This window comes from Miscanthus floridulus, chromosome 2, assembly GCF_019320115.1.
Source record: "Miscanthus floridulus cultivar M001 chromosome 2, ASM1932011v1, whole genome shotgun sequence".
In the NCBI taxonomy this organism is placed as follows: Eukaryota; Viridiplantae; Streptophyta; class Magnoliopsida; order Poales; family Poaceae; genus Miscanthus; species Miscanthus floridulus.
In genome coordinates, this window is record NC_089581.1 from 153,300,183 (window position 1) to 153,369,636 (window position 69,454).

At 45.6% G+C, this 69,454-nt stretch overlaps 5 protein-coding genes, 1 long non-coding RNA gene and 2 pseudogenes across 10 annotated transcripts in view; 2 read left to right on the plus strand and 6 right to left on the minus strand.

The window, feature by feature from the left end:
• Positions 1-10,470, plus strand: part of LOC136533458 (ABC transporter B family member 20-like) — an 11,498-nt gene extending 1,028 nt beyond the window's left edge. Inside the window, exons 2-11 of the mRNA XM_066526007.1 lie at positions 1,239-1,293; positions 1,370-1,545; positions 1,648-1,848; positions 2,083-2,342; positions 2,432-2,742; positions 2,820-3,040; positions 3,116-3,456; positions 3,953-4,746; positions 4,851-5,092; positions 8,860-10,470. Of these exons, the coding sequence (XP_066382104.1) occupies positions 1,239-1,293; positions 1,370-1,545; positions 1,648-1,848; positions 2,083-2,342; positions 2,432-2,742; positions 2,820-3,040; positions 3,116-3,456; positions 3,953-4,746; positions 4,851-5,092; positions 8,860-10,089 (3,831 nt within the window). The 3' untranslated portion in view covers positions 10,090-10,470. The remainder of the gene's footprint in view (positions 1-1,238; positions 1,294-1,369; positions 1,546-1,647; positions 1,849-2,082; positions 2,343-2,431; positions 2,743-2,819; positions 3,041-3,115; positions 3,457-3,952; positions 4,747-4,850; positions 5,093-8,859) is intronic.
• Positions 10,471-18,870: 8,400 nt separating this feature from the next.
• LOC136540166 (photosynthetic NDH subunit of lumenal location 1, chloroplastic-like) lies at positions 18,871-21,258 on the minus strand. Of its 2 annotated transcripts, none has more exons than XM_066532169.1 (8): positions 21,077-21,258; positions 20,886-20,979; positions 20,721-20,804; positions 20,129-20,202; positions 19,906-20,028; positions 19,717-19,788; positions 19,397-19,493; positions 18,871-19,302 (listed from the first exon to the last, which is right to left on the minus strand). In XM_066532169.1, exons 1-8 carry the CDS (start codon positions 21,116-21,118, stop codon positions 19,193-19,195), a joined length of 696 nt encoding a protein of 231 aa, XP_066388266.1. In that variant the 5' UTR covers positions 21,119-21,258; the 3' UTR covers positions 18,871-19,192. The 2 variants fall into 2 exon arrangements, with proteins under 2 accessions (XP_066388266.1, XP_066388265.1); XM_066532168.1 differs by having other exon boundaries at positions 20,883-20,979.
• A 112-nt stretch (positions 21,259-21,370) lies between these two features.
• On the minus strand, positions 21,371-23,346 carry LOC136540165 (E3 ubiquitin-protein ligase CSU1-like). The gene is made up of 2 exons (XM_066532167.1): positions 22,928-23,346; positions 21,371-22,323 (listed from the first exon to the last, which is right to left on the minus strand). Exons 1-2 carry the CDS (start codon positions 23,164-23,166, stop codon positions 21,645-21,647), a joined length of 918 nt encoding a protein of 305 aa, XP_066388264.1. The 5' UTR covers positions 23,167-23,346; the 3' UTR covers positions 21,371-21,644.
• A 16,987-nt stretch (positions 23,347-40,333) lies between these two features.
• On the plus strand, positions 40,334-41,828 carry LOC136540167 (uncharacterized). Of its 3 annotated transcripts, none has more exons than XR_010779887.1 (3): positions 40,334-41,035; positions 41,114-41,320; positions 41,428-41,828. It is a non-coding gene; the product is annotated as an uncharacterized lncRNA (long non-coding RNA). The 3 variants fall into 3 exon arrangements; XR_010779888.1 differs by having other exon boundaries at positions 40,345-41,035; positions 41,145-41,320; XR_010779886.1 differs by lacking the exon at positions 40,334-41,035 and having other exon boundaries at positions 41,046-41,320.
• Positions 41,829-43,314: 1,486 nt separating this feature from the next.
• LOC136537285 (cryptochrome-1-like) lies at positions 43,315-44,213 on the minus strand (annotated as a pseudogene).
• A 303-nt stretch (positions 44,214-44,516) lies between these two features.
• Positions 44,517-45,905, minus strand: LOC136540168 (uncharacterized). Its single transcript, XM_066532170.1, has 2 exons — positions 45,666-45,905; positions 44,517-45,168 (listed from the first exon to the last, which is right to left on the minus strand). Exons 1-2 carry the CDS (start codon positions 45,732-45,734, stop codon positions 44,581-44,583), a joined length of 657 nt encoding a protein of 218 aa, XP_066388267.1. The 5' UTR covers positions 45,735-45,905; the 3' UTR covers positions 44,517-44,580.
• Positions 45,906-45,926: 21 nt separating this feature from the next.
• LOC136540169 (kinesin-like protein KIN-5B) lies at positions 45,927-56,306 on the minus strand. Of its 2 annotated transcripts, none has more exons than XM_066532173.1 (23): positions 55,935-56,306; positions 55,346-55,472; positions 55,035-55,082; positions 54,611-54,948; positions 54,386-54,524; positions 50,275-50,372; positions 50,028-50,184; positions 49,879-49,948; positions 49,725-49,801; positions 49,539-49,592; positions 49,195-49,275; positions 48,971-49,082; positions 48,772-48,858; positions 48,514-48,689; positions 48,261-48,422; positions 48,056-48,163; positions 47,808-47,966; positions 47,649-47,732; positions 47,367-47,572; positions 47,154-47,255; positions 46,954-47,063; positions 46,726-46,877; positions 45,927-46,461 (listed from the first exon to the last, which is right to left on the minus strand). In XM_066532173.1, the coding sequence occupies exons 1-23, from the start codon at positions 56,159-56,161 to the stop codon at positions 46,255-46,257; spliced, it is 3,081 nt and encodes a 1,026-aa protein (XP_066388270.1). In that variant the 5' UTR covers positions 56,162-56,306; the 3' UTR covers positions 45,927-46,254. The 2 variants fall into 2 exon arrangements, with proteins under 2 accessions (XP_066388270.1, XP_066388268.1); XM_066532171.1 differs by having other exon boundaries at positions 55,035-55,190.
• Positions 56,307-60,131: 3,825 nt separating this feature from the next.
• On the minus strand, positions 60,132-61,366 carry LOC136540922 (uncharacterized; annotated as a pseudogene).
• Between the last annotated feature and the right edge of the window lie 8,088 nt (positions 61,367-69,454).

Here is a 69,454-nt window from a genome sequence, read left to right on the forward strand (position 1 = left end):
ACATGGCAATTCTAAAAAATTATAGGACGCTGGTTGCTTTGATTTCTTATTGAATAGGTGCTTTTAGGTTGCATTTCAAACATTAGGGCTAGGAAAGTTTCCAACTGCACGTGTTTGCTGCTTTGCATTTTTTTAGTGTAGTTATGTTTATAACTCAAGTTATCACTTCAAATCAGTCCATTTTGATTTCGTTTCTGATGCAAAGTTTCCAAAGTCATCATGCGTTATTAGGAATTGGAATTGGTGGGTTGGGGTGTGTTTGGTATCACCTTTGCTGAAAGTTTGGGCTGCTGCTTCTGTGGAGGCACCTTTTGAAATTGCGTATATGTTGAGATGGAGAATGTAAGAGTGAAGTAGCCATGGTTTAAATGTTAGTAGTGTTTTATGGAATTGTCCATTTAAAAAAATTATGTCAAGGTTGGTTGCAGGATGGTCTCCTTGATCTCAAGGATGCCAGAGTCTAAAGACGTTTATTGGTGTAATATGTGTTTCTTAGCTGTTAACACGTTAAGGAACGGTTGATACTTGTTGATGTCTTGTGGTTGGTCATTATTGCTGTATCCATGTGTGATGGGAATGTTTTGAAAAGAGTTTTGCATTCTGAACGTTGAGTTCTTTTGTACTCTATATTCATTTAGTTTATGAAAGTTTGCCTGGAATATCCTATAGCTGCCTTTGGTAGTTTAGTTATAACCATTTTAGATTTTTTCTTGCAAACAAGGTAATTGAGGCAGCCAAGTGAATGTTTCACTTGACACTCTCTTTTCATAGTTGGTGTACCCTGTAGGCGGAGATAAAATTATGGGGATATGGCAGCTTCATCTGTGACAAGAGGAATTGAAAAAAAAAAACTGGACTGATGGGACCATTTCCTCAGGGGGTAACCAAGTAATTTCTAAAATATTCTACATTAAACACTTAAGTTATCTCATAATGGCTGCTATCTGGAACGTTCCTAGGCTCCCCACATCTAGTTCATTAATTGATGTGCACTGTTATCGTTGTACTCGGCCTTGTCGTTTATGGCAATCCATTTATTTATTCAGTTGTTTGATTCTGCTTGTACCCAAATTTTGGACTTGTAAGAAACTATTATCGAAACTTCTCCAAACGGGTGCTACCTTGCATTTTGTGTGTGACCTTGCATGTTTCTTTTGTCCCTTAGGACCCTCCCACCCAGTTTTCCATATTCTGAAATTCATCTCTTGCCCTCTTACATTTTTTCATCAACGTTGCAGCATGCCTTGTATATTGTCTTTATAGCTGCTGGTGTTTTCGTCGCAGGATGGATAGGTAAGTAACTATTGTCATTTAAATTGCAGTTCTCACTCAGCACAAACACAAATTCCTGATTATTTCAGTTGTGCAGAGGTATCATGTTGGATTCTAACTGGGGAACGGCAGACTGCTGTCATCAGATCAAAATATGTTCAGGTTTTGCTAAATCAAGACATGAGTTTTTTTGATACATATGGTAACAACGGAGATATTGTTAGTCAAGTGCTCAGTGATGTATTGCTCATTCAGTCAGCTATAAGCGAGAAAGTAAGCCTAAACAGTCAAGTAACCATCTGTTCCTCTGGAATTATGATCTGCAGGGTGAACCTTGTCACTTTAGGGTCTTCTAACGACTGGGTTTCTTTGTAGGTTGGGAACTACATACATAATATGGCTACATTTGTTGGTGGTCTCATTGTTGGCCTTCTGAATTGTTGGCAAATAGCACTTCTAACTCTTGCCACTGGACCCTTGATTGTTGCAGCAGGAGGAATATCTAACATATTTCTTCATAGGCTGGCTGAAAACATTCAAGATGCATATGCTGAAGCGGCTAGCATTGCTGAACAGGTGCTACCTTTATTCATTGTGCCAATCTTTCTTTTGAACTTTTAAAGTATACACCAACCTAAGCCGCTGTCTGATACAGTGCTCATGGCTGCCATATCTTCGATGTCAAGAGTGCTGTATCAGAGGGCAGCTATTCTGCACTGTTGACTTTGTAGATTATACGATCATTCTGGTTTGATGTGCAATTAATTAGTTAAAATATGCCTGGTTCTAATGTGACTTGTGCATGTACAGGCCATCTCATACATCAGGACACTGTATGCTTTTACAAATGAAACTCTTGCAAAGTACTCCTATGCTACCTCACTTCAAGCCACACTTAGATATGGAATTTTGATTAGCCTTGTCCAAGGGATTGGTCTTGGATTTACATATGGACTTGCCATTTGCTCTTGTGCTTTGCAACTTTGGGTTGGAAGACATCTGATCCATCGCAGAAAAGCTGATGGCGGTGAAGTTGTGGTAGCTTTATTCTCTGTAATTCTGAGCGGCCTGTAAGCAACTTAATTTATGCAGAAGTTTTGCTTTATATAAATTATTCTGTCATGTATATCCTTATCTATGTTTCTTTTTGAATTTGTAGTGGTTTGAATCAAGCAGCTACAAACTTCTATTCATTTGAGCAAGGGCGCATTGCTGCTTATAGACTATATGAGATGATTAGTCGTTCAACTTCCAGCACCAATCAAGAAGGGACAACCTTACCCCAGGTGCAGGGGAATATTGAATTTCGAAATGTGTACTTTAGCTACCTGTCTCGTCCTGAAATCCCAATATTAAGTGGTTTCTTCCTCACTGTACCGGCGAGAAAAACTGTGGCACTTGTTGGTAGAAATGGCTCGGGGAAAAGCAGTATAATTCCTCTGATGGAGAGATTCTATGACCCAACATTAGGTAGTAGCACTGAGAAGCATCTTTTGTTTTCCACTTCTATTCCTCCATTTAAAAGGCTACTCGTATTTATGTTTCAGGTGAAGTTCTTTTGGATGGGGAAAACATAAAAAATTTGAAAGTAGAATGGTTAAGAAGCCAAATTGGTCTGGTGACACAAGAACCAGCCTTATTGAGTTTGAGCATTCGGGAAAATATTGCTTATGGAAGATCTGCTACCTTTGATCAGATAGAAGAGGCAGCAAAAACAGCCCATGCCCATGGGTTCATCAGTTCACTTGAAAAGGGGTATGAAACCCAGGTAAATCTTGTTGTCTATCAAGGCTAGACTGCTTAGGCATCGAGTCTCTGGTACTCACTTTTAGAAATTCTGTAGGTTGGTCGAGCTGGTATAGCACTCACTGATGAACAGAAGATCAAAATTTCTATTGCTCGTGCTGTGCTTTCGAATCCATCCATTCTGTTGCTTGATGAGGTCACGGGAGGACTTGATTTTGAAGCTGAAAAAGCTGTACAAGAAGCATTAGATGTTCTCATGTTGGGAAGGTCAACCATTATAATTGCTAGACGTCTTTGCCTCATTAAAAATGCTGATTATATAGCTGTAATGGAGGAGGGTCATCTTGTTGAAATGGGGACACATGATGAACTTCTAAACTTGGATGGCCTTTATGCTGAGCTTTTAAGGTGTGAGGAAGCAACAAAACTTCCCAAAAGGTAAAGCCTTTTTTCATAGGCATTACCCAACATGTGGCTAAGCATATCTAGTACCTGTGGATACTCCCTCTGTCAAAAAAGAATGCAATTCTAGGTGCATTCTCGGTTAAAGTGCCTAAAGTTTGACTAAATATATTATTTAAAACATTAATGTTTATGATGCCAAAAGAATATATTATGAAAATATGTTTCCTGACTAATCTAATGGTACCTATTTAGTACACTATATTATAAATTTGGCCAAACTTACATACTTTAACATAGCACTGTTCTAGGACGGAGGGAGTACTAATAACTAATTTTTAGATCCTAGAGCATTGATAACTATAGCATCATTTGAAATATGACCGGGCTGAAGAGATTTTGCTTAACCTTTTGTATTTATACTTTATGGATATTTGTTTGTTCTTGGTTTTTATTTCAATGTTTGTTCCGTCATATCTGCTGAAAAAAGTGTATGATTTGATTTGGACTCCCTTATCTTGTTTCATGACAGGATGCCTACCAAGAACAACAGGGAGCATAAGTCGCTCCAAATTGAGGACACATCAGTGAGCCAATATTTTCAAGAATCGTCCTCTCCTAAGATGGCAAAATCACCTTCACTACAAAGGACACATGGCATGCTTCAATTTTGGCGATCAGATACCAACAGAAACTCTCATGATTCACCAAAGGATCGAAGTCCACCTTCAGAACAAACTATGGACAATGGGTTACCTATGGTTGCAATTGAAACCGAAAGAACACCATCCATTAAGAGGCAGGATAGTTTTGAAATGAAATTACCTGATCTTCCTAAAGTTGATGTCCATCCTATACAGCGGCAGTCATCTAAGAATTCAGAACCTGACTCACCCATATCTCCTCTTTTGACTTCTGATCCTAAGAACGAGCGTTCACATTCACAAACTTTTAGCAGACCACAGAGTGAACGAGATGATACGAGTTCTGAACACAGTGAACTGGATGAGGTTCAGCACCAGAAACCTCCATCTTTTTGGCGTCTTGCAACACTTAGTATTGCTGAATGGCCTTATGCTCTTTTAGGTACAATTGGTGCTGCTATATTTGGCTCATTTAATCCACTGCTTGCTTACACAATAGCACTTATAGTGTCAGCATACTATCAAATAGAAACCCGTGATATGCGCCATGAAGTGAACAGATGGTGTTTATTCATAGTAGGCATGGGTGTTATTACAGTGCTGGTCAACTGGTTGCAACATTTCTATTTTGGAATAATGGGGGAGAAGATGACTGAGCGCATAAGAAGGATGATGTTCTCAGGTAATTGCAATCTGCATCTTTATATGCTGTTCTTGTATTCTGCTAATCATGTAGTTGGTTTTACCTTATTAGAGTTTAATTCTTATTTATGATTTCTTTGACAGCAATGCTACGCAATGAAGTTGGATGGTTTGACAAAGAGGAGAACAATGCTGATACACTGTCCATGCGCCTCGCAAATGATGCTACATTTGTCCGTGCTGCCTTCAGTAACCGGCTTTCCATATTTATACAAGACACTGCTGCAGTATCTGTGGCTCTCCTTATTGGAATGTTGTTGGAATGGCGGGTGGCACTTATTGCACTTGCAACTTTGCCAGTTCTTGTCATATCTGCTGTTGCACAGGTAATAAAGTTTTCTTTATTTGTCTGCTATCCCCTGAAAAGATTGTTATTTTAACAGAAATTTGATGCTTGTCCATGTAATTGTTGCACTGTGCACACTATTGTTTGGTTGAGGTTGGATTAGTAAAACACTCAGCCTATGCATCTAGATTAATCACTGGTTGAATCTTACTAAATTATGCTGAAAAATAGATGAACACCAGATTCTAGAGGTCAGAGGGCCACAATTAATCATGTTGTGTTTGACGAACCTTTACCATTTTGTAAATGGCATTCCAATTATCCAATATGCCAATATCCATGGTCAAAATATGCTTCTCGTAATCAAGACAGAGCTGAGCACTACAGCTGCTCCTTGGATTCTGTCATAAAAATATTAAGACCTCCACGCTGATCAGGATGATGATAATCCATTCTAGAGAATCAAGCTTCTTGTTCAAAATACATGCAGTAAAACATTCCTAACAGAAAATCATTCGACCATGGAATGTTCTACATCACAGTATTAGTGTTACCTCAACAAATTTCAACTTAAAATCAAGGTTTTCAGATCTTTGTGTTAGCCTGTATTCATCTCAAAGGTACTCCAAATTTGAGTGTAGCTTTATTTTTCCATGATATATCTAACCTGGAAATCACAAGGTTGTAGCAAAAAGAAATAACAAATACAAATTAGCAAGGTGGAAAATTAAAAATTCAAAAGACAGATTAGAAGATAATCTTTTTCTCTCATGATCTGTATATATCCTGTACTGCAAAACTGTGGATCAATTAAACCAATATTACCTTGTTTTGAGATATGTGATTAGAATCTATGGAATCCCAAGCTTGTCATAAAATTTGCCTGTACAAAGATGAGGAGGTACATATAATGATGTTAACTTTAAATCCTTCCAGAGTGACCATTAGGCTACTTTATTCTTACATCCAGAATACAACCATTAGGCAGATTAGATATCAACTTTAGGAAGGATATATTTACTTTTAAGAAATAAAGACATACTACAAATGCCAATTTAACGCCAGCCACGTTTGCCGCTGTCTATCTCAAGTTCCTTGAAATAGCAAACTGTTGACCTCATAATATCTTGGGCTATATTAAGTGTTGTAGAGATTGTATGAACTGGACCAAGGATTTGTTTCTTCTTGCTATAAGTAATCAATTAGTTTATTATTTGATAAGAGCTTTCTTGTTCTAACGACAATCCCTACAAGCTGATTCTCGGTGGTCTTAAATTTTGGCAATTTCGATTTATCTATAATGCTATATTTTATTTGCTTGATCAGAATGCTAACAGAATAAACCCTGCAATAGTGGCACACCCAGTTGTCTCTGCCTGATGCTCTCTTCCAAATCCTAGGAGAAATTCCCACAAGCATTCATGAATGACAATAAGATCAAATTAATTTCTGAACATACTAGGAGACAGATGCAATCTTAGGAGAAATGCAATTTTCTTCTTCCCTAATTCAATACAATGTAAGATGAATACTTGTGGGAATTTCTAGACAATACACATCAGGAGATATAAATGGATACATTATATGATTCTCTCACTGCGAATGGAATAGGCGTGAAGCAAAACCTCAATGTTAAAGACAGATCAGTTCAACGCAAATAAACGGCACCTAATGTTACATCTGAGATGAGGAAGGCTAACTACTACTTACTAGTGGTAGTGGTAGTGGTAGTCGTCGTCGTCGTCGTCTTGGTAAATCTTGACAAAATGTTCAAGCAACTATTTTCTGTCCTAATGGATCAGCGCTAAATTTCTACCACGTATCTTAATTGGTGTTATATCCAGAATATTTGAAGAGGTAAAACTAATTGTTTTTGTGTGTGTTCAACATCAGCTCCATGTGAATAAAATGAAATGTAAAACTTACATGTTTGAGACTATTCAGCCTGGTTCTATATTCATCAAATGGTTCTATTTCTGCAAACAATTGCTCAAGCTCCAAATCGAGGGTAATAAAACTGAGATGTCAAATATTACAGATTTGGGACTATTCTCAGCCTGGTTAGAATACTAAAGAAATGTGTCTTGGATCAACTTTAATATTATAGTGGTAGAACGGTACCTGTACATACTTAAATTGCAGTCATTCACTTTGTGATAGCTCCGTACAATCTGCAAAAACATTATTTAAGTTGTTATAAACACGTCAACCAAGATTGAAGGAAAACAGAAATACGATACGATGGATATAATGATGCAAACAAACCTTTTGAGATTTCAAACAAATGATGTGACCCAATAATCATATGGGCATCATCTCGTCATGGTCTACTGCATCTATTGTGGCTTGAACCGCTTGGAGCTCCAGGCTAAGCATCAGCTCCATGGCCGTGCTCCCGTGCCTGCTGCTAGACCGAGCCTTTTCACACTCTTCAACTATCTGGAGTTCTCATGGGCAATTCGTCGAGCACACGATGTGCAGACACTGCTCAGGACCAGGGAGTCCACTGCTTGTTCCCCTCCTCGGACCAATCCCCTAAAGACAGAGTGGAAGGGCCTGCCTGCTCGGGTGAGCATCGTGCAAGCGGGAGAACGCGGCTGCGTCGCCAGGCGAATTGAGTAGCGGATGTGGCAGTGGCCGCCCAGCAGAGATGGAGAACTCCCGTCACTATACTGCAGTAGCCCGTTGCTCATACTGCTGGGCCTGGCCAGGATCTGAGCACGCCATTGCCTAGACTTCTGCTTGTTCTTCGACGGCCATAGAGGCAGGCAGCAAAAGGAGAGGAGCAGGAAGGTGATGTGTCTACATTGGGGATATGGGAGAGAGCTATGAGGTGGAGCTCCACGGCAACGGTCGCTTCCGCCTGGCCTTCCGCCATTTTTCTGTGGCCTAGCTTCGTCTCGTCTCATGCTGCTGTACCAACCATGGCATCGAGGACTACGCCACGGATGAGGAGACGCCACGAGAGAAGCAGGCAAATAGGCGGAGTGTTGAGCGTTGTGTGATGAGGAGGCTGGCCCTGCAGCCCCTGGAGGTCGAGCTCGAGCTCGAGCGTGGAGCGGTAGGAGGTGGCACGCCGAGCAAGGAAAGGAGAGGGAGGAGGGAAGAGTGAACGACGGCTGGGAGCGCGGCCGACGCCGGTGGATCACCCCGTTCCATGGCAGGGACAACCCCAGGAAGATCAGGCGGCCGGCGGCGCGAGAGGTGGAGGCGTGGAGCCGCGAGAAAGTTCATGATTGTTCGGGTTCCGAAGAAGCGGGTGGAGAGTGGAGACCCGAACCAAACCGCGATCGGACGGACGACATCGCGAGTACGGCGGATCAGACGGTGAGAGGGATAGCGGACGATGTGGCGCTATCGGGTGCCCGAGCTTGGACTCTGGATTCGAAAGTTAGAGATTGGCAATGATGTGGTAACATGTTGTGAGAATGGAAATCTTTTCATAAATATTGTTTGATCAATCTGAGTCTCAGTTATACTTTGGATCACTTGGATCCTAGTGTATACAAGCTGATCATAATAAAGCCTTATGAGTCCTGGTGGCTTCCATTGCCTTGGCATTTACTTCCTTTGAAGCTTGCATGTGTAAGACCGAATATTCTGTCAAAGATTACTGAAGACTTCAAACTCTAAAATATTACTTTTCATGTTAGTAATGGGCTTTGTGACATATGGGTTACAGATGTTGAAATTTTTATATCATGCTACTTGCTCTTAGCAGCAGCGCTTCATATGTTCCATTTGTTATAACTGTAGCACATTAGTATACTGGCAAATCTCTAATGGGTCTAATAACTTGTGTTGCAGAAATTGTGGCTTGCTGGCTTCTCAAGAGGAATCCAGGAAATGCATAGAAAGGCTTCGTTGGTGCTTGAAGATGCAGTGCGGAACATATACACTGTAGTAGCATTCTGTGCTGGGGATAAGATAATGGAACTGTACAGACTACATCTTGGCAAGATACTAAAACAAAGTCTTGTGCAAGGACTGGCAATAGGCTTTGGCTTTGGTCTCTCCCAGTTCCTTCTTTTTGCCTGCAATGCCCTGCTTCTTTGGTACACTGCTATTTCAGTTGACCAACAACGTCTGACAATAGCCACAGGACTAAAAGAGTACATTCTGTTTTCATTTGCATCATTCGCATTGGTGGAGCCATTTGGACTTGCGCCTTACATTCTTAAAAGGAGGAAATCTCTTAGGTCAGTATTTGAAATTATTGACCGTGAGCCAAAGATTGATCCTGATGATACCACCGGCTTGAAACCACCCAATGTCTACGGAAGCATTGAATTCAAGAATGTTGATTTCTCTTATCCTGCTCGCCCAGACATTCTTGTGCTGAGTAATTTTAATCTTAAAGTGAGTGGTGGGCAGACAGTTGCAGTGGTTGGTGTTTCAGGATCAGGGAAAAGCACTGTTATTTCTTTGATCGAGAGATTCTATGACCCTGTTTCTGGCCAAGTTCTACTGGATGGTCGAGATCTGAAATCATTTAACCTTAGATGGTTGCGTAGCCACATGGGACTGATTCAGCAAGATCCAGTTATTTTCTCAACGACCATAAGAGAAAACATTATTTATGCAAGGCACAATGCAACAGAGGCTGAGATGAAGGAAGCTGCAAGGATAGCAAATGCTCATCATTTCATCAGCAGCTTGCCACATGGATATGACACTCATGTGGGAATGAGAGGGGTTGATCTAACACCTGGGCAAAAGCAACGGATTGCCATTGCTAGGGTGGTTTTGAAGAATGCACCTATATTGTTGTTGGATGAGGCAAGCTCTGCAATCGAGTCCGAATCAAGTAGAGTGGTACAAGAAGCTCTCGACACTCTGGTCATGGGTAACAAGACAACAATTCTCATTGCGCACAGGGCAGCAATGATGAAGCATGTGGATAACATTGTTGTCCTAAATGGTGGTAGGATAGTTGAGCAGGGCACACATGACTCTCTGATGGACCAGAACGGTCTATATGTTGGATTGATGCAACCCCATTTTGGCAAGGGCCTTCGCCAGCATCGGCTAATGTAATTATTGTTGGGCTTGTTAGGTGTAAATTATCCTAGGGCATGATCAGGTTTCCTTCTGCTCTTGGTGCAGCTATTCAGGCGCCCTTTTTGGCACATGAAAAATGCTGGAAGTTGCCGCCCTGCTGATGCTGTTCTGAGTAAGCGGAATGCTGGCCTGATCTTGACAACAAAAAAATAGCTTGGAGATTCAGGTAAGTAACTGTGTTGAAACTGTAGGGCACAACTCATTCTGGAAATAGTTAGCAAGTTTGGAGGGCATTGTAATTTTTGTAATATATGAGTTGAAACATTCTTTCAGAGGCTCGTGCTTGTGATGTCTCTCGCCTCTGTAATGCTAGTGTTTTGATCATTTAACTTGAGTATAAAGTTCGATTCTTGGTCAGTCCAAGTCTTGCAGCCGTGATGAAAAGCCTGTTACTGGGTAATTCTGGACGCGGCGTCATTTCCGGCAACGATACCGTTCAGATTAGGAGTTGCAGATGTTGAAAATTTGAACCAAATTCTTTTTTATTTGGAATTGATTATTTTATTGGGTCGATGGGCACGAGCGAAGCGTGTTTCATATTGACTGAGCCATGGCGAGCTTCCCGAATTTTTTATAATTTAGCCATTTTTTTAAAAGTTTCTCACAAATAGACCCCTAGCGGAAAGAATTCATAAAATAGATCCTTAGCTCGGCGCCATTGATGCTGGCGTCGAGCTCCTGGGCACGGCGGATGGCATGGCTGGCGCCGAGCTCGACGCCAACGTTAATGGCGCCGAACCTTTAATATCTACTGAGCTCACGCCTTTCCTCTCTTCTCCCTCTCTCGTCCTAGGATAGCCGGCCGCCCTCACTCGCGCCGTCGCCGCTCTCGCTCGCGCCGCGACTCCCCCCGCCGCGCCCCGAGGCTGCGCCGCGTCGTTGCTCGCGGTTGGCCGCCACGCCGCCCTCCACCGCCGGCCTCGCCCCGCGTTGTCGCCGTCCAGCGCCGACGTGCCTCCCACGTCGGTCTAGCCGAACTCGCCGCGCAGAGCCCCGGGCATCCCGTGCCCGCCGCGCGCCATCGCTGTCGTCGGCCGCGCCACCGCCGACCCCGCCACCTGCGCCATCGTTCAATTCACCTTCTATAAGCTTGTTGCTTGGTTCAACGATAGACACGCCCATGCATTGCAGTTGCGGAGTGATAGAGAGATATGGGCTCCGAAACCAAAGGCACACCTAGAGAAGGTAAGAGAAAGGGCTGGCACACATGAGGTTACATGCTTTGACCACGCCACAGGGACTTATCAGGTCGAGCATAGGGGCGGTACAACGTCCGACGGCAAGGTCCGAGAGTCGAGGATACATGTGGTTGTCCTCCAAGATTTTAAGTGCACTTATGGTAAACCAAGGCAGTACCACTTTCTATGTTCTCATTTGGTGGCAGCAGCTAGGCATTACAACTATAATATCGAGAGGATGATACCTCACGAGTTCAGTGTCGACACGCTTGTGCACACATGGAGCCCCCGCTTCGTGCCTTTCCGGGACCCTGGAGAGTGGCCTCCATATGATGGGCCGAAGTACATTGCGGATCCAGCTTACTGTTGGAACAAGCGTGGATCAAGGCAGAGGACGAGGCACATGATGGTTATGGATCAGATACTCGAAAGAACGAGGCGTGGGAGAGGAACTCCATTTGTTACTGACCCCGAGCAGTACGAGTGCGGCAAGTGCGGTAGACTTGGCCACAATTCACGAAGTTGCCATTGACAGATTAGTGAGGTGCGACTATTGGTTCATTTTATTATTTTATATTTGTCGTCTTCATTTAATTAATTATGCATGTCTCTTTTTGTGCTTGTATTGGTGTCAATTACTTATAGATTTGTAAGTTCATGTTTCATTGTATATTGAAATTCTAATTCATTCACTTTTTTTGTAGGATGGAGCAATTTCACCTGCTTGACCCGACGTACGAGGCGACCCACCGAGGACGTCTCATAGCGCTGGGGCAGGTAATAATCTATAAGTTTTGTTCAAAATTTGGTGAACGTACACGTGTTCGTGAAGTAACAGGAGACTGTTTTATTCGATGCAGGACCTTCCGCTCCTTCGTCCTAGAACCCACAGTGGGTTCTTGGACATGCGGTACGACGACAGGTACACTCCTTTCCTACAAAGAGTTAGCCTGGATGTCATCTCTTTTCAGGTTTGTCGTGGGTTGCCCAAGTTCAACTCAGCGGCCATAACTGTGCTGGTTGATAGGTATTAAATTGAATCATTGCCTCCATTCATGACCATTTGTTCATGTGATTGACTTTTTGACAATTAATATTGCTTTGTCTTAAATATAGGTGGCGGCCGGAGACTCACAGCTTCCACCTACCTTTCAGAGAGATGACAGTCACGCTCCAAGACTGTCAGAAGATGCTAGGCTTAAGGATTCACGGCAACCCAGTCACCGGGCAATGCAGGTCAGAGGGCTGGAGAGCACGAGTGGAGGCCTTCCTTGGGCGTGAGCTTGGCGAGCAGGTGGCTCGCACTTCTGGAGTTCCCATCTCCTGGCTACGGAAAGAGTTCGCACAGTGCCCCGAGGAGGCAGATGAGGAGACAGTTAGGTACTACTACAGGGCATGGATCCTACATATGTTTGCCTGCGTTCTCTTCCCTGACGCCATGGGTGACAGTGCGTCCTGAATGTGGATCCACTGCCTCGGTGACTGGAACCAGGTGGGTCATTATAGCTGGGGCTCTACAGTCTTGTGTTTTCTATACCAGCAGCTGTACGAGGGGTGTCGTCGGTCTTCGTCAAACTCGTCACTTGGTGGATGCGTATACCTGTTACAGCTGTGGATGTGGGCTTGTCTTCTAGTTGGCCGTCCTGATGTTCTGGATCGTCGTGAGTGGTTCCAAGGTCAGCCTCCAAGACGATAGCCGACGTGGACATACCTTTGGGACTAGGCCAGAGTTCCGTACGTGAGGTTAGACCGGGCGTACATTGAGTTCACCAATGAGCTAGACACGCTGACGGCATTTAGTGTAAGTAAATTTTATTTCCCATGCTAGTTTGAAAATGATTAGTATACCATATAACATCTTGTTTGGACATATTGTAGGTGGAGTGGGAGCCGTACGGTGGAGATGACGCACTTCCTTTTCAGCTGAGCAACGTTTGTGGGGCCGACGACGACTTCTATAGGATGAGGTGCCCTCTAATCTGCTTCTATGCTTTTGAGTACCATCTGCCAGATAGGGTTGCACGCCAATTTAGAGTGAGACAGCTTTGGCCTACGGCTCTGTTCTCGACTGGGGTTGACTTACACAAGTAAGTGTTTTGATATTTCAAATGTCTCATGATGATGGTCCATTTCTATTAATATGGTGACATGTACATGGATTCAAGTAACGATGATATACGTGCAGGTTGGATCGTCAGAGGAACAAGAAAATTTTTGACTAGGAGAGACACCACCAGTCCTTCATTGAGGAATGGGAGGAGATGCACGACAACGTGGACGACAACAACGAGCCGCACACGAACCATAAGTTCAGGCGGTACCAAGCTGAAATGACCTAGGATGCCGCCTAGAGGGGGGTGAATAGGCATTTCTGAAAATTAACACCTTTAAATGCGGAAACAATTAAATGAAAACTCCAAATAAGAGTAATACCACCCCTCATAAGTTAGCCACAGAGTATGTAAGGTATAAAGAATATATCTAGAAGCTACAACCCTGCAACACAAAGTTAGAACAGAGAATGAATATATTCAGCACAGACAGGAAATACTGGACGTGTCCGGTATGCACGTGTTCTTCAGAACAGCCTGGCACAGTGATCAATACCGGACGTGTCCGGTATGAATACCGGACGTATCCGGTATACACGATTTCTGCAGAACAGCCCCAAACTTGCTCCCTTCGATTTCTATCTTCAAACCAAACGACAGGTATCTACTAGAGATGATAATATACATAGACAACCTGCGCAAGAGCTAGAGCAATACAAATATCAAATGAAATACGAATTGAGACACGATATTTGTTTTACCGAAGTTCAGACTCGTTTGAGTCCTACTCTCTGTTGAGGGGGCTGCGGGCGACCCAGCAAAGGTCAGCCCTAGAGGATACCACGAAGGTGACTCTAGCCGGAGTCTTTTCCAACTCCTTTTCCTCCTTCCACTAGTTGATTCCAAGGCGGCAGAATCGACCGTTACAAACTTTCCGAGGCACACCACAATCTCTCGGGTGCTCTCCGGCGACGTCTAACCGTCTAGGACCAAAGAGTCCAAGAGTAACAAATGCGAATCACGAGATTGACAATATGCACAAGTGTTCAAGTGGTTGGATTGCTCTCTTTTTGAATTTCACTCAACCCACAATTTGATTTGGCAAATTTGATCAATCACTCACTAAGAGAGGGTTGGGAGAGTTGACAAGGCTAAAAAACGTGTGTGTGTATCAGCAGAATCAGCAGCCTCCAAAGGTGGAGGCTTGGAGGTATTTATAGCCCCCTTGGAAAAACTAGCCGTTTTATAGCCGTTGCCATACCGGACACGTCCGTATGACTTACACTGCCCCAACGGTAACTAAGTTACAGTGAAGTTGTGAGGCGTCGAAACTCTCGACTCACGTCGGAACTCCCGACTCTCAGGGCATTTGAAAACTAGCCGTTGGCTTCTGGCCATCCATACCGGACACATCCGGTATGAATACCGGACACTTCCGGTATGACCAGGACAGTGAACCCTCCAAGTCAGTTAAAGTGCGAGACGTCGGAACTCCCGACCCTTGCCGGGACTCCCGACCGTCGAAACTCCTGACTTACGTCGGAACTCCCAACGAACCAACCCGAGAACAACAATTTTACCACTGCTGGGTAAATACCGGACACGTCCGGTATCAATACCGGACACGTCCAGTATTGCCAGAACAGCAAAAATAAAGTTAGCTCTTTTGTCGCTTAAATACTCAAAACTCACATGGGTTGGCTTGAGCACTTATGAAATATTATCTATCAACATGATGCATCCCTCTTAATAGTACGACATACCTATTAAACTCAAGATAAAAGGAAAAATGAATTTATACCACTTGAGTTGATCTATTTTGAATTGATGCTGTCTCTTTCAATCTTCATCAAGTAAGGGTGCTAACATGTTGATATTGATCTTTTCATTTGAGCATAGCCATCTTGAGCATGTGACTTGATTTCATTCATCAAATTTGAATAATTCCAAATATATCAAGTCACTTCCATCAAACACTCCAATAGTGATTTGATCCTCCACATAAACATGAATATCATAGCTTGATTAGTACCTCAACTAAATGCAAGTACTTCATTCTTCACTCTAGCTAGGTTCTTCGGCCGCCAAGCCGTCGCTTGCCCTTCACCCTTGCTTAGTACCTCGAAATCTTTCCTTGCTATCTTCACCATCTCAAGCCATCAAGTCACATCTTGTGTTGAATCATCCATTCATGTATTGTTATCCTTTTTATTTTAATTTAGCAAGCTTCAAATATGAGACCATTCCATATGCAATCTCTTATGTCTCATTAATTAATTCTTACAAGCTTGCTTTCACATAGTACACGAAAATCCCACAATAACTAAGCCTTCGTATGAATTCCATTTGCATTGTTGTCTTGTGCTTGAACTAGATTGTTTATACAACAACACATCATTTTGACTTTCATTAAGTACCTGTGAGATAACCTATTGCCTGTCCACACTTAGCAAACGGGTTAGTCCTTTAATCACGTTGTCATTCAATCATCCAAAACCCACTAAAGGGCTAGATGCACTTTCACAAGCTTGGTACCAGCGTGCGACACGGTGCAGGCTGAGGCTACAGTGGACCGAAGCTGACTACGCCGACATCGAGTCCTCCGACGATGAAGACACGACGTACGACCAGTCAACTCGTGCAGGAAGGCAGGTGAAGGCAGGACCGATCTTGCATCTAACAAAACGGATGTAATTTAACAAACATAAATCAAAACATCATAAATAAATATCAATGAGAACCATAACTACAGTACAACCAATTTCGTTCTAAGAAACGAAAGCAGTTAGCATTAAACCCTAAACCTAGGATTTCCCATTTGATGCACAACAATGAACCCATAACATAACTATACGCGCCTAGGTTTGCTAGCTTTTTTTACGCTTTGGCATCATCCAACGATTGTATAATATATATATTGAGGGATACAATGAAACCCTAAGTGATGACGATTCTTAGGTTAAAAAATCCGACTAATATATACCGAATCGATGCAAAAAAAACTAGGAGGGGAGCAAGGATACCTTGCTCTCGAAGATCTACGGATCAAATCAAGGTTTTCAAGGTCCAATATGCAGATTCGTGAGGTAGGGTGAAGTGGGGAGAGAAAAAAACGTGAGAGGAAGAGGAAGAACGCTCAGACAGGAAGGTTGGGCCGAGGTTAAATGCTGGAAGCTCGGCGCCAGTCACTCTGGCGCCGAGCTCCCTACCATGCCATCCTCCGTGCCCAGGAGCTCGGCGCCAGAGACGCTGGCGTCGAGGTAGGCGCCAGCATCAATGGCGCCAGAGACGCTGGCGCCGAGGTAGGCGCCAGCATCAATGGCGCCGAGCTAAGGGTCTATTTTCTGAATTCTTTCTGCTAGGGGTCTATTTGTAAGAAACTTTAAAAAAAAGAGCTAAATTGTAAAAAAAATCAGGCGAGCTTCACCGTTTCTGGCTTCCTCGGCAGGCTACAACTTGCATGTTGTATGCTACGGCTAACAGCGGCATGATTTTTTTTTAATTTTTGCATTGGACATATTTGTTGAAGTAGATTAAGTGAAAATTAAACTAAGTTTTACTCGAGTCAACTCCAACACCTATAGATTAATGTGAATACATATGCATCTAAAGGGCCCACAGTGGATTAATGCCATCACGATTTTAAAGTCACGGACACACTTGGGAACCTCGACAAAAGACATGACTCTGGTTTACTCTAAGGCCAGTCTCAATGCACAATTTCACCTCACAGTTACCAAGATCATGAAACAAAGCATGAAACATGTCTCATTCTTAGTGCAGAGTTTCATCGCACAGTTTCATGTGTTATTTTAGCTTTTTGGGTCCCACCGGCTTCTCCCTCTACTCTGCCCACCAGGGTCGCGCGCTTGCGAACACGGAACGGACGACGACGGCGCGGACGCGAGCAGCAGCCACGGAAGACGACGGTGCGAACAGGAGATGCACGGGCTGCATAGCGGCGACCACGGAAGACGGCGGCGCGGACGCGAGCGCACGGCGTGCAGCGGAGCCCGCGGTCGGCTGCGCCCGCGCCCAAGACTGGAGGAGCCGCACGTGGCGGTGCTCGCGCCCGCGGCGGAGCTCACGCCCATGGCCGGCGGCGCCCGCGAAACCCGCAACGGCAGGAACCACGCTCGGCGGTGCTCGCGTCCGCCCTCGGCCGGCGGCGCTGCGCCCGGCGATGCCTGCGCCCACGGCCGGCGGAGCCGTGCCCGGTGATGGTGGTGTTCGAAGGAGGAAGAAGATCGCAGACGCGATGAAACGAATCGAGGCTCTCAGTGCGGGTTTCGTGCCCGTTTCACGGCGTTGGTAACGACGCCCAGGTCGTTTCGTGGGGATGAAACGAATCTTTTCTCTCTCCTACTAGTTTCATGCAAAAAGTTCAGATCTGCTGATGTGGCGTCCTATTAAATGTGCATGACACACCTCATGAAACTCCATTGAGAATGGCCTACCAAGTGCTATACGCGACAGTTCATACGCTGTTTTATTTTGCGTTCTTCCAACATTCCGAGCCACTAAACTCAGAGCTGCCGGCTATCACAGAGTGCATCGACGACGATGGGCGCCTGGCCACCAAAGATCTGCCCCTTCCAACTTGATTACCTGACCAATATTTGCTGTCTTTTTGTCTTGGCAAACAGCCCAGCTCAACTACACAGTTGACTTACGCAGAAAAGTCGGTTAATAAGATTTGCTAGAAAAGCCAATAACAAAAAATCAACCGAAGCTGAAAACTAAAAGTCAGAAAAGCAGTTTTTCAGCAAAAAAAAAAAAGAAGGAAAAAAACGAAAGAAAAAAAAAGGTTTGGGCCAAACAAAGCGCTTCTCCGGTCTCCACGGTCGACGACGCCACACGCCAGGGCGCCAGGCAGCCTGACCTTCCAAGCGCGGACACTTGTGCTTCCTCCGCATCCCGACTTGACAGTTGACACCCACCGCCGCGGCACCCGACTGACTGACCGTGGCCTTATTTAAACAGGATGTAAAGTTTTGTGAGTCACGTCGGCTATCATACGGAGGTGTTGCATAAGAATCCGGAAGTAATCTGCGAGATGAATTTATTAAACCTAATTAATTTGTCATTAGCATATGCGTTACTGTAGTACCATATTGTCAAATCATGGATTAATTAGGTTTAAAAGATTCTTTTCGCAAATTAGTCGCAAACTATATAATTAATTATTTTGTAGTCTATATTTAATACTTTATATAGTAAACTTTAGAAAGAGAAACTAAACAAAGCCTGAGCTACGAAGGCACCGTCAACATTAATTATGATGCCATCGCCCATCACATCACTCGTCAAACTTGTGCTTGAAACAATCTAGTGATAAATCCTTGTTTCTATTTTTCATTAACTTCATTTCGAAACTTTCTAGCCGCATGAGTGTTGTACCGACAGCTGGATGCTGCTCACGGAGCGTGTAATTTTGGGAGCCACGAAGAATGCAACCAGCACAAGGCATTTCATCTTTCGCTAACATGGTACGCACATCTGCATTAGTGACAATAGGCACGGGTATCACACCAGGGGTATATACATTTCTCTTCACCAAGCATACTGCATACATATACCATGGCTCATGAGGCAGTGCATTACATCACAGTTAAAGGCACCCTCAAGAATATAAACTAGTTACTAGCTCTAAGATAACTTTTTCCAATAATGCTAACTTTAGCACATTGCTCATGGCATGTGTATCCTCAAATAACACTCTCACGTAATCTTAGAATGTGTGTATGAGCTTAGCTCTTCATCAAAACTAGTTTTTATTAAAGTATGAAATAATATGCTTTGAGCTAGCTCATAAATCATCATTGGAGCTGCCCTAGTAGAAGCAAGCGATCACGCTGTCAGATCCGAGATCTTGAATGAGTCCGCGACGACTTTGAGCCTGTTCCGCAGTCTGCTCCACCGGCGTTCGTTCGCGGTCACGATCAGCGTGTAGTATCGACCTGGAGGAAAAAAAAAACAAAGTTTCATATCATTGTTTTCAACGGGAAACACATGAGCCGACCTAAGACGTTTTGCGGTTCATAGGCATCCTACCGTTACCAATGGCGACCGTTGCAAACGCAGAAACTCCGTAGCCCGGAGCCTCCAGATCGTACTCAAACGTCCAGTAGTTCTTGCCGTCAACAGTACGCTGCAAAAATAGTACGATCAGCCGCGTATTTAAGTAGCAATTTTTACTCGTAAACTGCATCTCAAACGAGCGCTGAGCTGCGTTGCAATAGAACAGTGAGTATAGCACATAAATTCGTTGGTTATAAGAGTTTCTGCTCAGGCAGTTAGGTAGCACATAAATTTGGCAACTCCGTGGCCAGGCAAGAAATGTTGATTGAATAAGCAATGAACAGACGGCAGACCTCTTGCATGTCATAGACCGACGGTATTTGATTCGGGGCAGCATAAACGTTGTTTACCAGATTGAAGATGGCCTGGTATAATTTGAAAAATATTCATCAGATCAGCAAAAACGAATCTCTGAGCTTTCAAAGCTATGTCTATCTTCTGTGACTAATCAAAGTAAAGAGTACATAGGCCAAAGAAAACACCTCATCCATTGGTCCTAGGTCGCGGATATCTGTTTTCTCAGTAGGAATAAATCCCACACGAACACACTGAAGGGCAAAATTTTTATCTTTGAATGCTGAATCATGACCCAAGAAGTCGAAATCCTATCCAGGGACAAAGAAACAAAGGCACCATGAAAATTACCCTTCAGAAAGAAGGCCATTGGCATTTGAGTCATTATTCAAGAATCACATGACCACCTACCCTCCATTCAGCTGGATAAAGATATGAGTATCCATCTTTCGCATCCACGTAAGACTTATAATTCTTCGGTACTTCTGAAATCAAGGACCAGCTCCAATTAATGTCAAATATATATATATATATATATATATATATATATATATATATATATATATATATAGAGCTACTATCCTGTAGCTGGCTACAGAATAACTTATTCTGTAGCCACTTTGAGTTATGATAATTACTATGTTAATTTACGAGATTATAGTAACCCCTTACTAAGTGGTTTAATATAACGTTATGGTAAATATCCCCATGTGTTATAGTAACCCAACTATCGTAAATATGTATTGACATTATGGTAAATTAGTATATAAAATTATAGTAAATGGAGGTGGCTACAGAATAACTTATTTTGTAGCCGGCTACTGAATAGCCTCTCCCTATATATAGAGCTATATATATATATATATATATATATATATATATATATATATATATATATATATATATATATATATATATAAAAAGACAGAAAGGCTGCTTGAGAACTATAGTCTGATCCTGATAAGTGATCAACACGATGTCAGGCCATCCAAAATGGTCATACCTTCAGCAAATGCAGAGCTTGTCTTCAGTAGGCCAGTGGCTAATGCTCCAGCACCAAACAAAGCTAATCGCCTTTTCGTGACCTCTATATAAGTGGAGAGATGTTATAAACAAAATTCTGTTGCCCATCAGATGTATGAAAAAGAACAAAAGGAGCAATTACTACTGTCATTCAAAGATCCTTCTTGCAAGCTTGCTGCCACAACTGAGGGAGAAGCCCCATTCGGTTTGGCAGTCACCGCACAATTTGGCACAACCAACTGAAAATCAGCACCCGAGTTCAAGCTGTTACTCCCCAGAACCGCAGGGAAAATAAATAAATTCCAGAAAACAGTGAGAAGGGGCTTGAGCACATACTTGTTTGGATACGGAGCAAATCAGATTCTGCAAGCTTGCCATTTCACCTTCAGTAGTTCAGGTTGGCACTGAGCTCAAGGAAGAGTTCTGTGAAGCTTGCAGCCCAGCATCAGTTATCCACAGCTGCTGGACACGCCCACTTTTCCAGTATCGAGTGTGTGGGTGGAAGCCAAGGCAGCCAAGTCAGCATTTTCATTATCCTCATTTCAGCACTTTTGGTTGTCTTGTATTGACCACTGGCTGACAAAAGTGGGCTATCCCAACAGGCAACAGCCCTTATGATGGATAGGTGGTTCCGACGATGACATGTTCCTGCTCGTTTTTCTGGGGTAATATTTAACAAAATATTAAGATATATGCCAACAAGAGCAAGCGGATCATAGTCAGACATCATAATACATCAGCTGCAGCTTAACAAATTTGCCACAATAAAAAGAAACAAAGATGAGGCTGAAGAGGAACTGTTCTGAATAGAGTGATTTTGATGCCATAAAACAAAATTTCCAGGTTACATAATTTCATGACACCATGATAAACAATATACAACAGCGGCTACAATTATTCAAGGCTAGTAAGCTTTTGGTGCAGGCTTCACTAGTCCTAACCCAGAACCACTACCCAAATGCTTGAAATCCCTTGCCTCCAAGCATTCATCATGCGCAGCAAACCCAGTTCCTCCTTTCTCCAATGGAACCAGATTCCTCTCCTTGAATGGTTTGCTGCACTCTAAGCAAGCTTTATCCTTTACTAGAAACTTGTCTGAGCACTTCTTGCAGAAGACGTGGCCACAGGTGCTGACCGCCACAAGGGACATGGTATTTGTGAGAGTGGATTTGCAACTAGGGCACATGTAGCTCTTTTCCACTCCCTTCTTGCTCTTTTGATCAGCAGTTTCCTCCGTGAATGAGATAGGGAAGAGCGATTTCAACTTGAGCTTCTCCTGCCCCTCAGGGCAGATAGTGTCGGTGGAGGGTGCATCTACCTTGACCGTAGCTTCAGGAGTAGCTGAAGGGAGCCAGAATGCCTTCATGTTGCGGAGGGCTTCCTCTTCAAAAGAAGTGACCTTCACACTGTTTGCTCCATGAAACCCATTCTTGTCTTGGGAACCACTGCGATCATGGTACTGGGGAACAGCCCCATGATTCTGCTGGTCAAAGGCATCCAACTCCTTAGCCTTCTGCAGAATTAGCTTCTCCTCCTCCTCCTCCTTCTCTTGCTTTTTCTGGGCCTCGTGAGCTGCTAGCTTGCTGGAACAACAAGAGTAAACACTCAGTACTCTGTTCATTAGACTCAATTAGAAAGCAGATAGTTTAAGGCCAACTACAGATTTTTTTAAGCCCATCATGAACAACAGGAATTCTAGGTAAGGAAACTACAAGAGGGAAATTAAGTCTAATGAACAGTGGGCGATGAACACGACTGCTCGCAAAATGAACTTTAGCAAACAAACATGAACTTGCAGGTACAATGAGAAATGGCTAGGGTCAAATGTTGGATGCTGAGACTACACTACATACAAGAGCCCAAATCAAGACACGGTATGGATCCATGAAAGATAATTTTATCCCAAGTACAGGTGTGACCTTGGCAAAACTAAATCTAACTCCAGGTCAGATAATGTTGGCCTAAAATTCATGGGCGTGCTTAGCTTAATATCCGCACAAAAATCATCAGCCACCTGAGTCTAACAGCACTGATATTAGCCTGACAATTCTTCCAGCAGATATCCTGCAACCTTCTCTCATCCCTACCACCGCGCACCCTCATACCCATTGGCCCAACCAAATACTACCTAAAGCAATTAAGCAATCAATAATCCTGAGAAATAGACCGTGCAGCGTTGCTACCTACCGCTTGATGTCCTTCTTCTGGGCGAGGAGGCATTCGAGGATGCACTCCTTACAGAAGGTGTGGCCCTTGGGGCAGCAGAGCGGGTCCATGAGCGGCTTGAGGCAGAGGCAGCAGGCGTCGAAGGGCTTGATGGAGTCCTTTCCCAGACGCTCCCGCTGCGTGCCGTACCCGAGCTTCCGCTTCTCCTCGTACGTGAAGAAGGCGAGGTCGTTGTTGTTCTTCGAGTGCCGCTGCGGCATCTTCGCTCGTGCCTCGAATCGGCTTAGTGCGGGAGGATGCGGGGAGATCGGCTGGCGGAGGAAGGCTTTCGCTCGCTTGGAACCCTAGATTTGTTGGACGCGGGGAAGAGAAAGGGGCGAGGGAGGAAGATGATGCTGGTGACGAGAGGAACCCTGGGTCTGGGTCGGGCTCGGGGGATTCCGTCCGTGCACACAAGTGGGCTGGACCGAGCGGGATTTTTTTTAAGGATTAAGGATGAAGGACTCTCGGCTATTGGGTTCGTCTAATTTTAATTCTCAACTATAAAATCGTCTAATGCTAGTACCCCAACTGTTAAAATCGTTTACTTTTAACACATGGGCATGGGTGAGGCCGTTTTGTCCAACATAGAGCGTTTTTGACATGTGGGGCCCACGTGTCATCCATCTCAGTGACATGTGGGGCCCACGCGTCATCGATTCAACCCCTCCCTCTCCATCCTCACAGCCACTCCCCTGACGCGTCCTCTCTCCGTGCACGGCGGGGCGGGCAATGCTCCCTCGCGTGGCCGTACATGACGATGACACTGAGGAAGAAGACGCTCGCCACATAGACCGACAGCCGCTCGTCCTTACGTAGCGACGTCACGGCGTGCTTCGCGCCGAACGCGTCGGACCCGGCTCCCGCGCCCGCGCCCTTGAGCGACGACTTGCGCCACCCCGCCAAGTTCATGGTGCCCGCGGCTCGCTCGCTACCCAGCGCTGCTGCCTGATCCTATTCCTATCTCTCTCGATCTCTCCGTGCGCTGGGCTGTGTTTTCGCTTGGACCGATCAAACGTGTGCCGCGACCACGATCAGAAAGAGGGAGAGGCTGGAGGATCGTCCGCGCTAGCGAGGTAGCCACGCGCGTGGGTCTTTATGGATTGGCTGGCGAACCTGGCCGGGGAGTCAGCACCGGGGGCTGCGGATTTGGTGAGGGGATGCCATCTCCGGATGGTTCCCACACCCTTCTCTTCTCCCCTGGCCACCAGGCATTGAACAGGCAAGTGCAAGCAACATATATTAAATGGATGGAAAATTCGTCAAGCTCAAGCCACCACCATCCAATTACTCGTACTCATTGGTGCCTAAGGTCCCTATATAGCCCTCGGACGAAACTGCAACGAGAATCATCCACCAGGGCACTCGGACGAAGCGTTGCCATCAACGCCATCCGCCATGAACACCGAACTGAGCTTGGCCATGGCTTCCTCTTCTTTGTTGCTTCCTCTTCCATATTCTTGATGTTTTGGTTCCTTGCTAATGTCACGGCCTTGCCCGTGAAACAGTTTCATCGGTGGACCTTCGTAGCAATAGGAATGGTACCGTTGCCGCAGTGCATTGGCGCCACCACTGCTGCGCACGTGGCCGGACTTCCCCGAGTCATCTCTACCCTAACCAACTCCGCAGCGGTATCTGTGGTGAGCTCATTTTCCTTTTCCACCTTCCCATTAAATCTCTACCATTGCTGGTGCGTCGGAACACGTGCGCCGCCACCGACAAACCCGCACCTACGTGGGCAGACATGCGCCTACACGCTGCAGCCCTAACCACGAGCCATCGTGGTCCTGCTTGGCCACGCGGACCTCACGTTGGTCATGCGTCGCTCGCGACCGGACCTCGCTGCTGGCGAGCCTCTTCCTGGCCGGGATTGGCCACCGGCCGGCCACCCACACTCGCGTGCATAGCCCTGGTCAAACCTGTCGGCCCCCACGTGGTGGTCAATGCTAGTGGGGCATGATCAAAACCGCTCCACATAGCACAAAACAGCTCTGCCCATGTCCAGGTGCTAAAAGTAAACAGTTTTGATAGTTGGGGTATCATCAATAGACGTTTTTTTGTAGTTGAGGGTTAAAATTAGACGAACCCTATAGTTGAGGGGTCAAAAGTGGACTTAATCCTTTTTTATCATGTATAACTTGGACGCACACAGTCTACATACTCCATACTCATATTATAAGTACACATACGTGGGCGTCCATACACACGCAAATAAGAGATTGGGAGACATCGCCTCTAGTGCCCGGGAAACACACAGTATCACCGAATGTGCACGCATACGTGTACCTAAAAATTCTAGAAAAATTCCAGAAAAAGGTACGATTGAACCCTGGTGGGTAGCATCCCACCGGACAACTCTACCACTGGACCATAGACCCATTCGCTGGGCCGAGCGGGATTGGCCATGTGCCGAAAATTTTTTGGAGTATTGTGTGGTTTTCATAAAATTCATGTAACATAAATGCACATAACATATATAAACAGTGATTACCCAAAAATAAGGTGTTATGCACCGAGGCTTAACTTGGGCAGGCGCGGTGTCAGCTGAGTCAGTCAGTGGCGGCTCCAGGACCTCCTCCTCTACGAGAATCTTCTCCTCATACTCCTCAACGATCTCTTCCAACTCGTGATCGCCGGTGGTCACGATCTCTGCCAACTCGTTCTCTACATGCATGCGATAATGATGCAACACTTAGCATTTATGCAACAACAACTCTTAAAATAAGAACACGTATACTAAGCTACTAAGCTAGCTCTAATGACTAAGGTACTAAGCTAACTATTATTTTTACCAAGCAAAGCGTTGGGTTCAACTAACAAACACCTAGCTTTACAAATGAAGAATATATCTTTATTTCTACTAATGATTTGATGTATATCAAAATAAAGAGCATTTAACTACTCTAATGCTTAGTCTATTCTAAAGCTACACAAATTACAGTAAGCACATAATAATACAATGAAGCTATCGTAAAAATTTTAGGACTAATGCAATCACCGATTTACCACAAAAATTCCTATAATAATTCTCTTAACAATATTAAACATTTTTAGATGATTGAATAGCTCCTAGTATCAATATGTATATATATGAACTAAATACACTAACAGATAGAGCACAACTTTAGGAACTTAACAAAATTTGTTTCATAATTTTTGGACACCTACATGATTTTATATGATTTACCAAAGATTAGCTCAAAAATTATATTAGAAAACTATTTCTAATTTCTTATGAAAAAGAAAAACGAATTCTCCCACGTGGCCCACACGCGTGGCCCACGCGGAGACGGCCCGCGGTGGGGAAACACCGCGCACGCAGACATTTTTACAAAATAGACCTCATATTTCTCTTGAATTACAACTAAGTACTAACACTATTTCCCCTCTCTTAGAACTTCTCACTTAATCCCCTAGCCTTTCCCTAATTCACCCGTGCGCACCCCCGGTGACTCAGTGCACGGCGACGCGGCGAGCGGCGGCACTGAGCACCTATGCCGACCACCTGGGACATGCGTGGCCCCACCTAACGGGTCGATCAACATCTCTAACCCGAGCAGCTATGGGTGATACGACTTGCTAGCGAAGGCTGCAGCGGCGCGCAGCCATCCACGATGGCGGCGCCACTATTCTGGTGAGCTAGGGCAGCTACAGACCTAATCAGTTAGCATGTGAGCATCAGAATGCTACCATGTACTAGGCCGAGGTGACAGTTGGGGTGGAAGATGACGGAGGAAGGCTGACCATGTGTGGCCGAGCTGTACGGCGACGCACTACAGTGGCATGGTCGTGTCAGCGATGAAGGGGAGGTGGTAGTAGCTCGACTAAGGCGCACACGATGGAGATGGAGTCAAGGCGATGCTAGTGGTACAGGTGAATTAGCTCGGGAGGGATGATAGGAGAGCTGCCCATACCCACGACCGGACGCGGCCTTATCGGCACGACGGTGGAAGAAACTCCAAATTGGAGCTTGGTCGTGCTCGCTTCAAAGCTGGGTGGGGTCGGGTAGCGAGAGGACGTGATGGTGAAGCCATAGCAGCGACAAATTAAATGGAGGTGATCGTTCGCAGGGCAATTGATGGCGTGACTCGACGGCGGCAGCGGAGGAAGAGAGAGAGAGACGGAGCGCGGTAGGTGGGCTCGGTTCATCCTCGCCTTGGCGGGACACGATCGGCATGATTAGGACACCCATGCATAGATGCTACGAACAAGGCATGCTCGCGTCCGACCGGCGAGACCCGCACGGTCGTAGTGTCTTAAATGACAAAGCGACGATGGCTCAGCCATGTGTGTGCGGTAGTGGCGGCCTTGAACTAGGCCTACAGTGGCATAGAGAGTACAACGGACAAGCGCAGACACGATGACAATGCGAGGCTAGTCGGTAGTGCGGCAAGGTGACGACAGCGTGGCGCAGCCATGGCGGCATCAATGGCAGCAACACGAGGTAGGGTAGCAGGGCACGGGGCCAGGCGTGGCCTAGGCCCAGGCGGCCCAACCGGCCAAGCGTGGCGGCATGGAATGACCGTGTGGGACGTGGCCATGTGTGCGGCACAGGGTGGCCACGCGGTGACCGCACGCACGACGCCAACCATCTCGAGACTATGACTTGCACAAATTTTGAAGCGCCCAAAACAACTAAATAGTTGCTCTAGGAGCCAAACCATCTCCACCATACTCAAGATGACATATGAGACTACCAAATTGAGCTATAACACTACACCACCCCTTAACCCAATCTCTCAAAATAATTTGCTAAACATAGCAATGTCTAGCTGTTGACCGACGTAAATTTTTTATGTTTTGAGCTAAACTTGATTTCAATTTACAATTTCTTGGCTAGTAGAAATATTAGCTAGTAATATCATTTTTCGACAGCAAGTATTTCACTGTCATCTACAAAGTTTATACTTCAAATTTTATTTAAATATCACACACATGTTCTATAGTATTTTTGCTTAATAAAAATTGGTTTTAAACCCTACTTGATATACCTAAACTATTGAATCAACTTTCGTTTAATATTTTTATTAGTCATTTTAAGTTACAAGAAATTTATCTACACATTCTATCACATGCATTAACACATAAACATGATGCTCATGACATGTTTTTGTAAATGATTTAGGGTGTAACATCGAGGGTGTTACAACATCAAAGTCTAAGGTGGAAGATGATGTTAATTTGAGGGGCTTCTAGGCAACCAAATATTGAGTTGAACAGAGAAGACGATGATTTGGGGTCAAGGATGCCATAGATCTCTGTTAGATTGGATGATTGAATATGTTTCCAACTTTAGGAGAGATATCCTCCTCGAATTCAAAAGAAAACTCCAAAGGATGAATTTCTTCTTCCTTTGGTGTCCCTAGGAATGGTTTAGGAATTGGGTTGGCGCTAAAGTTTTAGATGGAATTAGCAATGAATTAGTTGTCGAAACTTCTTGTGTGGGTATTGTATTATCCTTTTCTTTAGGGGAGTCATGATGGCCATCGGTGTAGGGAGAGTTTTCAAGGATTGTCTAAAGGATAACTCTCCTCTCACTAGTAGGAAGAACTAAGAAGGCTCCTCCTAAAGTGATGTCAAGGAATTATGTAGATTTCTTACTAAGACCCAAATAAAAGTGTTGCAAAAGGATAGGTTCGAGTATAGAAAGATCAGGGCTAGATGAATAAAGATCCATCAAAAGGGCCCATGCAGCACCTAGGGATTCTTTCTCCCTTTGCTTGAAATTTAGGACCTCTCTTCAAAGACGAACCACTCGAGTGATAGGAAAGAAGGTTAAGCAAAACTTAGCTTGAAGAACATCCTACTCTCCTTGTGCACTCTCTATAGTTTGAGTATACCATAGTTTGGTTAATCCCATCAAAGAGAACGAAAATAGCTTCGACTTAAGGGTTTTGTGTGATATGCCCGAAATGTGAAGGCATGAGCACACTTGCTCAAACTCTCGTAGATGAGCATATGGGTTATCATCTTTTTCCCTAGAAAAAGATAGCTCCTGAACTTTAGTTATGAAACAAGGGCGAATTTCATAACTATTGGTCTAGATAGGTTTTGATGATGGAGGTGGCTCCAAACTAGCACCCTTTTGAGTAGCGAAATGAATGATAGGAAAGTGATCCATGGTATGAATACTAAAGGGTACAAGATATTTGGATGACTCGGTTCTAAACTAGAACAGCTACCGTTCCCTGACAATGGTGCTAGAAAGCTTGTTGACACTAGATATGGCAAACAGATAAATCCACAAGTGCACGGATGCCAATGTAGATTTCACCTAGAAGTATTCCAAGGTATCAATTTTCCATGAGGAACACAAAGTGGACTAGTTATGAACTAAGAGTGTCCAAGGGTAAAAGTAATAGGCAGAGAGGATATCTGTGCTTTCTATGAACTAAGGCAATACTAAAGAAGACTATATCACAGTTGTTTACTTCAGGGTACAACCCGCCTAGCAACTAGGAGAGATAACTAGACAAGGTCTGACATGAGCCCTATGATTTAATTACTAGACCTATCGTGGTGGAATACATAGGATGGACAGGGTTATCACCACCTACAACCTACCATAATCTATCCGGAGGCCTAGCCATAAACATAGGTAAGATATAGCCTAAGCACCATGCTTAATCTATAAACTTACTACTCTAATCCTACGTACGGTGGAACAAAATCAAAGCACTCTAACTAAGTGGTGAAACTAGTAAACACAATAATATAAATAATACTTAAGTAATGCAAAAGAGCAGAGTTACCACAGAAGATGCCGGACTTCACTCGAAGAAGAGCTTCATCCACTGAAGCACAAGTGGAGAGGATGCTGACAGCCCCAGCTCCTCCTCGAGCTTCTCCTCACTCTCTCCCTATCTTCTACTTCTAAGTAGTAGAGCCATAGAGCTTCGCCTAGCTACTACTCTCACTTGGAGTGATGGAATGAGATGGTGCCTTTACAAATGAGGGCGAGGGGTCCTATTTATAGCTTGAGGTGGAGTAGGGGCTACTCCATCGCCACGTTAGTGATCCGTGTGCTCTCCATCCTCCTCCATTGGATCAAACCATCATATAATCAAGGGTGGAGGATAATTGAGCATGTGCTTCTTTGCATGGAGGCATGCAAATGGCGGTGGAGCCACTGAGGGGCATCGAGTGGTGGCAGGTGGCGCTGGGCGCCCCCCTATGATAGGTGGGGCCTCCCCCTTCTTCTAGAAGCTTGGCCCACATGTCATGAGTGGGTGTGGATGGTTGTAGATGTTTGTCACATTGGTTATGTTGCCATGACACATCAGCGGTCCTTATGATGCTTCATCTGAGCCTTTGATGTTGAATCAACTTGAGATCAGTGGTGGAGAGGGGCCCAAGGCCCCCTGCCACGTCCACTTGCCTCCTTTGTCCATTTTCTTCACCATTTTGCACAAATTTTGCTATAATTCCTACATACAAATAATTTTACAACTACAAGTGGAACTAGATGAATTATAAATAAAACTCAACGCATGTGATGATGTTTTACCTCACTTTATCTTGCTTTTGGGTGAAATATTGACGGTCAAAATAGGTGTTAGTGATCATCAACATGTGCCACATATGGCTGCCGGCCGTGAGCTGGACGATGGAGCTGACGTGTGGGGCCCAGGCATCGATGAGAAGAAGGGGGAGTAGAGACGGGCACGGGTGAGGCTAGGCCATCACTAGGCTGCTACCGCTACGGCGCTCACTAGGCCAGCCCACATGGGAGAGGATAAGGGAGAAGGGGAGGGTGGAGCGGGCTGAAAGGGGAGAGGGGGAGAGAATGAGCCCCTAGGGCTTTTATCCATTTCTATTTCCTTTTCTTTTTCCCAGCCTTCATATGCATTGTTTAATTTGGTTTTTGAATTCAAATTTGAAATGCAAAAATGCAATGAGTACCACCATATGTCCAGCAAGTCAAGCAAGCATTCACACACAACGTTTCACACATCAAGTTTTACTTTTATGTTGATCTATTTATACTATATATCATCTAGGTTAGTTATATATTTTAGTTCCTATGTAAAGTTTTAAAAGGTTCAAATTTTTAGTGATTTTAAACTAGGTCAACTTTTTAGGGTGCTCAATATCAGGCCCTAACTTTGTATGCGTTGGACCAAATGCCTAACCCTAGCACAACATGCTTGGTCGTGTGTCTAAGTCTCATCAGACTCAGCGCATTGGTCCGATGCTCCCAGTCCGATGTTCATCAAACAACACTAGCACACTATTTATCGCGAGGGTTATGGAGTCAACCATGTAGGAGAGAGTCAAAACAGTCATTGGACCCCAGCGTTGGTTTGATGGGTCTTGTCTATGGCAGAACCGCCCAAAATAACATGCTTTCAAAGGCGCTCGTCTTCCATTAGACACTAAGCACCTCAAAAGTGAGCTACCTCGGACTGTTCCGTCGAGCACACCCAAGGGAGAACTCGAAATAATCCACATTTTACATCCAGAATCCAATAATGAGTACGGGCTTACAATACTTAGTCAATTTCATACAACAAGAGTTCTTAGAAATTATTTGTTACAATACCAGTGTTTAGAGTGTGATAATTAAACAATGGAATGAAAATAAGCATCTAGCAGAAATGATACAAGGATCCATCTGTGTTCACCAGAAGAATCCTCCCCACAAGAGCTACTCCTTAAGCTGCACCTACAATAGGGGTAAAATAAACCCTGAGTACACAATGTACTCGTAAGACTTACCCGACTAGTGGGAATAGCTTCCCGACTCCAAGGAATATGATAGGCAATATGGGTTTGCTATTTTCTTTTTGTTTGCGAAAAGCATTACTAATAGTTCATCCTTACAGTCAAGTTTTATTGACAGTCATGATTACTTCATTAGCTAACCATTCTAGGTAAGCACCTATTCTACTTCCAAGCAAGGGTTGAGCAATCAGAACCATTTCACCATCTTTTATCTTCCAGTTCTTACTACGGTGCTAGACCATAGCCAAGTCGTACCATCTCACGGAAATGGTGATTCGTGAACCAATGTATCCTAGTTGGGTACCTCAAAACACACGCCATGTTTGTACCCCAGGCACAAACAAGACTAACCCATTCCACTCCTGTCATGGGGTCTAGGTCCGAGTCTAAACTTAGACTCCAAGCCCCCACACTTGAGACTCGGTCTCAGTATGGTGCTTAGACCTCCACATTTCCCCACCTTCAATCAGTCGGTCCGAAAAGAGCTAGAACCCACGACAAGAGCGTAACAAGCCTTCCCGCTCCCATAAGTAAGTATGTGCTTAGGATAATAAGTCTATAATGTGACTACCATCCATAGCAACGGATGGTCCTTAATCGACGCGAACAGAGAAAATCGTATAACCAAGCTAAGCCCCATTGGCCGTGGGACACATGTTACACCCACTAATACCCATACCATATTCCTGCCCTGTCTCTATTTTTCCTTTCATTATTTTATCATGAGAGTAATTATAATAATCACCTACTATGAGTAACGGTATGTTACTCACGCTACCGAAAACCTAAGCATAGTAGCTACTCGAATCTGTACTAGTAAGACTCATATGAGAGATATATCTATGCATGTGGTTTTCATAAAATTCCTATAACGTAAATTCACGTAACATATATAAACAATGATTATCCAAAAATAAGGGGTTATGCACCAGGGCTTGCCTTGGGCAGGCGCGGTGTCAGCTGAGTCAGTTAGTGGTGGCTCCAGGACCTTCTCCTGCATGAGAATCTCCTCGTACTACTCAATGATCTCCTCGAACTCGTGATCGCTGGTGGTCACGATCTCCGCCAACTCATTCTCTACATGTATGCGATGATGATGCAACCTTAGCATTTATGCAACAACAACTCTTAAAATAATAATACACATACTAAGCTACTAAGCTAGCTCTAATGACTAAGGTACTAAGCTAACTATCATTTTTACCAAGCAAAGTGTTGGGTTCAATTAACAAACACCTAGCTTTACAAATGAAGGATATATCTTTATTTCTACTAATGATTTAATATATATCTAAAAAAGAGAATTTAACTACCCTTATGTTTAGTCTATTCTAAAACTACAAAAATTACAGTGAGCGCATGTGGGGGTATGGTCCCCTATATCCACAAGACAAGACATGGGCCGCACCATCAGAGGTGGCCCAGCCCACAAGATCAAGGCGTGCACGGCGCTGCTCAGCGTGCACCGCAAGATATTGTATAGTACCAAATAGGATACTTTCTTTATAACCCTACCCCTCTAAACTATATAAGGAGAGGTAGGGGTCCCCTAGCGGATAGGCTACATCAAGATACATACATATGTAGTCACGCAATATCATACGATAGCTAATACAAACCAATAGACCACAGAAGTAGAGTATTACGTCATACTAACGACCTAAACCTGTCTAACTCATGTGTCTCTGTTGCCTTCTTATTCTTGATCTCATGCACCTCTGCCGATCAATCTACCTTTGTGAGATACCCCTCAGAGAACTGCCGATAATATTCTGTCGACAGTTGGCGCGCCAGGTAGGGGCTTACGTGTTGTTTCCTTATCGAACAAGATGACTTTTTTCGTAGGCTCTTCGTTCCTCCCGTAGCCTGGCCAGATCTTCATGGGTGGATCGATCTTGTGGATCGTTAACATTGACGGAGTCAGAGAGCTCCTCAAGCTGGTGTAGATCAATTCTTCATCGATCACCCCCACACCTGCGACTGCAGATCCGATCTCGAAACCACCTCTGAGGTCACCTTCATCAACAACTCGCCGCCCACTTCCTCGCTACCAGAGGAGGCAGATCAACAACGACGATCTGATCGTATCCATCAATCGGGTCGGTCTGAAGCTCGCTGATTGCCTCTCCATCACTGAATTAGCTCTGGACACTCTGGTTCAGCGCCGACCACCCTCTAATCTAGATCTATCGAAGGCTGCTTAGGAAACTCTAGGGGTTACAGCCCTACCCTTCAGGTTCACCAACGCTGCCGCCGCTTACCAACAAGCCCTGAGGGGCAGATTCGCCGACCAGGTTGAAGACGTCCATCCTCTCGCCGACCAGATAGCGCCATACGCTGCCGACCAGACGTTCTATCTAAAGCTAAATAACACTTTAATATTTTTCTAAATATTCTCCAATCTTCGTTAATCGCCATGATGTTTATCCGAGCTGTTTTCTCCATGTTTGCTCTCCAAATGATTTTTGAACCCCCGAATAGTCCTGTTGATGCTCGGACACCTCTAGAGACGGCCCTGTCTCTAGCTCCTTACATATGCACAAGCGTCTACCCTCTGCGTTATGGGTGGTCAGCAGTGTCTCCTTAGCGACGCCTGTTCCTCCACTTAGCTACGCCTGTTCCCCCCAAACATGCACGGGCTCCACGCTTCGTGTTATGGTTAACAGGCTAGCTAGGGCTGGAGACTCAGCCACACACTAACTGTTCATGTGGTTTATATTAAATACATCTTCACACCAACTAATCGCCGAGCTACTTATGCTATTTCATCGCCATTGCTGATTTTTCTTCGGAGTTCATATATTTGTACATCATGTACTACCCATTCTACATATTTGTATTGCAGGATCATCCTTCAGGTGATCGTATCACCTAATGCTCGGACTTCACCACCGATCAACTAGTTGAACCGCTAGGATCATCGACTTCATTGCCGACCAGTTGATTAGACTGTTCATCGGTCGCTTCTGCTCAATGCTCACTTCGTCGTCGATCAGTTGACTAGACTATTCATCGCTCGTGCTTCATCGCCAGATACGTCAGTTACTCCTCGGTGCTTGGATTCTTTGTGCTCGAGGACTAAGTGGGCACACTTCACCGCACAGACATTGATAGCTACGTCGGACATCGCTAGATATGCCGGGGACTCCTCGGTGCTTGGACATTGATAACTATGCCGGTGCTCGGACATCGCCAGCTATGTTGAGGACTCCTCTATGCTCGGACATCGCCAGCTATGCCAGGGACTCCTCGGTGCTCGGACCTCGCCAGCTTCATCGGGAACTCCTCGCTGCTCGGACATCGCCAGCTACGCCGGGGATTCCTCGATGCTCGGACATCATCGCCTACGCTGGGGACTCCTCGATGCTCGGACATCGCAACCTACACCGGGGACTCCTTGGTGCTTGAACATCACCAGCACCACCGAGGACTCCTTGGTGCTCGAACATTGCCACCTACATCGGGGACTCCTCGGTGCTCGGACATTGCCACCTACGCTGGGAACTCCCTTGGTGGTCGGACATCACCGGCTACACCGGGGACTCCTCAGTGCTCGGGCATCGCCATCTACGTCGGGGACTCCTTGTTGCTCGGACATCGCTAGCTACACGCAGGGACTCCTCAGTGCTCGAATCTTGCTACGTCTTATCGGTGTGCTATCAAGCTACTCCATGTTGTTCAAATCAGGGTGTTGATCTTGGGCAGCACGTCTGGGGTCTTGATATGCGCATGTCAGATGACATCGACAAGCTTTCAGACTTCTTTTTCTTTGACCCTGCTACAAGATTCATTCTTTATCTTCCAGCAGGCTCGGGGACTAAGTGGGCACACTTCACCTTACGGTGAATGTGCGCTTTTCTCATCTCATGGCTATGCTCGGGGACTGGCTGCCTGCTCGACTGTTATTCTACTTTTTGACACTGGCACCACGTGACTACGTCACCTACTGTCAGGCTAGGGGACTAGCTGTGGGGGTATGGCCCCTGATATCAACAAGATAAGACATGGGCCGCACCATCAGAGGTGGCCTAGCCCACAAGATCAAGGCATGCATGACGCTGCTCAGTGTGCACCACAAGATATTGTATAGTACCAAATAGGATACTTTCCTTATAACCCTACCCCTCCAGACTATATAAGGAGAGGTAGGGGTCCCCTAGCGGATAGGCTACAACAAGATATATACATACGTAGTCACGCAATATCATATGATAGCCAATACAAACCAACAGACCATAGGAGTAGGGTATTACGTCATACTGACGGCCTAAACATGTCTAACACGTGTGTCTCTGTTGCCTTCTTGTTCTTGATCTCACGCACCTCTGCTGATCAATCTACCTTCGTGGGTTACCCCTCGAAGGACTACCGATGATATTCTATCGACAACGCATAATAATACAATGAAGCTACTATAAAAATTTGAGGACTACGACTATCACCAATTTACCACAAAAATTCCTTCAATATTTAACCTAATGATATTAAGCACTCTCAAATAATTTAATAGCTCCTGGTATCAACATATATATATATGAACTAAATACACTAATAGATAGAGCGCATTTTAGGAACCTAACAAAATTTGTTTCATAATTTTTGGACACCTACATGATTTTATATGATTTGCCAAAGATCAGCTCAAAAATTAAATTAGAAAACTATTTCTAATTCCTTATGAAAAATAAAAACAAAATCTCCCACACGGCCCACGCGACACCGGCCCATGCACGCGAGGCTGCCCGCGTGCGCTAGCGCTTTTGTACAAATGCCCCCGCGCTATCCTCTATTAACACACTATTTCTAAAAGACATCATTTTTGCAAGAAGACCCTCGTATTAACCCGTCTTCGCATCAGAGAGATCCCCTACGCCCCCGCGCTCGCTAGCGTGGCATTGACCGGCACTAGGCCACTACGCCGACAACTAGGGATCCCCTCGACCCATCTAGAGGACCGATGCTCACCTACAGGACAACGTGCAACAATGGGCATCGATTCAGAGACTAGAGATGAAGCAGGGTGACCTCTCCACGTCAGCGGACAACCTACGGTGGTGACAACAATGTTCTGGTGAGCCACGACGCTAAGGGAGTAGTAGAGGTAGCAGGTGAGCATCAGCAACTCACCAAGGACCTAGCCGAGTTGATGGTTCGGTCAGAGATGCCCCAAGCAAGGTTGGCCACGTATGCGCAGCAAGCTCGGCGATGAGCCACGGTGGACATGACCGTGTCTGCAGTGTTAGGACAACGGTAGGGGTATGGCTTAGGTGCACATGGCGAGGAGGGGTTCAAGGCGAGTCTAGCGGTGCAGCCAATTTGGCTCGAGATGGTCAGATGGGAGCTGCCCTCGATGATGGGTGGACCCGACCTTATCGGCTTGGTGGCGGAGAAAAAACTCCAAAATTGAAGCTCAGCCGGGCACCATTCAAGGTAGGGTAGGGGCAAGTAGCTAGGCAGCTATGTGATGGAGCCAGCGAGACGACGAATCAACTTGAGGTGATCTCTCCCTGACAAATTTAATGGTGTGCTCGACAGTGGCAACAGAGGGAGAAAGGAAGAAAGAGAGAGATAGGGCGCGGCAGGTGGCTCAGCTCATCCTTGCCTTGGCGGGACGCGAGCAGCGCAATTAGGACACCAACGCACGGCCCTACAAACAAGACATGCATGTGTCCGACTGGTGTGGCCCGTGCGGCCATAGTGTCTTAAATGACAAGGCGACGGTGGCTCAACCACATGCGCATGGCAGTGGCAGCCTTGAACTAGGCTGGCAGTGATGCAGGGGGTACAACAGATAGGTGTGGACGCGATGATGGTGCAATGGTAGCGATAGCATCACGACACAAGGCGTGTCGGTAGTGCGGTGAGGCAGCAGTGGGCGGATGCGACGGTAGCGCAGCGCGGCCACGGTGGCACAAATGATGGCAGTGCGAGGCTAGGCAGCAGCACATGTGAAAGCTCTAGTTTGGTTTTGGTAAATTGATGAAACCCTAAGTGCTAACCAAGTTTATCAAAGTGATTATGAGATAGGTGGCACTACTCCAAGTGACGAAGAAATTATGAAGATCATGATGATGGTGATGCCATGATGATGATCAAGCGCTTGGACTTGAAAAGAAGAAAGAGAAAAACAAAAGGCTCAAGGCAAAGGTATAAATGGTAGGAGCAATTTTGTTTTGATGATCAAGACACTTAGAGAGTGTGATCACATTTAGGTTCGATAGCCATACTATTAAATGGGGTGAAACTCGTATCGAAATGCAGTTATCAAAGTGCCACTAGATGCTCTAACTCATTGCATACGCATTTAGGATCTAGTGGAGTGCTAACACCTTTGAAAATGTTTGTGAAAATATGCTAACACATGTGCACAAGGTGATACACTTGATGGTTGGCACATTTGAGCAAGGGTTAGGAATTTCACCAGCGGAGTGTCCGCCCATAGAGTACGGACGGTTCGACAGTGCCACCGACGCCCTAGACAGAAAAGATGGAGGTCACTGTAAATGACTGGACACTGGTCTTGGTAGGACTGGCACTGGTCAGAAGAAGCAGCGAAGACGCTAGCGTCGGTCTCTGACCGAACGCTGGGCCACTTAGTGACCGGACGCTGGAGGGTTGTGTTCGGTCCTACTGACGTGGCAGTGTACAGAGGAGACATCGAGTGACCGGACGTTGGGTGAGTCCGGTTGAGCATAACCGGACGCGTCCGGTCGTGAAAAATCATTTCTAGATGCTTACTAGAAATGACCAGACGCTGAGGTCCAGCGTCTGGTCACTTCGCAGCAGCGCGTTCGGTCATCACTTGACCATTGAGATCGAGTGCTCAGTATTTGAAGAGAGGGGACACGTGGCACGCATCACGTGACCAGACGCTGAGGTCCAGCGTCCGGTCGATATGACCGGAGCGTCTGATCACCCCATGTTGTGCCCAGTGAAGGCGTACAACAGCTCTATTCATGGGGGCTCTCTATTTAAGCCCCATGGCCGGCTCAAGCTCACCCTCTTGGCCATTTGCATTGACATAGCAGCCTTGTGAGCTTAGCCAAAGCCCTCCCATTCATCTCCATTATTAATTCATCATCTTTGTGAGATTGGGAGTGAATTCAAGTGCATTGCTTGAGTGTTTGCATCTATAGGCACTTGGTGTTCGTGTTTGCTGTGGGATTCACTTGTTACTCTTGGTGGTTGCCACCACCTAGATAGCTTGGAGCAGCGAGGATCATCGAGCGGAGGTTGGTGATTGTCTCTGGCTTCGATCGTGGTGATTGTGAGGGGTTCTTGACCTTTCCCTGGTGGAGAGCCAAAATGTATTCTAGTGGATTGCTCGTGGCTTGTGTGATCCTCATCTTGTGTTGGTTGTGCGGCACCCTATTGAGGGTTTGGCGTGTGAAGCCAATTAGCGCGTGAACCTCCAAGTGAGTGAATCTTCACAACAAGTAGCTTGCCGGCAAGCAAGTGAACCTCGGTAAAAAATCATTGTGTTCATCATTTGATTCCGAGGTGATTGATTTTCATTGGTATTCACTCTTGTGATTGATTGGCTCCTTCCTCAACACAGTGGTATAAACAAATTGCTCACTCTCTTTACATTACCGCAAACTAGTTGTCAAGCTCTTTAGTGTAGCTAGTTGTGAGAGCTTGTTAGTTTGGTTAGTGTGGCTCTTTAGTTAGCCTTTGAGAGCACACTAACTTAGTATAGTGACATAGAAATTGTGTGGATAGAAACTATATAAACTAGAATCGTGGTAGGTGGCTTGTATTTTTAGTAGGCTAGCGCAACACTTGCTTTGCCTCATAATTGTCTAACCAGTTTGTTAAGTGTTGTTGTAGAAATTTTTAATAGGCTATTCACCCCCCTCTAGCCATTAGGACCTTTCAGCACGGGGCCAACAGCTCACTGTGGCCGACCTTGGCCAAACCCAGGCGGCTCGACCGGCCAAGCGTGGCAGCATGGGATGACCGCGCGGGATGTGGTCATGTGCGCGGCGTGGGGTGGCCGTGCGGCGACCGCGCGCACGGTGCCAACCATCCTGAGACTGTGACTTGCACGAATTTTAAAGCGGCCAAAACAACTAAACGGTTGCTCCAGGAGCCAAACCATCTTCTCCATGCCGAAGAGGGCATATGAGACTACCAAATCAAGCTATAACACTATACCACCCCTTAACCCAATCTCTCAAAATAATTTGCTAAACATAGCAATGTCTAACTGTTGACAGACTTGGAAATTTTTGACAGACTTGGAAATTTTCTAAGTTTTGAGCTAAACTTGATTTCAATTTGCAATTTCTAGGCTAGTAAAAATATTAGCTAGTAATATCATTTTTCGACAGCAAGTATTTCACTGTCATCTACAAAGTTTGTTTTTGTGGTGATGATGTGCTGTTAATTTTATGGGGTTTTTTTGTGGGCCTTATGTTAGGCTTCACTTTTTTGGGTGTGGGAGATTTGTTTATTGGGTTTGTTGGGCCTTTTCTTTTTTGTTATCCCCATTGATGCCTTTTTGTTGCTGTGTGTGTGATCTGCAAACCTGATTTTCTGGTTTTTTCTTTACATGCAAGTTTTTTTGTTCATGATGTGTTTTTAAGTTTATTTTCTTTCTTTTTAGTTTCTGAGTTTTTTTTGGGCTTCTTTTTAGGTTTTTTTGTTTGTTGCTGATTGAGGTACCCAAAGCCAATTGATGTGCAGATCTGTTTTTCTATCTTTTTTTTTGTTCTGGTATGTTCTTTAGGTTTTTTCTAGGATGTTCATTGATGTTTTGACTTATATTTGACTTGTTCACTATTTGATGTGTTGTAATGGTGAATTTAGTTGATTTGATTTTTGTAATGCTGATTTTTTTTGTCATCTAATTATCTCTTAGAAGATTGGTAAACTTCTACTTGTCTCTTCTGTGACTTATATATTTGACTGGTTCAGTTATTGATTTGGTGACTATTTCTTTCGTGAGGGAGCAATAGAAGGTGTAGTTGAGTTTTTAGCTATAATGTTCATATTTGTAATGGTCAATTTAGTTGATTTGATTTTTTTAATGGTGATTTTTTGTCATATAATTACCTTTGGTTTTGTTTGATTTTGGTCAATTAATTTGCTTTCATTTCTAGAACGGGTGTCTTATTTGGTTCTTCCCCTTCCTTTTTTCCTTTGTAAGTTTTTGAGCAGGTTTACCATTTTTGTGGTCTGTGTGGGTGTGGTAGGGGGATGAGCAGCGGTTTATGTTCAGGATTTTAGTTGCTGAACTTCTTTTGTTCCAATTTTCTGTTATTTTTTCTGATAGAAGTGTCACTTTTATTTGTTTCTAAGTGATCTTGAGGATATCATTATGTTCAGTGTTTCATGATGTGTCATATATGCTGCTTCTTGTAGGTTGGTGATATTTAGTTATCAGCTTGTTGATCCTATGCAATTGTTTGATCTGTTCTTTGGGTTTTTGCATTTTTTTAGGTGAAGGTCATTGCTGATCCTTCCTTCGCAGGATATCGCTGTGGTACGAGGCGAAACCGCTGTTGGTGGCGTGGCTGGTCCTGCCGCAGTTCAGGGGCGCGTCCTTCATCTATGACAAAGTTTGTCAGGGAGTAGCTGAGGAAGAACGGGGTGAGGCTGCATGATCACCACGGCCATGCCACCGACCACACGCCACACGTCTTCCAGGTATTTGTGTGTCTGCGCGTGCACATGCCCCTGTTTGCGGATTGCTTCTCTCACGCAGACACCGCTAAGTTTTTCTCTCTCATGGCGCTTGTTTGTTGAACGTGCAGACTGTGCATCATGGCGTGCACTGAGAGGAGAGCCCGGAGAATCTACTACATTGTTCATCTGAGAAGAAACCTGACCAGCAAAGGCTATTTTGAACAGAGGACTGCACCCTTTTTATGCAGATCTGATGGATTTTGAACCACTAAGTTTGAACCTTGTTGGGCCTGTTGGGCTGCCCGTCTTGGCATTGCTACTATGTATTGGTCAAGTGTTTTGTGTCTCAAACTCTCAGCAGCAGCCAGCAGCATAATTTCAGCCGAACAGGCCCGTTATGCACCTTTGCTATTTTGAACTGCTATTTATGACGAATAAATTTGAACAGAGATGTATAACTGTCAGATCTGTCAGCATCCGAATATTGGACTATTTTGTGTATAACGGGTTTCAGGTCTTTGTTTGGGTCTTTTGTTTGGTATTGAACCTTGTTATGCAAATCTGACAGAATTTTCTTTATAGCGTCTGTCGGTTTTTTCTGACCTACGTGTCCTCTTTTAATTTGTCAAATATTTGACAGATTTCTTGTTGCTAAATCTGTCGTCAGATATATATAGTCACCCAAAATTTAAATAGATAAAAATTGACAGGGGCATAATAATGGTATATTAATTGGAAATTGGGAATTACGTCTACTATACAATTACTACTCTGGATGGACGGTGCATCGGTGGCCATCTGAACCCACAAATCTGTAGACGGGCCCAAACTTTTATTCATTGTAGTTGGCTGCTTTCATGTCATCTTAACCTGCTGCTAATTCCTATATCATCTGCCCCTAGCGTTCGGCGTTCCTGCTCCTCTCCAGCCTCAGCTACACCAAAATCTCATCCAGCCCTGTAGACTACTGTAATCTCAGTCTCTGCACGACTGCGCCTCTCTCCATCTCTCTGTTGCTCCAGTAGATGTGGCCAAGCTCTGTCCTGCAAGCTCAAGCAACCTAACCTATTCGCCTCTTTCCATTGGACCGGGAGCGCCATCAGGCTGGAAGCGCCAGTCACAATCAACCTTATTTGCCACCTCCATCTTCCCTAATCCCCTGTGGGTCAACGTTGTCGAGTTCTAGCCTTCTGGGACTTCCTTCTCCGATCCAGCAAAAGAAGGTGGAAGTCGACGGTAACCATCCAGCCAACCTTGTTCAAAAAAAAAAAAAAAAAAAATCTTGTTCAAAAAAAACCATCCAGCCAAGAAACGGGGCCACATGCAGCTGAGGGTCGCAGCGCAGGACGACGTTGCCGGTTCCTGGTAGCTCTGAGTGTCCAACAAGCGAGGTCTGCTCCGTGGGTCGGCTGTGGGCTGGGTGGTGGAGCGTGGAGCGCCTCCTTCCCCCCAGCAACTCAGCGAGGCATGAGCTCCGCTTGCCGGTTGCATGATTTTTTCTGTTTGTTTTCTAATCCGAGATGGTTCTTCGTTTCGATTCCAACTTCTCGTGTGGTGAGGCATCCGTGGCAACATGGAACTCGGCCACGGCGAAGGCAGAGGCTTCTCCGGAAAACACGGCATCAGCCAACGTGTGGAGGGAGGGAGCACGCGGCGCTGCGGCGGGTGGAGCAGCGGCACATGGGCAATAAAGGAGCCACAACGTGCGGAGGGAGGGAGCACGCGGCGCTGCGGAGGCTAGGGCAAGCGGCGGTGCATCCGGACGGAGGGAAGCAGGGGCGGCGGCGGTGTCTAGGACGGCGAACCCGGAGTACGAGCGTCTGGCCAAGCAGCGGTGTGGACAGATTAGAGAGAGAAGTGAGTTGTGGGCCGAATGCGAGTCCGAGTAAGTTTGGGCCGAATGCGAGTCCAAGCAGGTTTGGACTCACTGGTGATTGGGCTGGACGAAATTTTAGCTTGACAGAAATTTTAAGAGATATGTTATTCACATTGACCATGTATCACGTCAGGTTTGTTTACAATAATATTGTAGCCTTACGCTGCACGGAAACACAAAAGCGTTCGGCATTGTACTAATGCATGCATATTATAATAATGAAAAAGTTGCAAATAAAATTGCAACGCAAGTGCAGCAACGACGCAACTTACTGATTGTGATAATTGACTCCAGTTCATCAGTCGGTGCGATTGCGGGTGTCTATCCAAGTAATAACTTCCTACTGGAAACGTCAGCTTCATCAGCAGCAAAAGTTTCTGAATGGCCTGATGCTCCTTTCCTTCTCTCCCTGTCCAATTACTCGAAGCCTTCGATACTGATGGAGCAACAACATCTCGCCTACGGTGCTGAAGCTGCTGAAAGATGTTGGGCTGGCTGGTGAACGCCGCTGGTTGCAAAAGCGTTGTCTTCAGTGTTTTGGATCATTTCTTCCCTCTCAGCTCGAGGACCGAAATGTGCTTGGGACGGAACCTCTGCCCTGCTGTCCTCACCGTTCCCCAGATCAGCAGAAACTTCTGTTTCAGCTCTGTTCAGTGAAGCCGTCATGGTAGACACCATCTGATCCTCGCGCCTCCTAGCAGTTACCGGGACATTGGTCGTCGCCTGGACTGGCTGCCAATGAATTTCCATCTGTAATTCTTGAGGAAACTCAATCGGTGGAACCTCTGATGGGTCGCCGAGGCCTTCCTCCATTCCATTGTTCATTGAGGATTTGAGGCCCATGATGCTGCCTACAGCTGGCACATTTCAGACAGAGCTTCTTGCGGCCTGAGTTTGGCTGCGTCTAGCTCAACAATGGGGAGGGGGTAGTTAGTTGGAGCCCAACTCAATTCCTGCCGCTTGCAGCACCGAAACAGGTGCATCCCATAGCCTTGTAAACTGGACCTGCGAGGGTACGACCACCTCCAGGCATTGCATTAAAAAGAAAACCTTCTCACGTAAACCTAGAAAACCTCCGAACCCCACATTGTCTCGCGTGTGTTGTTGTTGTTGTTGTTGTGTTGTAAGTGTGCGTACTCTGTTGTATCCTATTTAAGCGGTAATTTACATTACCACTCCATTGCAATATATTCAGGTAGACCCATAAAAAAAAATCCACAACACATGAACAAACTTATAAGTTTTACCGTGCAAGTAGTAATAACCTCTTGTTCAAACTTTTGATCCTGCGAGCAACTAACAGGGCACCGGCCTAGGATCTAGGGAGCATGGCCATGGCCCGTGACACGACGTGCAGCAGCTTGAGCTGCTGATTCACTTTTCCACTGCAAGGCCTTCTGCCCGCCTAAATATGACCATACGTGCCGGAGCCGGAGCTTCTCTCCTGGCTGGACTCTGCAGTGGCCGGAACCGGAACGACATCTTGCGGCGATTCCGCGACGTCGACCAGGAACATGTCAGGATCGAAGTGATCCTGGCTCGAGGAAGCGAAGCCAAGTAGAGACGGCAGAACAGCGTAGGCGTCCAGAGACGAACCGATGCTCCTGTGGCCGAAGCAGCTGGACGACGCAGCGCAGTAGCCAGTTCCTGCACGGGCACGCTGCCCCAGCATCATCGTACTGCTACTTCCCAGAGGCCTGAACGCGGCAGGAGTAAGGGCCTGGTTGTGCTCGTAGCCGGTGGCGGCGAACGCATCAGGCCGTGCAACTCTGGAGCACGATGTTCCAGGAAGCGCCATCACCCGGGCGTTTCTTGCCTGGAGGTCCGCGAGCAGCATCCTCGCTTGGTTCCTGGCCTCGTCCTTTTCTTGCATCCTCCTCCGTGCAAGTGAGACCAGATGCCAGATTGCATCATCAGCCTCCGCAGACAGGGCGAGGATTTTTTGCCGCTCCAGTCTGGCCCAGCCAAGCTCTTCCGCCAAAACTCTGCGCTCCTGCCAACAGAACGAGCAAGGGCAAAGCTATTTAGTAGATTAAAATCCTGCTAATGGCATTGCTATGTTTAATTGCAGTAATGTTAGTAGCATGAACATTTTGTTAGACTCGTGTGGTCATGTGCAAGATATACTTTTGCAAATGTCAAATTCGTACGCTTCTTAGAACCCTAAATCCATTAGTAATTTCGACAATATGGTAACATACCACTAAAAAAGTTTGCAGTTAGAGTTAGCCAAAGATACATCCATTGATCTAACTAGATAAATTGTACAACACTACAAAAGATACACAATGCCTCTACGAAGAGCAGACATCTAGAAACAATCATCATATCGGAAATATTGTTGCCAACTGCAGAACCGCCAAGCAACGTATAATACATCTAGAAACAGTTCATAACACGATTTTGAAGAACAGAGTGCACAGAAAGCAGTTTTTATTTCTCAAGAGAAATAGAGGAAAAATGCTGAAACAAGTGAAAAGAGGAACATACCTCTGCATCGCTGATCGATGAAACGTTATCTTCCTTCACGAGACCCTGCTCCTCTGTGTTTTCCTGCATCTTATCCTTTCCCTCACCCTTCTCTTTCCCAAGATGATTTATGAGCCGTTCTGCATATCATTCTCTTCCCTGTGATTTCCTCATGTGATCATCTGCCCAGATAGCCTGAACCAACGGAAGGGCTCAGTACTGCAACATTTCGCGTTAGAAAATGGAAAGCACGGTACAAAAGTAACACGTGGATTCTCGAGATACATACCATGTTAGCAAATCTTTTAATACTTATTATGGTTTTGGACTTACCATGTGCACATTCAGGAATGAGAAAGAAATTCAACATTTCATGCTACTTTCCTCACAGGATTGATCAGAAATGGAAAGCACAACACTGAGAATATTAAGTTGATTTTACATAGTACAAAGAGAAAACGATTTTTTTTGGCCTTCTTAACTAAAAATAATCAGAATCTTTGCATGCAGCATCCTAAAATCTGAGCACACTAAATTAAGGTGGTGACAGATCGGCAAGATATCTTGCCGTCTTTACAACGTTTGAGCATCCCAGAATTTGACACATTCTTCACTGATTGACAGGCGTTAGAGGACTTCTTGGAGTGCGTGTCCTTTGATCGGAGCATTGCTTCCCCTTGTCCATTTCATCCAACTTGTTCTCGAGCCTGAACTTTGCCACCAGATCTGGCAGAGAAGCTCTTAGTTTGTCAATTGATTCCAAGCTGTTTGCACTGGTCAGTAGTTCCCTTGGAGGGTTTCGAACCGGACTATTAGCCTGATGGGTGAACAATAGCTAGGTCAATGGATATAACAAATAATCAAATGATAGTGACACAAAGGTGGTTTACATTGAATATATTCACTTCATCACTTAAGCATGCACATAAAGGTGATATAATTCTGTTGCAATGAGGAAATAGCCACTTTACAGCCAGACAACATTAGTACAGTGTTGTTTAGCTAAAATTTGTAGTATTATCTTATATATCCTTACACTTTGCCTTTTCATTTCTAGTCTAAACAGATGCACGGAGCTTACCATGTAGTCCTTCTCAAGACAGTTACTCGTCAGGTTTCTTATAGATTCTGCGCCTTCACTGTGTTTTTCATTCAGGAATTCCTGATGGCTCGAGAAAGTGGTGGAGTTGGTTTCTATCATCTTGCTAGTTTCATGATCCAGTAAGAGGGAATCTGGAAATGAGCAAAGAAAACATAAGGAAAATGCATTCTTTTAGAAAATAAATTGATCACAAAGTTAAATACGTACTCTTGGAAGCAGTCAACACATCAGATGTAATGGCATGAAACTCTGCATCATTCTGTGAAGAAAGCAGAAGCCTTTCCTGGAACATATTTTCATTTTTGTTTCTCCTTTCCCTGCATACAAGAAACGGATAAGACATCTTGGAAGCCCTGCTCAGAGTATCAACAATGATAATAACTTTACTAAACATGATTACAACTTACTCGATAAAATCGTCAGCCTCCATGATTGAGCTCTTACCAAGATCATGCAAAGATGATTGTGCATGTGACCAGTAAGATACAGAATGGCTACCTTTCTTCAAGCTGCAATGGACAGTGCCTCTTAAGCATAAACAAATCATGGAAATAGAAGTACTTCAAGAATGAACGGCTGATTCAAACTGCACGTTGTTTGAGGTAAAGTGAGATCGGTACCATTGCTGCAAGATGCCTTCCATTTGATCATTTAATTTAGCATGCGATGACATATCCTCGTGGAACTGGCTCTCTATAACTCCAACATGAGCCACACACGCATTTTTGCCATTATCTGAAACCTGTTGTAGGTTGGACATCTCCAATTTCTGGTGCTTCTGCTCTTGACAGTATCTCTCTTTCAGCTGTCCCATATATGATGAAACCTGCTAAAAGATACATCAGTTAAAGCTGAAGTCATACTAAGACCATTTTATTTGCTCATGCAATATATAATCTGACCATTGTAGTTTTCTTGGCAGTCAACTCTGATAAAATTGCAGCAATCTTATTCAGAGCAGCTTGCTCGTCTTTAACACAAGTTTCCTGTCAAAAGGTGGCGAGCCATCAGAGAGTTTGTTCATAAACGAAATGTGTAGCACATATATTAAAATCAACTACCTTAAACTCATTCTCAAATTTAACAAGCTTGGAGGACCTTTCCATTTGATTCTGTTCCATAAGAGTGATGAGCCGAGACACATGTATACTGATATCTTTAAAGAAATCAATTGATGTCTTTGACATGTCTTGTGCAGAAGTAAGACTCCTTTTCAATCCCTTTAAAAGAAATCACACGAGTGAGTTGACGCGTCTAGCTAAATATGTTCCACACAGGCACATGAACTAACAAAATCAAGGAGACATACAGAGTTTTGTAGTTTTGTAGAAAAGGCTAATAGTTCCTTGAGCTCCGAAGTAGATTTCAGAACATCGTTTAGAACTTGTTCAGCTTCTGAAACCATCATTGCTAGAAACTGCAGTGTTCATATACAGAGCATAATTAGATTGCACTCAACACTCTGTTTTTCTGCATTAGATTGTATTCAAACAAAAGTTTCTGTTATTCCATACATTGTCAACAGCAATTGCATTAGTAGATATGTTCTGCCTCATCTGCTCGGAATCTATGATAGATTGCTGTCTCATGGTAAGAGCGAGCTCCTTCATGCATTGGACCCCAGAGACATACATATCTTTGACTCTTGCAATTCTTCTCTCCAATTGGTTTTCCGACTGGAAGCAATTGTATGTTGTAGCTATTTTAGTGTGCTAGTAGGGATAGCAATAATAGAAGTATAGCATTTCAAGAGTGGGCGAGCGGCACCTCATTTCTGGCTGAAAAGTATAGCTTTGTTTGTTCATTCATAGACTCCAAAATTTTACTCTGTTCACAAACCGATCCAATGACTGTAGCATGTAGAACTCCAAGACTATGATCCAATTCAGCCCGAAAACCAGATAGCAAGCCTTTGTTTTCCGTTTCAGTTTTTGATTGCCTTTCTATAAATAATTGCGAAAGACATGCATAGTCAGTAGAAGGAAAGATAAACTGGATTAAATCAAGTCATAGTAGATATATTACCTAGTTTACTCAGAAGTACAGTGGTATCTCCGGATGCATTCTCCAAGGTATTGCGCAAATCCTTTGCACGTTCCAGAATTAAGTGTTCTATACAATATAATGGATAACAGTAAAACAATTGACCATGGATGGAAGAGTTTTACATATATTAAACTCTTTGAGTTAGAAATTACTTTAGTTACTTATGATAAAAAAATACCAGAATGAAGTAAATCTGAGATAATGAAGTCCTTCTCCCTTAGCGATGTGTTAGCTCTGCAATGAACTTCTTGAAGATCTAGAAACTTTCTCTTCCAGGTTTCAAGATTTACCTAAATAAGGATATGTACAAAATGTGAGGACCCTAATAAATCCAAATAAATGAAAAGGAAGTATGTGTTATTCAAAAAAAATATGAAAAGAAAGTTATCCAAAGTGCTTTACCTTCAAATCTTTGTTCTGACTTTCCAAGTCCAAGAGGCATTCCTGCTCTGCTTGGTACAAGCCTTTGAATTTTCCAACTTCCTACCAGATCATCAGAAGTATAAGAGTAAGTTCAACTTTGAAGGGCATACCCAGTGCAGAGAGCTCCCGCTTTGTGCGGGGTCTAGGAAGGGTGTCAGTGGCAAGCCTTACCCTCGCCTGTACAATGCGAGGAGACCGCGACTCGAACCCGGGACCTTCTGGTCACAGGCGGTAAGACTCTACCGCTTGCACCAGGCCCGCCCTTCAACTTTGAAATTATTGAAAAAAATACAGCTAAATCAGATTTGGGGATATGCATATACTTTGTTCTGCTTTTCAAGAGTGAGCTCCAAATTTTCTAATTTTTCCTTCATTTTCTGCAATAAATAGTCAATGCGATTAATGGATTAAGAATAGTAAAAATCAATAAACAGAAGTCGCATAAGAACTATATTTAATGAAATTCTGAAGGTTTTGGTGATGGAGGTGTTGTACACTCGTACTTATACCTTTCTTTCTGCCTCGTCTAGGACGAACCTTTCATGAGGGATGTAGATTCCATTCTTTTCCCTTGCAGCTTTGACATCTGATAAGTGACGATATACTTATGAGATACTATGCTAATGTCAGCAATGCAGCAAAATATAGAGAGAAACAGAGAACCTTGCTTCATTCTTTCCATTTCTTGGTAGAGGTCCTTGAGCATAACAGATTTGCATGTTTTTTTATTTGCCTGCAATAGTTGTTAAGTTTCTAACAAGCGTTTTGAGAAAATTGAAAGTTTCAAACCCATGCATGAATAGAAGTTTCACCTCCGGCTTGTTTCTTATGCTTTTAGCTTGAGAAGCATAATCAAGTGTGACCAGTGTTTCCTCCAGGAAATGGACAGATGGAGACACTGTTGCTATGATGCATGTTTTGGCTTTGCCTCCTAATGATTCTCTTAGCAGTCTGGTGAGTTTACTATCCCTGATAAAAGTATATGAGTATGCATTACTGCCCGTGCACAAAACGAACTGCCCATGAGCTTACATATCAAAACTAAGTACAGTGTATAACCTGTATGGCACATGAACTGAATGCTCCACAAGCGCAGTGATGACACGTCCCAGAGTTAATAGGCTCTTATTCATCTCCCCAGCTTCTCTTGCTCTACCCTATCAGCATGCAAAATCATGACTTCAAACAGGACTGTCATGCCGAAAGAGCATACAAAAACGTGGAGTTAGCTCAGCGGTATGGCTGCTCTCTGGGACTCATGACATCGTGTGTTCGAGCTTTGCGGATCAATATTTTTTTCCAGTTGGGGCGTAACCCTCTTAGCGACGCGCCATGTCGAAACCCGGGTATGGTGTTAAATGAGCAAGGGCCGGGTCGTCACCCCCGTGACGCGCCGTGTCGCGATCTGGACACGGTGTCAAGTGAGCAACGATCGGGTCGTCGCATCCTTAGTGGCGTGCCACATCGGTGCCCGGGTGTGGTGCAAAATGAGCAATGGTCTTCACACCTACCTCGGCGGGTGCGAAGGGTAAGGAAGCTAGTCGAGCCAACTAGGATCCATTTAGATAGCTGGAATGTAGGGTCCCTTACAGGTAAGTTAAGAGAGTTAGTGGACACAAGCGGTTAGGAGACGTGTAAATATTTTATGCGTCCAAGAGACTAAATGGAAGTGGCAGAAGGCGAAGGAGGTGGACAATACCGGCTTCAAGCTCTGGTACACAGGGACAACTTCAAATAAAAATGGAGTACATGTTTTGATTGATAAGAGCCTCAAGGATGGTGTGGTGGAGGTGAGAAGGCAAGGGGATAGGAATCATCTTAGTTAAACTTGTCATTAGTGATATGGTCTTAAACGTAATTAGTGCGTATGCCCCCTAGTAGGCCATGATGAGAGTGCTAAGCGGCTTTTCTAGGAAGACTTAGATCGCTTGGTTAGAGCTGTCCCTAGTAGCGAGAAGCTCTTTATAGGAGGTGATCTTAATGGCCATGTAGGTACATCAAGTGCAGGTTTCGAGGCAGTTCATGGGGGTTTCAGATATGGTAGTAGGAACCAGGAGGGAAAGGAAGTCTTAGACTTCGCCATAGCTTTTAATCTGATGATAGCTAACACTTTCTTCTGTAAGAGACAGTCCCATTTAGTGAACTTTAGTAGCGGCCAGTACTCTAGTTAAATCGACTTTGTCCTTACAAGAAGGAGGGATAAACAAACATGCGTGGACTGTAAGGTGATACTTGGAGAATGTGTGGTTGCTCAACACAAGCTGGTGGTGGCTGACTTCCGCTTTCTGGTGCAAGCTCATGGGAACAAACAAGCTAGGGTTGCAAGAATGAAGTGGTGGAAATTAGAAGGGGAGACATCAAAGGTCTTTAAGAAAAAAGTCATTGAACAGGGCCCTAAGAATGATGAAGAAGATGCAAACAACATGTGGGAGAAGATGGTAACATGCGTTCAGAAGGTTGCTTCAGAGGTGCTTGGAGTGACCAAAGGGAGTGGATGCGACTCGAAAGACACTTGGTGGTGGAATGAAGATGTGCAAAAGGCTATTAAGGAAAAAAAGGAGTGTAGTGCTTGTATAATGACAGGTGTGCAAACAACATAGAGAAGTACAAGGTGGCAAAGAAGATTGCAAAACGAGCGGTGAGTGAGGTAAAGGGACGGGCCTATGAGAACCTTTACCGACGTTTGAGTACGAAGGAAGGAGAGAAGGACATTTATAGGATGACTAGGGCTCGCGATAGGAAGACAAAGGACTTCAACCAAGTCAAGTGCATAAAGGATGAGAGGGAGCAGCTCTTGGTGAAGGATGATGAGATCAGTCATAGATGGCAAGAGTATTTTGATAAATTATTCAATGGTGAGAACAACTCCACCTATGTTGTCTCAACATAGCAGGTCCCAAGCCCTGGTAAAGGAGGGTTGTGATAGGCGTGGCGAGCCAACGTTAAATCTAGCCATTCTAATGGAGATGAAACCCAAAGAAAACCGTTGAGGCGTAAACCCTCTTAGCGACACGCCATATCGGAACCCAGGTATGGTGTTAAATGGGCAAGGGCCGGGTCGGCACCCCCTTGGTGACGCGTCGTGTCGCGATCTGGGCATGGGGTCAAGTGAGTAAGGATCGGGTCGTCGCTTCCTTAGTGGCACGCTACATCGGCGCCTGGGTATAGTGAAAAATGAGCAATGGTCTTCACATCTAAGTCGACGGGTGCGATGGGTAAGGAAGCTAGTCGAACCAACTAGGATCCGTTTAGGTAGTTAAAATGTAGGGTCGCTTACAGGTAAGTTAAGAGTATTAGTTGATACCGCGACTAGGAGACGTGTAAATATATTATGCGTTCAAGAGACTAAATAGAAGGGTCAGAAGGCGAAGGAAGGTGGACAATACAGGTACAGTCGCGAATAAAAATGGAATAGGAGTTTTGATTGATAAGAGTCTCAAGAATGGTGTGGTGGGAGTGAGAAGACAAGGAGATAGAATTATCTTAGTCAAGCTTGTCGTTGGTGATATGGTCTTGAACGTAATTAGTGCATATGCCTCACAAGTAGGCCTCGACGAGAGTGCTAAGAGACAGTTCTGAGAAACTTAGATGGCCTGATTAGAGCTAGTACCTAGTAGTGAGAAGCTTTTTATAGGAGAAGATCTTAATGGGCATGTAGGTACTACAAGCGCAGGTTTCGAGGTAGTTCATGAAGGTTTTGGGTATGGTAGTAGGAATCAGGAGGAGGAGGAAGTTCTGGACTTCGCGGTAGCTTTTGACCTAATGATAGCGAATACTTTCTTTAGAAAGAGAGAATCTCATCTAGTGACCTTCAGTAGCGGACAACACTCTAGCCAGATTGACTTTGTCCTCGCAAGAAGAAAGGACAAACGAGCATGCTTGGGTTGCAAGGTGATACCAGGGGAGTGTGTTGTTTCTCAACATAAGCTTTTGGTGGCAGACTTTCGTTTTCAGGTGCGTGCTCGTAGAGATAAACAAGCTAAGATTGAAAGACAAAGTGGTGGAAACTAAAGAGGAGACATCAGAGGTATTCAAGGAAAGGGTTATCAAAGAGGGCTCTTGGAAGGAAGAAGAGGACATAAACAACATGTGGGAGAAGATGGCAACCAACATTCAGAAGGTGGCCTCATAGATGTGTGGAGTAACCAAAGAAAGTGGAGACGAGGCTAAAGATACTTGGTGGTGGAACGAGGAAGTCCAAAGGGCTATTAAGGAGAAGAAAGTATGCTATAGACGCTTGTAGCATGACAGAAATGTGGACAACATAGAGAAGTACAAGGTGACAAAGAAGACCGCAAAGCGAGCTGTAAGTGTGGCAAAGGATAGAGCGTACGAGGATCTTTACCAACATTTGAGTACGAAGGAAGGAGAGAAGGACATTTATAGGATGGCTAGGGTTCGTGAGAGAAAGACAAGGGACTTCAACCAAGTTAAGTGCATTAAGGATGAAAGGGAGAATCCCTTGGTGAAGGAGGATGAGATCCGACATCGATGGCAAGAGTATTTTGACAAATTGTTCAATAGTGAGAATGCGGACAAAACTTTTTAGTTGGATGACTCTTTTGATAACATCAATAGACGCTTTGTGCGGAGAATCTAAGAATCTGATGTCAGAGAGGCGTTGAAAAGGATGAAAGGAGGTAAGGCGATGGGACCGGATGGTATCCCAATCGAGGTGTGGAGATGCCTCGGGGACATAGCTATAGTATGGCTAACCAAGCTGTTCAACCATATTTTTCATCCTAGAATATGCAGTACTATTACTGAACTGAATTGATTTCTTCAATGGCCTTGTGCCCCATAACCCCTGAACATCGCAATGATCACCGAGTTGGGAAACATCAGCCAATGTGTTGTTGACAATTAGCTGAGAACCCCCCAATAATCCTTGCAGAGTATGACTGCTTATGCCAGTCTGTGATGGTATTTAGTTAATATTTCATTATTCCATATAGCTATCTTTATGATAATATATATACGTACAACAAGATATAGTCATGTACTTCCACCATTTTCTACACATGATGTACCATGAACAAATGATTCAATAAAAGTAGACAAGATGGATACATCGATTAAACCAAATTACCCAACTGGAGAAGATAGGGTAAACAAACTAACAGGTAATGCTATTGCTAATAGGTAGCAAATGGCAATATAAAAAAAGTACCTCTCTTGCCCCTGATCGAGCAATATTCTCTGACCCTGCCAAGTCTACAAGGTTCAACCTCCCATACTTCATGAGTTCCTCATTTCCTACCGTTGTTTCTTTGACATGGGCGTTTATAGAAAAAACAGCATGTGATCGGCTGCAAGAACAGAATGCAGAGTGCTTAGCCCCCGACAGACAACGATCTCTGTACCAAAATAAGAAAGAACCAGAATGATCAAGAACCTGCTTTGCTTATTTAGTGCAGTGTCAGCAGTGCGTCTCCTAGCTGACCCATGTTCCAAAAGTCTGTATATTTCACTAGGACTGTAGACAATAATCTCTTCAAGTCCTCTTATGACTGCGCCACCTTTGCCATCTTCCATAAGAGTTATAGGCTTCTTTTGTCTACCTTCAGGGAATCTGCTTTGGCCCTCCAAAGATAATAGGTCTGTTATATCTTCATTATAGAGCTCTAAGAAGGTTACCTTCATGCTATAATCAGCCTTCCGTGCTTCAAGCATATCAAATATATGGCGCACTGCTCTAGGGATGACACCGGCAGTATCTGGTAGTTCACTGACCTAACATATTAGGTAAGACAAATTGTTCAACAGTTACAAGGAACTTCCTGTCTTCATCATAGATGATGTCCATATATTCAAGGTACCTTCAGTCTCATCTCTCCCTCCATGGTATATGTCTTTCCGGTTCCAGTCTGCCCAAAGGCGAAGACAGTGCAGTTATAGCCTTCGAGGACATCAGTCACTATTGGTGCAACAGCATGGTCATATATCGACCTTTGCTGAGATTTTGGTCCAAATACCTAGGACAAAACAACAACCACATATCCAAGAACAATGGTGGTAAGCAATATGAATCACAATACAGCATCTTTTAGAACCAGTAGTTAAATCTCTACAATCATATAGAAAAAGATAAACACGCTCGCGCACGCACACAGGTCCAAAGAGGCTTTACCTTGTCGAAGGTAAACGTCTTGTCTACTTGCTTGAAGAGGCTGTGCAGAACTGTGACCTCCCTCTTCAGGTCATTACAAGAGATGGCGCTCTGCACATTCGCTCTCTGCTCTTCCTCGCTCAGTGGCCTACAAGACAGACGAATGTGCCAGCAGTGGTAGCCACAGTCAGGCGCAATTACGCAATGGTAGCAAAAGGTTTTCTCATAGCAGCAATGAAGCACCGGCTACTCTTCAAGTTTGTCCCTGACAGGACCCTGATCCGTATTGTAGAATCTTACGATACTATGATCCTACCAAACCAAAACGATATCAATTCCACCTTGTATCCTAAATCCTAAATTTAATAGTATATCAATACAAACTGAAACCTCCTTACGATCCTACATCGAATTTCATAGTATCCCGATGCTACAATCCTAATTATTTTTTTAAATGATTCGGTTGTGATGAAATATTATTTAAAATTGGATTCTTGCCAGTGTAAACGTTGGGCTTCACAAATTTGCCACTGAACCACAATTCATAAACTCATATGGACAGTGTCGGATACTCGGAGCCAGAAATTTTTAGGAGACAGACAATTCTCACCTGCACCGGAGCACGACCTGAACGTTCACCTCCCGATCCCTCTCGCATCCATCCCCGCCTCCACCGTTGCCGGCAACGGCGCCGACGCCGCTACGGCGAGCAGCGCTCTGGGACACTCCGTCCGCCCACCTCATCTCAAGGTGCCGCCGCTCCGGCCGCGGCGTGAGGAATGGCATCGGCGCCGGGCCGACCCACGACCTCCTGCTGGGGTTCGGCGTCTGCGCCATGCCCCCGGCGACACCCGCGACGCTCTGATCCGATGAGTGGTTTGGGGGAAATCGCGAGGTTCTGGGGCGGATTCGCCGCTCGTCGGAAGGGGGTGGATTGGGGAAAGCGGAGTAGGGAGGCCGAGATGTTTTTCCGTTGCGGAGAAATTTGAATTAAGCAAGCAGTGGGGTGGGGAGCGTAGACCGTAGACTAGAGTGAGAGTCTGGCGACTGGGCCTCTGCCTGGGTGACTGCGTCCATGGGCCATGTATGTGTTGGGCCGTCATGGGACTAACCCTAACTTAATTTGAGGCCCAGTTTAATCTAAAAAACACTCAATTTGAGGCCCAGTTCTTAAGGTTCTTTATGAACACGCCAGGTCAAAACTCGAAAGTCAGGTCAGACTCGTTTCTCGAAAAAAAGTCAGGTCAGATTCGGATCGTTAAGTTGAGGCCCCGTTTAGATCCAAATTTTTTTTGATTTTGGCTACTGTAGCACTTTCGTTTGTATTTGACAATTAATGTCTAATTATGGACTAATTAGGTTCAAAAGTTTCGTCTCGTGATTTCTCACCCAACTGTGCAATTAGTTTTTTTCGTCTACATTTAGTACTCCATGCATATGCCGCAAGATTCAATGTGACGGGTACTGCACAAAAATTTTTGAAATCTAAACAGGCCCTGAGTTTGGTTATTCCTTTCTCTTATAAAAAAAAGGTTTAACTTGTATGATTGCAGAAAGGTACGATCGTGTCAAAAAAGACTTTTATCAATGTGTCAAAATTAATTATCAACAGTGCAACACTGAGAGTTTGCAATTGGTAACAACAAAATAGTGGTTTGCAAGAATTTTTATTCGGAACCATCGCAATGTCAACGACAGCACGATTTCACTTGCCACCCGCTTCTACTGCTACTCAACTTGCAGGCAGGCTCGTTCGTGGCCGGCCGCTAACCTGCCTCGCTTGCCGCAAAGTTTATTAGCGGTCTTGCGGCTTGCCATAAAACCGCGGATCTTGCGGACAAGTGTTCCGCGAACACAACAAATTTGTATGCAAAACCCGTAAGACCCGCAAGACGTATAGTACAGCCCCTCGTGCAATCTTAATGAGAACAATGTTGATATCAAGCCACTGTCGTATGAGAACATAAATTCAACTGGAATCAAATTAATGCTTGAGCGCTGATTTCCTTCACCTTCAGTTGGTCTTTTCTTTGTCGTTTTGTAGAAAGCTAGAGCTTCCAAAGCTAAATTGTTCCATATGGAACTTAATTACTTAAAGATTGACCCAACTAGAAAGATCAACAATAGCACACCATTTGATTGTCATTTTCAGTAATCTAATATTTGCAGGATGTATTGCTTATAGAGGGCCAGCGGCATATACAAATATAGAGATGATTAGCTGAAAACAACATCTCGGTCAATAGCTCACACATCAGAAATCAAGAGCCCTATAGCACACCTGGACGAAGCATGACACTAGGTTTATAATAACAAAAACTGAAGTACGATAACAATCGAAATTATCCTTACCATTGTATCATCTTCTCGATAGTGATTGCTCTACCCAATTGGGAAAATATAAGGCATGGAAGCAGAAGGGAAAACACAAGCTGCAGCAAACAGCGAAAATGTTATATCTATAATTTGATAAAGCGAGAAAACATATGAGCACAATGAGATCCCCAACTACTCCACATATTCCTACTTTGAACAAATCCAGCTACACTTGTCCATTACGCAACCTTCCATTAGCTAGCTTTGATTACAAGAGAAGAGACAAAGCTCACCCCATTGTTGGGCTGGAGAATGTTGACGTGCTTGGAGGCCATGAGGAACCCCATGAAGCAGACAGTGAACACCTTGGCGATGGGCGGTACGGCATACTTGAGCATGCTCAGCACCGACGTCCCCTCAGTCCCTTCTTGCGCCGCCGTGGCCAGCACCTCCAGCTGCGACCTCTCCATCATGGCTTGACCCAGACCTAACTACTGAAGCCTTCTTTTCCTTGCCTCAGGATCCAGTGACCCGCGCAAACAGGACTGCCATTATTTAAGCATGACTTAGAAGGCAAAACATATAGAGGCAACATCAGGAAAACTCTGGAACTGCTTTTGGCGCTGGTTGTTCAGGGCCACCCAGCTGGAAGAGAGGAACGCGCAGAGCCCAACTCACCGGATTCGCGTAACACAATACGGCAGGCAGCTTCCCCCGAAGCAGGAAGCTTAGCAATAACAAACTTCTTGTTCGACGAAAACAGACGCATCGACAAACCAATCAATTCGGGAAGAGAAATTATGACTAACTAGATTCCAAACAACAGGCGAGCGCGGCCAGCGCGGTGGCTCGAGCGAACAAACTTCTAGTTCGGCATTTCCATCTGCGCAAGGGCCAGGACGAGCCGGAAGGGAGAGCTGAGGACAGCAGGCGAGCGTGGACAGCGGGCAAGCGCGGCCAGCGAGCGAGCACGGCGGCGCGGCCGAGCGCAGCCAGCTCGGCCAGCAGGCGAGCACGGCCGCACGCCTTAGCGCAGCCTGCCGGTGGCACAGCCGGGGCGGAGGCACGGCGACGGCGCGGGCGCGCGACCTGCGCGAACGGTGAGCACAGCCTGCGGCGGTGCGGCCAGCGCGTACGGCGAGCGTGGCCGGCGCGGCGGCGCGGCTTGAACGGGAGGGCCGGTAGGTTCAGAACGAGCTGGCAGAGAGAGCAGAGGAGGGTGTTGCGGGTCTTGCGGGTTGCTGCGAGGCCTCTCGCTCGCCTAACGGGCTTGGAGGGTTGGAAGTGTTTAGCCTACGAAAAAATTGCAGCCGGTCCACAATAGCCACGAAGCCTAGTTTTGCGGGGCGAGCGGGCAGGTTACGTTAACAACCCGCCCCGCCTGCATATTTAACTGCTACCTTCGTCCTTGGGTTACGTGCCACAAAAAGTATTTCATATTTGATCAAATTTTTAGTGAATAATATTCACAATTATGTCTTTAAATTAATTTATTATGAAAATACATTTCATAATTAATCTGATAATATTTATTTAGTATTATAAATATGGATAATTTTTATTTATAATTGGTCAAAGTCAAGGCACTAAAATATAATATTATGTTAGAATTGTATTCTTTTGGAGACAGAGGTAGCAGCTGCTTCAGTTGCTGTCGATGAACCAGACAATTCCGCGCGTGTTTAGTTGCCCAAATTTTGGAATTTGGGATACTGTAGCACATTCGTTTTTATTTGGCAAATAGTGTTCAATCATGACTAATTAGGCTCAAAACGTTCGTCTCGTAATTTCCAACTAAACTGTGCAATTAATTTTTTTTGTCTACATTTAATGCTCCATGCACGTATCGCAAGATTCGATGTGATGGGTACTGTAGCACTTTTTGGGAATTTAGGGGTGGGAACTAAACACGCGCTTTACGATACGTGCTGGTGCTGCTTGCTGTTTGAACTCGCACAAACTAGCATTGTTGACTTTGCACAGCACGTTGGCTCTGAATAATGCGCCTTAAACTAGTCTCCTACTGGATTGCGGTGCTACTAGGTCCAACCAAATGAAGCTTAGCTACACCTGGAGTAGTTGATGTCAGTTGCATTTCTTTTAATTAGGGCCTTTTGGCATGGTGCTAAAATTTTATCATTCTGACTTTAGATTAAGGTGTTTAGATTCATAGCAAAACTTTAGCAACATATCAATAGAAGACTTATTTGTTCCCATTTAATGATTGATTTGCTTCATTAATATTATGCATGCACAGCCATGCAGGTTGCATGCAAGAGCTGGTCACCCTTGCTGCTCGCCCTGGTGCTGCTCGCCGGAGCTGCTCGCCCTTGCTGCAGCTCTCCTTTGATGTCATGTCTGGCATTGTTTAGAAACCATCAAAAATTACATTTTATTTCATAATTATTGAATAGTTCAAGTACACAATTCAATTGTCTTCAACCTTACAAATTAAAAACACACATTACATTTCAAGCTCACATTCGAATTGTCATGATCTATTTAACAAACCAAGGGCAATCGAGTCACGAAAAGCATTCATCATTACATATTCCTCCCTTGCTGGTGTTTGACTAGTACGTGGCTGAGAGGACGATGTTTCAGGTGGAACATAGTTCTCATCACGGTCACAACGATCAAAATCCCTGTCCACTATTCCACTCGGTCTATTGAAGTTATGTAGTGCCATGCATGCAACAATAATTTGGGTTTGCTTATGAGGTGCATAACTTGACATTTGCAACAAAATTCTCTACTTCATCTTCAAAACTCCAAACGACATCTCGATGATATTTCTAAGAGATGAATGTGCGTAGTTGAAGATCTCTTTTTACCTTGTGGCTCCAGGCCTTCTCGATACTCCGGAAGATGGTACTTGGTTCCCTTGTAGGGCGCAAGGTAACCCGGACGATTTGGGTAGCCGGAGTCCACCAGGTAAAATTTTCCTACACAATGGATCAATTTTGTAAGATTCAACTAGTTCAACTAGAAGCTGCAAATGCAACAGAAGCAAGGTGTTTACCTATGGGTGGATGTGAAAAGACATGGCTGTACTTGGTCATAGCATCATTGAACACTCTCATGTCATGTACTGAACCAGGCCATCCAGCAAGAACAAATGTGAACCTCATGTCAAAGTCACAAACAGTCATCACATTTTGTGTTGTCATGCCCTTGCGACACATGTGCTGAACCAGCCTATCTCTTGGCACCACACATGGTATGTGAGTGCCATCTATTGCTTCTATACAATTGTTGAAGAAGGGATGGAACCTAGGGTTTCTCAATCTAGGATGAATTGTTCTGAAGTCTAGGTCTATCGGCTTAATGATGTCTAAAGCTAGCTTAACCATACATTGCAAAACTTTCTCAAAGTTGATGTGAACTGTAACTAGTGATCTCTCAAATCTATCCTTAGCTTGCCTAACTAACTGTGGTGCTCCAAGCATCCAAAGGAACATTCCTAAAGCCTCAACAGAGGTACTCTTAGTACTAGACTTTAGGCCATATGACTCAACCAGCACATCATGAAGTCGATGGAATACGGTTGGGCTCATTCTAAACATGTTTGTAGCTGCTATTTCTATCTCCTAGCTTTCTCTCTACCCATTCCAGTCTAGTTAGTAATGGTTGCCTCCTCTCAACCCTATTGCAGTATTTATCAATGTGAATAGCATACTGATATATACCGTACATAAAATCATTGTCATCATCCTCAAGAAGCATTCTATAGATATCATTATCACTTTATCCATCATAATTGTCCTCATCCCTCGTTGCATGATCATCCTGACACATAAATGCATGATAATCTCAGTTATATATGCCAGTAAAATTTTTTATCATGCATGACAAGCTCACATCACAATCACAAATGAAATTCATCACATAGTTCAACTAACATAGTGCAAACTCTCCTAACATAGTGCAAATGACAAACAGAGTTCAAATGACATAGTGCAAATACAACATACTTAGTTCAAATGATAGCATAAGTACAATAACAGACATAGTTCACATGACATGAATTGTTCAAATGACAGACATAGTTAAGATAAGAGGATCTAGTTGTCGACCCCATGAAAGTTCTCAATGAAGCCCAACCTTCCATAAGGTGTAGATGTTCCAATGAAGAACTCCATGCTATCGTCATCTTTGGTGATCTTGTGCACAACATACCACAACTGCTTGTTTTCTTCGTCTACACCACACTCTCTAGCCAACTGCTGCACATACCTAATCTTTTCTACTCTAGCAACCTCCTTCTACCGGGCAAGCTGATAGGCAACCTGTTGCTTGTTTTCTAAATGTTTCTAGAATATCACATTCCTCTCAGCTTGAATCCTGGCGTTCTTGATCATGAACTTGTCCATGCTCCTAACTGCTGGGCTCTTGGACTTCTTACTGGGACTAGAGCCAGTGGTGCTTGTGCTGCTTGCTCTCTTGTGGCTAGTGATGCTAACTAGGGTCTACACATCAAGTTCCTCAGGTGGATCCTCCTCCTCTTCCTCATCCACAGTGACACTTCCTCCAGGAATAAAAGAGGTGAAGCCATCAACAACTATACCATGGAACATTGGTCCAATTCATTAATGTAACATGTCCACCCACTCTTGTATTTCTTCTAGTCTAGGTGGCCCTACAGAATACTATCTTTGTGAGGGCAAGGTAGTAGAGCTTACTAGACATGTCAGTGTTTTGAAATCACCGCAGGCTAGTAAATTTTCTAGTTTGTGCGTCTAACCCAGACTGGCTATGCTCGGATGGACATAAAAGGATTTATACTGGTTTTTTAGGCGGAACGTCCCTAGCGTCCGTTTGCTATTGCCCGTGTATTACACAGCATCCTTGGTTTGTAGTAGGGGTTACAACAGGCGAGGAGAGGGAGAAGATCCTAACGTCTCTAGTCTCCTTGGTGAAAAAAGAGTGGGTCAGAGTTGAGTTCTCTATCTATTGTTGAGCACCTAAGCCTTCCATCGCTCGAACATGTTAGATGTGTCTTGGAATTGCCCCCTCCGTGGGGTGCCCTGAAGATGCAGGTTACATTAGAGATAGAGAGAGAGGGGGACAAAGAGACAAGGAGAGGAAAGCTTCTAGGACCACAACGACTTCCGTCTCCTTTATGTGGGTCCCGTCGGCCCTATAGATGATGACGAGGATAGCTCCACGTTGTGACCCTATTCATCACTAACATCATATGTGGGCATCATCAGCCGATCATGGCTCTCCATCCCATCCTAGCAGATGGTATGGCTCGTTGCTACCTCCGCCTAAGGCCGTACAGGGAGTAGGCAGTATAGCGCCAGCACGCCCAATGCTATTGGCGACGTGCGTCCATAGACGTGACCTATCATAGTCGTAGGTCATGTCAAGACACACCTGCTCCCCTTCTGGCATCAGAAGTTTGACCCTAGACTCATACTTTCAGACCCATAGTGGTTGGGGCAGTACAGACCTCCATCGGGAGAGGAGAAGCCCATGCCCTCGGGGGTCGAGCGAGACGGAGCCCATGCTCTTGGGATCGAGCGAGGTGGAGTCCGTGCCCTTGGGGTCAGACGAGGCAGAGTCTGTGCCCTCGGGGTCAGACATGACAGGGCTCTCTCCCGAGGGGTCAGGCGAGATGGAGCCCATGCCCTTAGGGTCAGACGCGATGGGGCTCTCACCCTAGGGGTTGGGCAAGACAGAGCCCACGCCCTTGGGGTTGAGTGACCCGGATCCCATATCCTTGAGGTCGGGCGAGATGGAGCCCATGCCCTTGGTGCCGGGAGAGACCAAGATACATTCTTAACCATCTAAGGGAGTTAGCATTTGTGGCCATTAGCTTCCTTCTTCTAGGTATCCCTGATACTGATACCCGACAGTAGGCCCCGAGCCTGCGAAGGAGTAGGATACTCCTTCGAAGGTTTTTTTTCAGACGGAAGGATTCTAGGGATCTTGATCTTCCTTTGCGGGTTGAGGGATGTCTTGGTGTGGTCGAGATTCCTTGTGTTTGGACTCCTCAAGAGCATGTTGCTTCGTGATTTAGGGGATTAGAGAAAATCTCTCTTAATTCTGATTCCTCCCTAGGATCTAACCAATCCGCCATTGTTATGTGACCACATATTCGGTCTCCTTGCGAGTCCAACTCTTGAGCCCCTACGCATAGCAAGGGTCTGGTTGAGGGGTCGGCTCGTCTTAAGGTCGTCCTCCCTCAAGTGTTTTTTGATAAAATGGAGGGGCTAAGTCGTGCCATGTTTTCCTCGATTGATGAACTATGGTGCTTGGTGAGCTGTTAACGGGCAAGTTTGAGTGGGGCCCTGGCTTCCCATTCGTGATGGTCTGGCATGGGTCGGCTAATGACTGACTACAGATTCCTGATGGCCAGTCCATATAGTTCTTGGGTCCATTCGACTGGTCCCAAGGGCTCGTTGCCTTTCTTCAAGGAAAAACCATGGACCGTGCTCTATCAAGACTCAAACGTGGGCTAGGATGCCCGTGTCGCTTGTGCACCTGGGTACCAGCAACTAGCGGGCCCATCTCATTCCACCCCTCACTCTAAAGGTTCCTCGGAGCAGTTGTGAACCCAATGTTGTGCCAACCTTTGAACTCCTGGGCCTTAATGGGCCATGGGAGTGTTTTTATCTCCATATCCCTACTTACTTGCGGTGGTTTTTAGCCCATCAAGGGGGTGAACCATTGTTCGGCGCACCCTTTGAGGAGCGGCCAGGGGTGGCGTGTGTATGATTCCTAGAGAGGTGAAGTGATGGGGCGTGTTGGGTGTGTCGATCTAGGCGGACGGTTCTCCTCCTATCTCACCCCACCTTATAAATAGCAGGTTCCTCCATGTTTTGGCATGCCAAACTACAATCTTGCCTTCCCTGCCTTTCCGTCGCCGTCGTTCAGATCTACCGCCTCTGCTAGTCCACTGCCGGTGCCCCAAATCCATAGCTTTTGCTTCTCTGCCATCGCCAAAAAGTCCTCGCTCCTCTGTCTTCGCTTTCTATGGAGTCATGGTACCGCTCTGACGTCACTCATGCACGCATGGAAGGCCTCATCAAGCGTGGTCTTCTTTGTAGGAGGACTGATGCGATGGAGTGGCTGGTTCTCAGCCACGAGGAGGTGTCGATGTCGCCCAACGGTTACATCATCTCCTTCGTGCCCTTCCATGAGCGTGGGCTTGCGATCCCCTTTCATTCGTTCTTCCTGGGGCTGCTGCACCACTACTAGGTCGAGTTGCAGCACCTCAATCCCAATGGGATCTAGCACATCATGGCCTTCATTGCGATGTGCGAGGGGTACCTAGGAATCAAGCCACACTTTGAGTTATGGAGGTACTTCTTTATCGTCTCCCTTCATAGGAAGAAGGACAGAGGCGGGGAGATCTCGGTGTCGATGGGATGCACAGGCATCCACCTCTGGGGCAGCAGGCGGCTGAGTACATGCCCTGCCAGCTGTCCAAATCCAACAAGGAGTGGCACGCACAATGGTTCTACTTGCAGAACGACCCCGCCGCCTTCTTGCTAGACTTCACTGGGTGCTTGATCAAAGAGGCACCATCGACATGGCTATGGGGGCCACCCGTCAAGGAGAAGAAAAAGATGTGTGACATCCTTGAGGCTGTCATGTTGCTAAGGAGCCATGACCTTCACAAGGCCGGTGTCATTGGAGCATATCACGTGAGGAGGGTGGCACCGCTGATGACACGCGCTCTCCCATTGTTCGGTATGGTGCCTATCGTGGAACTTGGTGGGACAGTGCTCGCTCAAGGTCCGTTTCGCAACAGCAAGATTGCGCAGCATGTTTAGGAGGCGACAGATGAGTCTAACGCCATGTTCCCGATCCTAGGACATCCCATGATGTGGCCGGAGCCGGGCTTCATCGAGCTGCCGGTGGATTTGGGCTTTCAGGCCTCATCATGCCACTGCTGGAGCATGCGGTCGTGAGGGTGGTGAACCATGCGGTAGATGAGCAGAGGAAGAAGGAGATGGATGATAAGGTGAAGAAATGGTGGGCGAAGGAGCGGGTGAAGCTACAACGGGGGAAGCAGCGCCAATGCTCGTCGAGGGAGGAAGAAGAGGAGGAGGTGGCGATGGCTCTGGGTCACCCATCCCATGGGATGACCTAGCCGGTAGGGATGAGGACCCACCTTGGCCATAGGCGAGCCCTTCCTATGGCATCTCTTGGAGCAAGAGGGGGAGGACTCACCCCTAGAGATGGTGGGAGCGAGTTGCCATGCTCCATCTGGGCCTACGGCGCCCCTAGAGTCGAGGGGAGCCAGTGGCTCCACCTTGTCTAAGCCTCCCAAGCAAAGGGAGGGCTTGAAACGGCAGCACGATGAGGAGTCATAGCTGGGGTCGGGTGGGCCGACCCCAAAACGTCAACGCCCGATGACATCAAGGTAAGCTGAGAATTTTTCCGTTCTTTTGTTTTTTGATGATTTTTTTGCTGTGAGCTAACCGCTATGCCTTCTAAAGCATTGGGGGGTGTGGGATCCACTTGAACCTAGCACCAAAGAAGACTCTCGCCCTTTGGCATGTGCGCCAGAACCAGTCTGGCGCCACGTTGGGGGCTAGCAGGAGCGTGGTCGGGGCGACCATGGGGTCAACAAGGGGAGGCATGACCGTCAGCCATGTCTACAGGAGGGTAGGTAATAGAAAGTGTGTCTAGGGCACCCATGACTAGGGTGATGTGGCCGAGCACGGCTATGATGCCGTAGGCAGAGACAACGCGACTGAAGCCGTCATCCACGCTAGCGAGCGTGTTAGTGATGGGGCAAATGGGGCTATCATTCAGGTAGACAGTGGCACCCATGGCAGGATGGATGGAGGAGGCCATGCCTGGTGCACCCTCGATAGGCGCAATAGTAGGGCAAGCTTCCTTGTCCATGTTGCTAGCCCCCTCTACTGCTAGGGGGGCTCTAGAGGAGTTGTGGTCGTGAGAGGGGTCGACGTTGCCTAGGGTTGGCACAGAGGCATCTTGGCCTCTGGTTTGGGTCAGCGGCGACCCTCAGACTTGGGGAGGACCTCGGATCAGGTGGGCCGACCATCGGGACCTAGGGGCAACACTCTTCACCCTCGATAATGCCACAGAGAAGAGGGAGTGGGGGAGCCTCCATGAGGAGGTGGGGGTCACGGTCCATGCCCTGACCACCGCCCTAAGTTTGCTACAAGATGTCATCGCTCCGATTGGCTAGGTATAGTGCATCCGTGTTTCTGACCTTTGTCTTCCCTTTTCTTGACTTTTAACTCATACCCTTTTTGTAGGTTCTCATGGACTGTATCTAGGAGTAGTCCGCGTTCCTTCACCGTGAGAAGGGCATTTGGGATCGCCTTGCGGCAGAGGAGTAGCTGCAAGCCATGGGGGAGTGGCTACATGAGGAACTGGCTACCTAACTCACTGCCGCTCATCAAGAAGTCGCTAAACTTGCCCCCATTGGCCAGTAGTTGGCCGACCTCTGGATCAAGTATGTAGAGGCTCGTCATGATGCCCGTGAAGCTAGGGAGAAGCTCCTGGACCTGATCGAGAGTACACGCATGGATGTTGTGGAGATCGAGCGGCTACTGAAGGAGCATGATGACGCCAAGTAGCGGATCGACCTCCTAGAGGGAGAGCTTTGGGGGAGAAGGATCTAAAGGTCGCCGTCGATGAAATTTGGTCGGTAGTCTACCGAGAGGTATATCCATGGTAGTAGATGAATCGGTGGAGGTGTACATGATAGGAGCTGGATGACAACACAAGTGCAGAGACAAGGGATTTAGAGAGGTTCAGACCGTCTAATCGACGTAATACCCTACGTCCTGTGTCTTTGATGGATTGTGTTGAATATGAGATGCATTCGAGGGGGGTTCCTACCCGCCTTATATAGTCTAAAAGGTAGGGTTATAGGTTAGTTTAAGTCTAGATCTATTCGGCTATATGGTAAGTATTTACAAGGAATACAATATCTATTATATCTGAACAGATCTTCCTTCATCACCAAGATGTCTTCTGATTGCCTTGCAGTGCACGCCGACTAGAACCGAGCACCGTTGGCCTTGATCTTATGGGCTGGACCTTCCCTGGTGGTGTGGCTCATGTCCATTGCTATGGGTACCTAGGGTTATACCCCCCATAGCTAGTCCCCGAGTGCCTTGTATCCGCTGTGCAACGCTATCTTGAGTAGGTCCAAGCAGTTTAACTTGGAGTTAGACAGTTAATCTAGCAATCCGACCAATTTAACTAGTAATCCAATCAACAAAATGAAGTGCCGACTTGTTTGACTGGTATTCCAATCAAGAAAATGAAGTGCCAACTAGTTTAACTAGTCAATAGGCCTCAAATATACTAAAGTAAGGCTTGCTAGAAGGATGTAAGGAGCTGTTGACAGAATATGACCGGCAGTCCACCGAGGGGTATCCCATGATGGTAGATTTGTCGATGGGGATGCGCGTAATCAGGAACCAGATGGTGACACAAGGCGCAGAGATAGTGATTTAGACAGGTTCGGGCCGTCTGATCGATGTAATACCCTACGTCCTGTGTCTTTGGTGTATTGTATTGAATACATGATGTCAAGTAGAGAACCCCTGCCTCTCCTTATATACTCTAGAGGGGCAGGGTTACAAGTAAAATATCCTATTTGGTACTATACAATGTCTTGCAGTGCACGCCGAGCAACGCCGTGCACGCCTTGATCTTGTGGGCCGAGCCACCTCTGATGGTGCAGCCCATGTCTTGGGGGCCATACCTCCACAGCTAGTCCCCGAGCCTAATAGTAGGTGACGTAGTCATGTGGTGCCAGGGTCAGAAAGTAGAAAACTAGCTGAGCAGGTAGCTAGTCCCCGGGCATAGCCTCGAGATGAGAACAAGCACATTCACCGCAAGGTGAAGTGTGCCCACTTAGTCCCTGAGCCTGCTGGAAGATGAAGAATAAATCTTGTAGCAGGGTCAAAGAAGTCTGAAAGTTTGCCGACGTCATCTGACATGCGCGTATCAAGACCCCAGACATGCTGCCCAAGACCAGCACCCTGATCTGAACAGCATGGAGCAGCTTGATAGCACACCGATGAGATATAGCAAGATCCGAGCACCAAGGAGTCCTCGGCGTCGCTGACGATGACCGAGCGCCGAGGAGCGAGGAGTCCCCGGCGTCGCTGGCGATGACCGAGCACCAAGGAGTCCCCGACGTCGCTGGCGATGACCGAGCACCGAGGAGCGAGGAGTCCCCGGCATCGCTGGCGATGTCCGAGCACCGAGGAGCGAGGAGTCCCTAGCGTAGGCAGCGAGGTCCGAGCACCGAGGAGTCCCCGATGTAGGCGGCGATGTCCAAGCACCGAGGAGTCCTTAGCGTAGGCGGCAAGGTCCGAGCACCGAGGAGTCCTCAGCATAGGTGGTGAGGTCCGAGCATCGAGTGAGGAGTACCCGATGTAGGCGGTGATGACCGAGCACTGAGGAGCGAGGAGTCCTCGGTGTAGGCGGCATTGTCCGAGCACCGAGGAACGAGGAGTCCCCGGCATAGGCGGCGATGTCTGAGCACCATCGTAGCTGACGACGTCCGTACGGTGAAGTGTGCCCACTTAGTCCTCGAGCACGAAGTATCCGTGCACTGAGGAGTAACCTACGTAGCTGGCGATGAAGCATGAGCGACGAACAGTCTGGTCAACTGGTCGGCGGCGAAGTGAGCATTGAGTAGAAGCGACCGGCGAACAGTCCGATCAACTAGTCGGCGACAGAGTTCATAAACCAAGCGGTCCGACCAGTTTATCGGTGGAGAAGCCCGAGCACCAGGTGATCCGATCACCTGGACCATGATCCTACAATACAAACATGTAGAACGGGTAGTACATGATGCACAAA

What these genes read in the sequence shown, in the direction of transcription:
- LOC136540166 (XM_066532168.1), bottom strand. Translation starts at nt 21,118, where the DNA reads ATGGCAAGCTTGCAGAATCTGATTTGCTCCGTATCCAAACAA. An exon ending in TTTGCTCCGTATCCAAACAA is followed by an intron (nt 20,980 to 21,076) that starts GTATGTGCTCAA and finishes GCTGATTTTCAG; the next exon opens with TTGGTTGTGCCAAATTGTGC. An exon ending in ACCTAGGACCAATGGATGAG is followed by an intron (nt 19,789 to 19,905) that starts GTGTTTTCTTTG and finishes AAATTATACCAG; the next exon opens with GCCATCTTCAATCTGGTAAA.
- LOC136540165 (XM_066532167.1), bottom strand. Translation starts at nt 23,166, where the DNA reads ATGCCGCAGCGGCACTCGAAGAACAACAACGACCTCGCCTTCTTCACG. An exon ending in CAGAAGAAGGACATCAAGCG is followed by an intron (nt 22,324 to 22,927) that starts GTAGGTAGCAAC and finishes TTGTTGTTCCAG; the next exon opens with CAAGCTAGCAGCTCACGAGG.
- LOC136540168 (XM_066532170.1), bottom strand. Translation starts at nt 45,734, where the DNA reads ATGCAGGAAAACACAGAGGAGCAGGGTCTCGTGAAGGAAGATAACGTT. An exon ending in CATCGATCAGCGATGCAGAG is followed by an intron (nt 45,169 to 45,665) that starts GTATGTTCCTCT and finishes TTCTGTTGGCAG; the next exon opens with GAGCGCAGAGTTTTGGCGGA.
- LOC136540169 (XM_066532171.1), bottom strand. Translation starts at nt 56,161, where the DNA reads ATGGCGCAGACGCCGAACCCCAGCAGGAGGTCGTGGGTCGGCCCGGCG. An exon ending in GCATAAGAAACAAGCCGGAG is followed by an intron (nt 49,949 to 50,027) that starts GTGAAACTTCTA and finishes CAACTATTGCAG; the next exon opens with GCAAATAAAAAAACATGCAA. An exon ending in GTCAGAACAAAGATTTGAAG is followed by an intron (nt 49,083 to 49,194) that starts GTAAAGCACTTT and finishes ATCCTTATTTAG; the next exon opens with GTAAATCTTGAAACCTGGAA.